This window comes from Rhyacophila brunnea, unplaced genomic scaffold (genome assembly GCF_057557595.1).
Source record: "Rhyacophila brunnea isolate RB1 unplaced genomic scaffold, BYU_Rbru_1.0 scaffold_61, whole genome shotgun sequence".
NCBI classification, from domain to species: Eukaryota; Metazoa; Arthropoda; class Insecta; order Trichoptera; family Rhyacophilidae; genus Rhyacophila; species Rhyacophila brunnea.
The window spans coordinates 1,676,362-1,748,450 of record NW_028233288.1 but is presented as its reverse complement, the minus strand read 5'-3'; the positions used below and the strand labels follow the sequence as shown (position 1 = coordinate 1,748,450).

General features: G+C 25.0%; 1 non-coding gene and 1 pseudogene across 1 annotated transcript; both read right to left on the bottom strand.

Annotated features, from left to right (window-relative positions):
* Positions 1 to 37,862: 37,862 nt before the first annotated feature.
* On the bottom strand, positions 37,863 to 37,934 carry TRNAP-AGG (transfer RNA proline (anticodon AGG)). Its single transcript has one exon. It is a non-coding gene; the product is annotated as a tRNA-Pro (tRNA).
* Positions 37,935 to 68,110: 30,176 nt separating this feature from the next.
* LOC147065045 (uncharacterized) lies at positions 68,111 to 69,137 on the bottom strand (annotated as a pseudogene).
* Positions 69,138 to 72,089: the final 2,952 nt, after the last annotated feature.

Genomic DNA, 72,089 nt, shown 5'->3' with positions numbered 1-72,089 from the left:
GCTTAAAAAAATTGTTTTTTAAGTTTTTTTTTGCTGTTTTTTAATCAAGATTCTACATGGCTAGTTTAATGGTTTTTACAAAAAAAAATAGACTCCTTTCATTAGTTTTCTGTTTCACATAGCTTAACGCAGTATATTGTAGTTTATAATGTCTAAAATACACGCAAGAACATCTATTTTTCGCATTTCAACCACTCTTTTATCTTTTTTCAGACATATTTTGTTCTTGTAGCTTCTAGATGAAAAGGTATTTAAACCATTGGTTCCAAAATAAAGATTTACATAAGAAAAATCTTTTGCGAATATCTTAAATTTATGATAAAAAATCTGTATCCGATTTAAAATCATCGTGAAATAGGCCTGTGATGGCGTAAATGATCTAAAACATTTACCAATACATACAGGAAATAACGTTTTCATATCGATTTTACATTTTTCTAATTCGTTTTCTTGCAAAAGAAATGATAAAAAAAATGAAGTATGAAGCATACTTTGAAAATCACATTTTTCTACCCCTTTTAGTTGAATATTTTTATAGCTTTTCATTTGTTTCATACAGTTGCTGTAAAATGTTAGATTGAAATCAGGTAAAAATAATGCCCCAAGGGCATAGATATATTCATATATTTTTATGTACAAATGGTAATTTTTATAATTCTTAATTCTAAGAATCGTTCTTATATTCATTCTATCCTTCAATACGTCCTTACAGCTCAATTTTATTATTTTTTTTAATTTCAAATTGAAATTATGATAATAATTGATAAAAGTATCAAGTTTATCGTACTGTAAGTTAAAAAAATTTTCATAGATATCAGTTGCTTCATCATGTAAAAAGTTCTTTTTTTTCGAGAAATTTTCCCAGGTGCAGTCTTCAATAAAACGAAACATCAGAACCATGAAACTTGGAAAAATAACACACAGAGGTCTAAAAGTGTCTAAAATTACGAAATAATGCGGTGAAAAATCATCAAATTTCGGTTCAACATTTTTCAATTGTGGACGAAAAAAAGTCAACAATATTCTTCGCCTGAAGCTGTAAAATTTAGACTCTGTTTTTTCACCTTTGACAAAAAAGACAGATTTTTTAGTAGTGTATTCCTTATGGCTTTTTATGCTGCCTTCTAATTTATTCAAATAATTCGCAATTAATGTACTTTGAATCTTATAATCAGTAAGATATTCAAATTGTAAACTGTAGGTAATTTCTGCATCGCTTAATTCCGAATTTTCGCGTAATAAGATTTCTAAATTATCGTCGTCGCAATCTTTTTTTTGTCTATCGTGATTTCTCGACCATCCTTTTTTATTTTTTCTGCATAGTTTTGAATCCGATCTCCGTGCCCCATATGATTTACATAACAGCGATAATGTTAAAATCAACTTCATTGGGTATTTGCTTATTAATTTCGATTTATATAAAGCTGAATTGATCTAAACAAGTATTTATAAAATCATCCTATTAAAATTGAATTTTCAATGTCGAATTTGTTTTTATCTGAAAGATAAATCAATAAATAATACATCATCAATTCTAATCTATTTTATATTATTGGTCACATTTATTCATGAATCCGTTTATGTTAAATCACTATGTTAAATTTCTACTCAAATATGAGTTTTCGTTTTATTATATTCTTAATATTAGTCTGAACCGATTACGCATAAATCGAATTACAATATCTATGATTTTTTGTTCTGCCAATTCACATTTTATCATTTCACCGTTTTGTTCTAAATTTCAAAATTTTGATATAACAATTGATGATTAAATTTTTGAGAAATCATAATTGAAAATGTAATTATTTTTTGATGTACATATGAACTGAAACATATCAATTTTCCGATATAATAATTTATCTTCAATATTTTCAATGTATATAATAAACAATAAAAAAATATACAATGTATTTAATAAACTGCAATTTCGTTTCATCGACTAAATGTGAAGACTTTTTATGCTTTTTCTATGATACATAGTGCAATATAAATCTCAAAAGAAGACATATAGGGCCGTCTGTAACTTATATTTTGATCCGGAATGTTTCTTTGTAACAGAAATTGCTAGACGAATCTAAAATGTTTTTTTTAGGTTGAATTCGAATTTTTAGAATAAAGTAGTATATAATTGTGTTGTTTTTATTTAAATGAAAACTTATCAAATTGCATACCATCGGAAAAGTTTAAATATGATATATAAATAATGCGCATTCGCAAAATATAAATAATATATTTTGTATTTAATTTAGCTGAAGACTGGATATAGTTTTAATGAATTTTTATATTGTGGATGTTCTTATGTTTCTGCTTTCTTGATTTAATTGTACCGAAAAAATCGTATTTAAAATTGTGTATTAATATTGAAAGACTGCTTTTTATTTTAGGGAAGAATAATTTTTAAAAAATTCTTTATATATACGATTTGAGTGACATAATTCATGGACCCAAAATGAGCACTGGTTAATTTAAATTTATTATTGTGAACGCTGATTGAATAACATTATATGATTTTAATATATAATTAATGGTGTCTCTGAAAGTAGGTTCTGGCTGTAAATAAATAAAATATTCGAGTTAAGTCTTAATTAAGTTTAAATCTCAAAGTTAAATTGATTTATATTGATTTTATTTTATTGATTTTACGAATAAGATAGGTTAAATTACACCAATTTTTTCAAAGACTCATTTATATAAATTTTATATTTTTATTCTATTTTGTGATACAGAGCATATTCTTTTAAGCCTAATAGGCATGAAGTTCCCCATTTTGATTTATTAAAAAGATCAGCCCAAGGTAAATTAAATATTCCAAATATTAATAATACAACGGGAATGCCGCAAAGAAATTTCTTTCAAAACTAGATCATATTTATTGGTTCGAATTAAATATATTTGAGCCCTTTTATGGCACAAAATAATGCATACCAAAAGTATTTAGATGGTCCATGTACCTAATTAAAAGACATTAAACAATAATAATATTTTTTACAAAGAAAATTTTTCTTTCTTTTATTATATGTAATATAAATAACATATTTTTTATTTATGGGCCAGGTTTATAGTTGTAATTTTAGTTTTTGTTCTCAGGCACAGGTTGCTTGATTCTCTGTACGCACAGCGTATTTATACTTTCGGCTATCTTTCCTCTCCAAAGTCTTCTTGAATACCCCACCTTCTTTCAAGATTTATTAATTCAAGGGTTTTTCTCAATCCCAAGGTTTGAATATATGCCTCAACCTGGTTCGTGACATCTAGTTCCTTCAGGTACCTTCTATGATATCGTGTCACCACACTGTCCCATGTTATAAATATGGGATAATCTTTGTCTTGCATTTGTATATTAATGATGTAATATAAATATAATAGAAGAAGCTAATTGGAAGATTCAAAGGTTAAAAAATTTAAATTAACATACTACGTGCATTAATGTGGATAGCCTATTATGTAAATCATATGGATGTAGAATATTCGATTTTCTCAATAAAAGGATAATCCAACATATATTTACTCTTAAATAAGTGCTTTATTCATGTATATTGATATTCGTACGTCTTTTTATATGCTATTTATTAGATCAAATCATCTGATTAAACCATAATCTATTTCGTATAGTAGATTAATTAATTATAAAACGCAATTATCGGGCATATTTACAGCTAAATATAGTCGTGGTGGTCACTGCATATATGTTTTAGCTGTAGTTTTAATTTTTAGAAAATGTATTTTGGATCCTTCTTACGCATTAAGATTATTGCTTCAAAAGTTTAAAGGCTTATTTAATCTTATAGAATTTTTGTTTCTAAGTTATCCCATTTATTTAAAAATAATTTTATATATCCAAGCTTTTGCAGTCAGATTTTGCCCAAGCAATTCTATTTGATGATTATTGCATTGCTTTTTAAATTTTCTAAATCAAGAATATTTTTATCTTTTTTAACAGCTGTCTATTATTGGTTATTTTATGAAAATTGAGTATTCAATTAAATTTCGAGATTTTTAAATGATCATTGCGATGTTTTTTTAACTATGGAATTTTTTTATAGATTAAATAAATTTGAAATGTTCTATTGATAAGTTCATTTTTTTAATTTATTGTAATTGTTTTCTAATTCAACTGGATTATGGAACAATTAGCCTTGGCTTTTATTATAAAACGCAATAAAATAACTTTCCACCTTACTTCGGCATTCGAATGGGCTTTTCTTAGCATAGGAGGCTTTAAAAAACTTTCAATGTTTTACTGGATCAATAAAACGATTAAGCTGTTCTTATAGATCAATCCACGCATTTTTTCTAATTTTTTTGCACATTAATACCTTTTTTTCTAGAATTAACAATTACTTCTTGCTTTATTGGGTGGATATCTATAATCTTCCTGTATCTAGCTACAATTTTATAAAATTCATCCTTCAATGCATAAATGTTTTTTTCACAACAAATGAAATTCATAATTATTTGGTATTTATATAAAAAAAAGCTAAGCCTTTTCCTAGCTTCGGAATTTATAAAAATACCACCATAATTATTTTTAATATATAACTTTCTGAAATCTATATTATAAAAAAATCCCTTTCTATTTTCATATACTTATATAAGTTGCATGCTCAAATATTTGATTATGCTTACTCTGTATTTTGGAGTAATAAATTACACTGCCTTGTTTATAAAGTGTATTGGGACTATTATATATCAAGATTTAAAAGGGGTTTAATATCAGGAAAGAATAGCATAACGCTATCTTGAAAAATATGATAAAATTTGCTGTAATTATGTCTGTGTGTGTTTATAAACACATGTAGATTTAACAAATAAAAGTTTAGTTTCATATTTAAGCGCATATAAACTTAATTGTAATTGCAAGTGTTCTTAGGTTTATATTAAAATGAATATGGTCTATAAAAGCCGGTTTTAGTCTGAATAAGTTCGGCAAATTATATTTCAGAACATATATTATGAAAATATTTCTTAAAGCCTCGTGAAGGTCTACCCGTTTATTTTCAATTAAATTTTTGTATATACTTAAAATCTTAAAGGCTTTTTGATATAAAAATTTGAATAAAAAAATAAATATTTATTTGCCTTTTCTAATCTGCCTAAATTTTTTAGTTTAGTATTACTATAGATTTTTCGTCTGAAATTCATCGTACTTTATATTATGGCCTGCACACTTGTATTGGACGAAACATCTGCAAAGTTATCAATGAATTGTAAAAAAAAATGCCAATGATTGGTTGTTTACATATGATCAAGAATTTTCTACAAGGTTGTGCTGTGATTTTTGTACAATTAAAAACTTTCTTTGTAGTATTTTTTTCAAATAAAAATTTGCAAAATACAATTAAAATATTAACGGTGTTGACTATGCCGATCGATTCATACCCACGATGAAAACATCTCAATACTGGTTTTTATTGCATCCAATTGCATTTGGGGGTTCAGTCAAGTTCTTATAGAACCAAGATTAAGTGTATTTTTGATGCGAGAGCTTTCTTTTACTGTCGGCCGACCTAAAAGCGCTCGTTATATTCCCGGCAGATAAGCAGTATTAATTACAAGTTTTATAGTTTATCAAAGTCTCTATAAGTGAAGGATTTACCTTTTAATCATTCGGATTGATTATTATAGGTCGAGTATATACACTTCACAGCCATCGCTACTGCGAAATATTATTATAATTATCACTAAATATTTGATAAGCATCAAAACTAAATATTATAATATAAATAAACCTAAAAATGTAATTATTTTGAATGCAATCATATTCATCCTTAACTTTTTACTTTCCAGCTTTACCTTGAAGGATTGATGATTTCAAATCAAAAATCCCCCTTTCTCTTCATAATTTTATTTTTGCAGTTTAAAACGATATCAATATATTTTTTTCGTTTCTTTCGCATAAACGCAATTAAACCAGATTATAAACATTATAGTATACTGGTGACATTTAGTGTTCAATAACAGAGATTTCTCAAGCTTGAAGCTCCATGCCATGAATTGTAGTTAAAATACTTATATGTTTTCATAGTAAAAATGCTTATCATCAATATATTGCAATGTAGAGCATATAATGTGCTAATCACACAACAATAAGAAATTAATTTAAACTTATATATTAAAAGTACCTGATAAATGGGAAAAAAGCTTTTACTACTCGAAAGAAAATCATTTGGATAGACTTTGTTAAAAGTTAATATCAAGAAAATATATGTTAAATTTAAAAATATTGCTTTTTAATATATATACTAGCAAAATGTAACACATAAAAATGTGAGGAAAATAAAATTTTTAAATTTACTTTCTCACATAAACAGATGAAAGTTTATACAATTGTAAATATTAAAAGATTCATTGCTTGACTGGTTTTCGTATTTTTGCGATGCGAATATAACAGAATTGGTTTTTTCAAGAATTAATTTTTCATAATTTATGCATTCCAAACCTTTATTTGCGCATTTTGTTGTGATTAAGCAAGCTTCTTAATTTAAATATATGTTTGTTCTGGCTTAAATGAACAGTAATAATGACATGCATAGGAAGTTGTTTGCGCTTTTAATATAATATATTAGAAATTTTATTTATTTATATATTAATTTTCTTTTTATCAATTTTATCTATTTAGACGTGTTCAGGATATTGAGAATATTGCACAACTCTTTGATGCATCTTTTGACACCTTCCCCTGATACATCTTCATCAACTACTTTTCTTCTCTCAAATGGGATAAGTTCAAGTGTCTTGCGGTGTGTGAGAGATTGCATGTATACTTCTACTTCGTCTGGGATTTTTACTGCTTGACATATTTTTTATATAATTTTTTAGCCACTCCACTTAAGTCATTACATATGGTATCATTCTTGTTTTAAATTTGTAAATTGAACTAACTTCGTATGCCAAAATGCCATACTTTGTATATTTTTAATTCTAAACTTCAGTTAAGTTGTCAAGGCTAGTTATATCTATTTCAATCAACGTAATAATATTTTCTTTTTTATCGTATACAAAATATCAGGTCTATTTTGTAATTATTAATATATCTGTTTTGATTTTGGTATAAGCTTTAATAAACATAAAGCATCTATACTTATACATAAAATACCTAGAACGTAGTGTTTATGAGTACAATTTAAAAAAAATCATTGATGCTTTAAATTAATTATTGCGTTAGTATATTTTCAGATCATCAACATAATATAAAATGTCGATTTTACAATGAAATTAGAGGGTAATCAGCGAAATTTTTTACGAAATTGTAAAAAGATTGTTTTAGGATATATTTAAGCCTTTAACAATTGCTTACTCGGACATACTTTTCTGGTGTAAATGTGAAGTATTTTCGACAGAAACCAATTTGTTATTCACTGTACAAAGTTTTTAAAGAAATTTCATTGGAAACTTCATCATAAAAGGGTTTTTTAAAGGAAAATATCATGAAAGATTAAAAGATTGTAAAATAATATCACAATTGGAAATATATAATAATATAATTACCTATGAAGCTTTGTTTATTAATTTAAGCTTGCATCATTAAATGTAAAATTGATTATAATCACAGATGTTTATGAGTGTAAACTTTATGATATCCCTCTGAGTTATATGATGATCAGTTAGATTACATCAAAACCAAAAAATAAATGGGTTTTTAAATTAAAAACAGTCGTAAAATTCTGTGTGGTTTATATCACTAGATAAATTAGCATTTAAAATGAATTGTTCTTGGACGAGCATATAGTCTTAAAAATTATAATAAAAATATGGTATCAAAAATCTTGATTCTTTAACTAAAGATCGAATTATCCGGCTCTATACGCTAAAAAAAGAATTTATTTTGCGATAGAGAAAATAATATACGCACTGATAATTAGAGCTTTGATTAAGAATCAAAATTTCACGCCTTTAATGTTTTTTCTATAGAAAAAATAAAATAAAGCTATTTATGTTGCACCTAGGAACATCTTATCATATGCTGCTTCTATTTCCAAAAGGATAAAAGATTTTTATTTGCCGAGCCTTATAATCATTAATAAAATTTCAAAAAATTGGTTTTAATTTTTTTTTGCGGTTATTTAATCAAGATTCCACATGGCTAGCTTAATAGTTTTTACACCAAAAAAATCGACACCTTTTATTGGTTTGCTGTTTCACATAGCTTAATGCAGTATATTGTAGTTTATAATGTCCAAAACTAACGTTATATAATCTATTTTTCGCATTTCAACCACTCTTTCATTTTTTTCCAGCACTATTTTGAGCTTGTATTTTTTAGATTGAATGGTCTTTAAACCACCGGTTCCAAAATAAGGATAAACATAAGAAAAATTTTCTGCGAATATCTGAAATTTTGTATAAAAAATCTCTATGCGATTAAAAATTATCATGATATAGCTCAGTGATGGTATAAATGTTTGAAGATATTTGCCATTTAAAACAAGAAATCTTGTTTTCTTAATGATATTATATTTTTTGAATTCGCTTTCTTGCAAAAGAAATGATAAAAAAAATGAAACATGAAGGATCCAATGCAAATCCAATTCACTTGCTTTTTTTATTTTTAGTCGAGGATTTTTATAGCTTTTCATTTGTTTCATACAGTTGCTGTAAAATGTTAGATTGAAATCTGGTAAAAATAATGCCCCGAGGGCATAGATATATTCATATATTTCTATGTACAAATGGTAATTTTTATAATTCTTAATTCTAAGAATCGTTCTTATATTCATTATATCCTTCAATGCGTCTTTACAGCACAATTTTATTAGATTTTGTAATTTCAAATTGAAATTATGATAACAATTGATAAAAATATCAAGTTTATCGTACTGTAAGTTAAAAAAATCTTCACGTATATCAGTTGCTTCATCATGTAAAATGTTATTTTTTTTCGAGAAATTTTCCCAGGTGCAGTCTTCAATGAAACGAATCATCAGAAGCATGAAACTTGGGAAAATAACACACAAAGGTCTAAAAGTGTCTAAAATTACGAAATTTTGCGGGGAAAAATCATCAAATATCTTTTCATCATTTGTCAAACGTGGACTGAAAAAAGTCAACAATATTCTTCGCCTAAAGCTATAAAATTTAGACTCTGAATTTTCACCTTTAACAAAAAGGACAGATTCTTTCGTAGTGTATTGCAAATAAGTTTGGATGCTCCCTTCTAATTTCTTCAAATAATTCGCAATTAATGGACTTTGAATCTTATAACCAGTAAGATATTTAAATTGTAATCTGTAGGTAATTTCTGCATCGCTTAATTCCAAATGTTCCTGAAATAATATTTCTAAACTATCCTTGTTGCATTTTATGTTTCTGTCACTTTCGACCTGGAGTTTTTGAGCATCATCGTCGCATTCTTTTTTTTTTATATCGTGATTTTTAGAGCATTCATTGTTATTGTTTGTGCATACTTTTAAACACAATCTTTTTCCATGCGATATCCATGTCCCGTATGATTTACATAACAGCGATAATGTTAAAATCAACTTCATTGGGGATTCGCTTATTAATTTCAATTTATATAAAGCTGAATTGATCATGTAAAATTATTTATAAAACCTTCCAACTAAAATCAAATTTTCATGTCAAATTTGTTTTTATCTGAAAATTAAATCAATAAATAATACATCATCTATTCTAATCTACTTTATATCATTGGTCACATTTATTCATGAATCCGTATATGTTAAATCACTATGTTAAATTTCTACTCAAATATGTGATTTTTGTTTTATTATATTTTTAATATTAGTCTGAACCTATTATGCATAAATCGAATTACAATATCTATGATTTTTTGTTCTGTCAATTCACATTTTATTACTTCGCTATAATTATCTTTAAGTTTCAAATTTTAGATCAATCAATTGATGATTAAATTTTTGAGAAATTATAATTGAAAAATACAATATTTTTTGATGTACATATGAACTGAAACATATCAATTTTCCGATATAATAATTTATCTATAGTATTTTCAATATATATAATAAACAATAAAAAAAATATACGATGTATTTAATTAACATTTAATAAACTGCAATTTTGTTTCATCAACTAAGTGTGAAGACTTTTTTATGCTTTTTCTATGATGCATAGTGTAATATAAACTTAAAAAAAGACTTATGGGACCGCCTGTAACTTATATTTTGATCCGGAATGTTTCTTTGCAAGAGAAATTGCTAGATGAATCTGAAATGGTTTTTTGATTGAATTCGAATTTTCGAATAAAGTATAAAATAATTGTGTTGTTTTTAGTTTAACCAAAAATTATCAAATTGTATACCATCAGAAAAGTTTAAATATGATATTAAAATAATGCACATTTGCAAAAAAATACTATATTTTGATTGTATTTTAGCTGAAGATTGGATATAGTTTTAATTAATTTTTATATTGTGGATTTTTCTTATGTTTCAGCTTTTTTGATTCAATTGTACTGAAAAAATTGTATTTAAAAATTGTGTATTATATTGAAAGACGCTTTTTATCTTAGAGAAGAATAATTTCAAAAAATTCTTTATATATACGATTTGAGTGACATAATTCATGGACCCGAAATGAGCACTGGTTAATTCAAATTTATTACATGTGGCTGCTGATATAAATAACATTATATGATTTTAATACATAATTTTCGAGTCTCTGAAAATAGGTTCTGGCCGTAAATAAATAAAATATCCGAGTTAAGATTTAATTAAGTTAAAATCATAAAGTTTAATTGATTTTTTATTGATCTGATTTTATTAATTGTACGCATAAGATAGGTTAAACATCACCAATTTATTATAAAGACTGATTTATATAAATTTTTGTTTTAAAAATTTTTTGATACAGATGATGATTTTTTAAACATAGAAGGCATGAAGTTCCCCATTTTGATTTATTTAAAAGATAAACCCAAGATAAATTAAATATTCCAAATATTAACAATACAACGGGAATGCCGCAAAGAAATTTCTTTAAAAAGCAAATCATATTTATTCGTTCCAATTAAATATTTTTGAGCTCTCTTATGGCTCAAAACAATGCATCCCAAAAGTATTTAGGTGGTCCATGTACCAAATTAAATGATAAAAGACACAAAACAATAATAATATTTTTTATAAAGAAATTTTTTTTTCTTTTATAAAATATAATGCATATATTACATAAAAACTTAATAGAAGATGCTAATTGGAAGACTCAAAAGTTAAAAATTTTAAGCTAGCATACTCGCACATTAAAGTGGATAGCATATTATATAAGCCAGATGGATGTAACATATTTGATTCTTTCAATAAAAGGATAATACCAGCATATATTTACTGTTAAGTAAGTGATTTATTCATGTATGGTGATATTGGTATGTCTTTTTATATGGTATTTATTAGATCAAATCATCAGATTAAACCATAATCTATTTCGTATAGTTGATTAGTTTATTATAAAGCGCAATGATTGGGTTTTTTTATGACTAAATAAAAACTTGGTGGTTCACTACAGATACATTTAGTTTTAATTTTATCAAAATGTATTTTGGATCCTTCTTGCGCATTCTGATTATTCCTCCAAAAGACTTAGGCTTCTTTTATCTTATAGAATTTTTTTTCTAACTTATCCCATTATATTTTAAAAACAATTTTATATATCTAAGCTTTTGGAGTCAGATTTTACCCAAGCTATTCTATTTGATGATTATTGCATTGCTTTTAGAATTTCTAAATCAAGAATATTTTTATCTTTTTTAAAAGCTATCTATATTTGTTATTTGTTTATAATATGAGTATTCAATTAAATTTCGCGATTTTTAAATGATCATTGCGATGTTTTATTATCAATGGAATTTTTTCTATAGATTAAATAAATTTACAATGTTCTATTGATAAGTTCAATTTTTTCAAATTTATCGTAATTGTTTTCTAATTCAATAAGATTATGATACTATTAGCCTTAGCTTTTATTATAAACCGCAATAAAAAACTTTTTATGTTTTACTGGATCAATAAATTCATAATATTGTTCGTATAGATCAATCCTCACATTTTTTCTAATTTTTTTGCATATTAATGCCTTTTTTTCTAGAATTAACAATTACTTCTTGCTTTATTGGGTGGATATCTATAATCTCCAATATCTAGCTACAATTTTATAAAATTCATTCTTCAATGCATAAATGTTTTTTTCACAACAAATGAAATTCATAATTATTTGGTATTTATATAAAAAAAGTTATGTATTTTCCTAGCTTCGGAATTTATAAAAATACCACCATAATTATTTTTAATATATAACTTTCTGAAATCTATATTATGAAAAAATCCCTTTCTATTTTCATATACTTATATAAGCTACATACACAAATATTTGATTGGGAAAACTCTGTATTTTAGAATAATAAATTGCACTGCCTTGTTTATAAAGTGTATTGGGACTATTATATATCAAGATTTAAAAAATGGTTTAATATCAGGAAAGAATAGTATAACGCTATCTTGAAAAATATGATAAAATTTGCTGTAATTATGTCTGTGTGTGTTTATAAACACATGTAGATTTAACAAATAAAAGTTTAGTATCATATTTAAGCGCATACAAACTTAATTGTAATTGCAAGTGTTTTTAGGTTTATATTAAAATGAATATGGTCTATAAAAGCCGGTTTTAGTCTGTATAAGTTCGGCAAATTATATTTCAGAACATACATTATGAAAATATTTCTTAAAGCCTCGTGAAGGTCTACACGTTTATTTTCAATTAAATTTTTGTATATACTTAAAATCTAAAAGGCTTTTTGATATAAAAATTTGAATAAAAAAATAAATATTTATTTGCATTAATTATTTGCCTTTTCTAATCTGCCTAAATTTTTTAGTTTTGTAATATTATAGATTTTTTCCCTGTAATTCATCGTATTTTATATCATCACCTGCACACTTACATTGATTGAAACATCTGCATTGAATCAATGAATTATAAAACAAAATACTAATGATGGGTTGTTTACATACGATTAAGAACTTCCTGCCAACTTGTGCTGTAATTTTTGTCCAATATAAAACTTTCTTTGTAATATTTTTTTCTATAAAAATTTACAAAATACAATTAAAATATTAACGGTGTTGACTATGCCGATCGATTCATACCTACGATGAAAACATCTCAGTACTGGTTTTTATTGCATGCACTTACATTTGGGGGTTCATCCAAGTTGTTACAGGACCGCAATTAAGTGTATTTTTGATGCAAAAGCTTTCTTTTACTGTCGGCCGACCTAAAAGCGCTCGTTATATTCCCGGCAGATAAGCAGTATTAATTACAAGTTTTATCGTATATCAATGTCTCTATAAGTGAAGGATTTCCCTTTTAATTATTCAGATTTATTATTTTGGGTCGAGTATATATACCTCACAGCCGACGCTATTGCGAAATATTATTAAATTATCACTAAATATTTATTAAGCATCAAAACTAAATATTATAATACAAATAAACCTAAAAATACATTTATTTTGAATATAATCATATTCATTCTTAACCTTTTAATTTCCAGCTTTACCTTGAAGGATTGATGATTTCAAATCAAAAATCCCCCTTTCTCTTTATAATTTTATTTTTGCAGTTTAAAACGGTATCAATATTTTTTTCGTTCCTTTCACATAAACACAATCAAACCAAATTATAAAGATTATAGTATACTGGTGTCGTTTATTGTTCAATAACAGAGATTTCTCATGTCCACGCCATGAATTGTAATTAAAATACTTATATGTTTTCATAGTAAAAAATTTTTTCATCTATATATTACAATGTAAAGCATATAATGTACTTATCGCACAACAATAAGAAATTAATTTAAACTTATATATTAAAAAGTACTTATATTATGGGGGAAAAGCTTTTACTACTCGAAAGAAAATCATTTGGATAGACTTTGTTAAAAGTTGATATCAAGAAAATATATGTTAAATAAAAAAATATTACTTTTTAATATATATATACCGGCAAAATGTAACACAGAAAAATGTGAGAAAAATAAAAATTTTAAATTTACTTTCTCTTATAAACAGATGAAAGTTTATACAATTGTAAATATTAAAAGATTCATTGCTTGACTGGTTTTCGGATTTTTGCGATGCTGATATAACAGAATTGGTTTTTTCAAGGATAAATTTTTCATAATTTATACATTCCAAGCCTTTATTTGCGCATTTTGTTGTGATTAAGATAGCTTCGTAATTTAAATATATGTTCGTTTTGGCTTGGGTGGTATGGTTGAGTGGTTTACAAGTCGGACCCCAAGGTGAGGGGTCACAGGTTCCACTCCCACCCCACTAATTTCCAAAAAGGAATTTACTCTAAAAAAAAATACCCAAGAAGGGGGCCAGTGAACCATAAAGCACTGACAAGCCATGAGAAATAGGTGGTTGCTGTGTAAGCCGTTGAACATGGCCTTCAGTATGGAAAAAGATCCCACACCGTTCAGCAAGGATATAGGTAAGTGTATAGTGTTGTTGTAGCTTGTATACCTTGGCGATGAACAGTAGACAGAATCACATTCCCTCCACACAATGACTGCCGCCTATGAGAAAGGGCCAAATCCACGGTGATTACGGGTGACAAGAAGTGCTGGGAAGTCCCACAGAGAGATGCAGCAGTTAAGCAATAGTTTCTGTTAATAAAAAGCGAACTTCCTAAAAAGTAATAGAAGTAAAACATAAATAAATAAAGTAAATTCGATTTGAATTGTTTATGTTCTGGCTTAAATGAACAGTAATAATGACATCCACAGGAAGTTGTTTGCGCTTTTAATATAATTAATTGGAAATTTTATTTATTTATATATTGATTTTCTTTTTATCTATTTAGACGGGGTCAGGATATTGGGAATATTGGACAACTCCTTGATGCATCTTTTGACGCCTTGCCCTGATCTATCTTCATCAACTGCTCTTCTTCTCTCAGTTGAGATGTGTTCAAGTGTCTTGCCGAGTTGAGAGCTTGTATGTATGTATGCTTCTACTTCGTCTGGGATTTTTAACTCCTTAACATATTTTTTATAGAATTTTGTAACCACCCCATCTTAAGTCATTACATATGGTATTATTATTGTTTGTATATAATTTTATTAATTTTTTATATGCGATATAGACTATTTACACCTTTGGATAGTGCTATGATTATAGTAATGTACCGTTTTATAGTGTGAGATCAAGCATCTCGAAATTATTTCTGATATATACTTAAGGCCATGATATCCTTTTATGAAAGCGGAATAAAGTAAAGAATTATGAAATCATCAGTAGATATTAACCATGAAAAAATAACCATAAAACATCAATTATACGATTTGCTTATTTTATTTAGGGGTTCATTTTTGATTTCATATTTATATTTCTCAAACAGATTATGTGATACAATTCTCGGTGCAAAATTTATCATTATTTTTCACTATATCTTCCTCTGCTATATCCTCATCGATAGCTCTTCTTCGTTCAAGAACTATCAGTTCAAGGGTATTTCTAAATACTTTGGTTTGCATATATGCCTCGACTTCGTTGGATATTCCAAGTTATTTCAAATTCTCTTGTGAAATTTTATGAACATCCCATCTCAAGTTATTTCATTATGAAATTATTTTCGCTTTAAATTTATAGATCAAAGACAGTTCATTGGCAAGAATATAATATTTCCTTGATTTATCGTTTTTATCAAAGGCTATAATATCGACGCTAGTGACGCCAGCTTCTATCTGTGTTATACAGTTATTTTTTTGCCACAAATAAACATATCGGGTGATAGTTTTTTATCATGGCATCTGTTTAATAGTCTTGTATCGGTTTTTATTTCAGCAAATTTATTTTTCATAATTTCTACGAATTTTTTTGTTTTTTGAATGTTTTCATTAATAATTATTTTTAAATGAATATAAAAATGAACTTCATGTTTATTTCAAAAAAAAATGTTTTAAAGATTCAAAATTATTGGTAAATAATATATCTGCTCATATAAGCTAATAGTCTTGATTTTGATTTCGATTCATGTATCTGAAAAATGACTTTTTTTATAGATCTATTGCTTTTAAAACTGTATCAATTAATTTAAGACGAAACATAATGCTTGAGAACTCTCTAAAATTTATAAATCGGTAAACCTAGTATATTCTAATACAATTAAGAAATCAATTTTTTATATAAAGAAGTCACATTGAAACAAAGATAAATGCTATTTTTTTTATTTAGGATTATTAAGTAAAGACATGTAAACATAAATTTCATGACTCGTTTGGTATTAATGACTAGGCAAGCCATTATATTTTAATATTAAACTTATCTTTGAAAAGGCATGTTAAAACTAAATAATTCATAAATGAAATCACGTAAGAAATTTTAGTAATATTAAATGTAATTTGTTTTAATTTCTTGTAAAATAATTTAAAGGGCACATGTTTTTATTATGTTGCATCCTTTTTAAAATAAAAGCGAATAAGAAAATAAAAATACACGTATTAAGTATTATTATATATATTAAATATGGTAGGTTCGATATTAATTATCTATTTCATCGTATTAATAATATCTGGAAACAAACAATTCAAGCTAAATCAGATTATTTTTCTTTTAATATCATACAGAGCATATAGTTTTGCTGATGTTGGCGTATTTATAAAATTTTTTACTTTATATTGGTTGAGTCTTACAATTTAATTTGCAGTTTAGCGTATTTGCAGTATTTTTCCTTAATTGATTACTTCCTTTATAGAAATCGTATTGGACTTTTTGTATTTATCTAGTTTTTTTACCAAATAATTCTGTTATAAAATTAATTTAAACAATTATCCAAGATCGAGTATTACTTGTTTATATTCATTACGAGGTTATAGAATATAAAATATTTATTATAAAATTTAGATCAAGTTATTTTTAATTCTTGTAATAAACGTCTATTTTAAATATTTTAGTAAAACGTTGGTTTACGCACATATAGACATCTTTAAATATTTATAATGCTCTTTTAACACCTAAAATATATAAAAAGATTATTTTTTATTTAGATCGCATTTATATAGCACATTTCCCCAAATAATATTTAATTTTTAATATGAAATAAAATATACCACATTGATGATCTTAAAATTTTCGTATTTTCAAATGTGCTTTTTTTATTTTAATATATAGGGGAAAGGATATTTAAACACCCTAGTTCTATCGGTGCTGTTTATTGAATTTTCAATTTAGATGATGTTCAAAAAAGAAAACTAACTGTCACAATGTGTATAATAATTTTTGCCATTGTTATTAAGCTGTGAATACTTAAACAATTCTGAAATAATATTTATTCTGTAATTTTTTTAATGCTCAGCTATAACCGAAAGTAAATTATATCTAAGTATATACATGCGGTACATATAATATTTGAACAAAGCTTATAAATCGTTGATATAAAAACAAGTCCTAGTTTCATAAAAAAACTTATCTTCATCATATAAAAAAATTATAAATTTGATGTTTTTTTAACTTTATTATAGGCGAAAACATAACAATAAATAATCACCAAAGGCAAATTATCAGTTTTATATAAATTATATGCACTGAAGTTGTATGCTCGCTTCTATTTTTTACGATATACTTATTTTAAAAAAATATATAAATTGATTTTTTACCCTCTACTAAAACATCTCTAAGTGTATGATTCTTATCTTAAAAATATTTTTTTTTATATATAGTTAATACCGTTAGATTTTGGCATTTTATGAGGTGAAATGTAAAATATAATAAAATTAAGCTAAATTATTTTGGGTTCTTTAGTATTTTATGGATAATGCTGTAGGATGAGTTTTTGTTTTATAAATATTGATAAAATAGTAAAATGTTTACATTAACATAAATAGAATACTTGGTTTTTTTAATGTTAGGATCAATAAAATATGATAAATTTTAAATTAATTTAATGTGAAATTAATATTATGAAATTTGAATATTATTTTAGAATTAATTTCAGGAAAATAAAATTTCATGTTTCACAAAATTAATTTCTGATTGAAATTTACCTACAAAGTTGTCTCGGTTATGTTAAAATATTCATGATAAGTTCTACATTTAAAGTATAAATCACAAAAAATCCCTAATATATACATTAATAAAGAAATAATTATTTCGTGTAGTAAATTTTGATCCGAATTAAAAGTAGTGGCGCAATTGGTTTTACATACACATCAGATTCATCTATATATTTATAATTAAAGAATTCCTGAAAAATAACTTTACATAAATACATGTTTTTAAATTGACATGTTGCTCCAATTAAAATACCCGCTGTATTTTACAAGTCTAAGATTGTTTTCGTCTGATAATTTTTCTTAAGTTAAAGATACAAAGGAAGGGATTTATAAAAACACCCTTTATTTATTTTTATTTAACAGATAAAAACCTTATTAAATCGTGTTTGTCACTTATAAGCATAATACTTAAAAATATATGATGAAAATTAGAGCACATCAGAAAATAATATATATATTTATAGATAGAATTTACTAATTTATTGTCATTCTTCTATATTGACTGAATCTCAATTTATAAATTATATTTGTATAGTAAAATATGAGCATAGTTTTCTGTATATAGTTCTATTATTCTTTGTAAATAAATTGATTTATCATTTAAAATTAAGTAAGAAAAGCTTCGAAAAGTAAAAATAACTTTATATATAAAAAAATACTTTAACCATGAAAAAGGTGTTTTGATAGTTGCATCCTATATATAGAAGAAGAGTAAACTTTAGTAACTTACGTAAATGTTTTGTAAATGGTTGTATACTAACAGTAAAGATGATATAGAATATAAATAAGAGAATTTTATAATTCATTTATATTTGTTTCAGCACTATATTTGGGAATTATTTGAAACCTGTATTTTAGTTTTGCAATAATTATATAATTCATTAAAATTCAATTTTTATCCCATTTAATAGGAAATTGATTCTATCTATGAACACTGTTACCACATTTTTATGTAATTTTTTTTTAATTTTTTTACATAACTTTTCTACTTTTCAATCTTTTTTTATGCCTATTTAAATAATAGAATATCTCACCAAGTTGTTATAGATAATCGCATGTGTCTATTTTGTGCTTTTTCTTATTTTTTTCTTTTCCATTACTCTTTTTCTTATTGAAGTGATCATATCGTTTTAAAATAACACATTATTTTATGAATGCTCCAAAAAAAACATTGGACCAGATTTTAAGTTCTAAAATCTTTAACTTGACTGATAAAATAATATTCTTTATCATTATTTTTGCGGTTTGTGCATCCTAAAAAGCAAATTTTAAAGGGATGGATATTATATAATTTTTTGTAATTAATATTTTATTTTCTTTCACTCATTAAAGACTGCTAATCCAAAATTAAAAACAAATGTTTGCATTAAAGTCTTCTGAGGTTTTTAGATTTTATAAAAAAAATTTGAGATTATGCGAGTAGTCCCGCTAAAACATCACTAAAATCATACTTTTTGTTATTTAAAATATTATTGTATAAAAAAATTAAATAAGCAATTATCTTGAGATATATAGGTAAATTAAATAAAATTATCTACTATTTATGTATCTTTACAATGTGTAAGCAACAATGAGACATCTATATGCCATTAATGAATTCAAAGCGGCTATTTATGAATGCAAAAGATACATATAAAACTTACTTCATACTTCTTTCGTATTTATTTACTCATTTTAATTGGTTTAAAACACGTATTTATATATTTTTGCTCAAATATTTCGGAGTTTTTTTGCCTCATCGGATCGCGTATGTATTTTCTTGTGAAATCAAGGATATAAAATAATGGGTAATAGATCCTTTTGTATTTAGTAGAAGTTGTTAATGTGATTATTGACTTTTAAAAAAAATTATAAAATATATTTAAACAACGGTTTAATCAAATAAGATTACCTAAAAAGATGATTCACTGAAATAAAGCGTTAATTGATAAATAATGATTGAACTTACGTAACCTCATAGTAGAAAGAAACCCATACAACCTACGCACTATAAAATTACCAAAAAATGCACCTTTTTAGCGGGTACAAAAACTCAAAATTATCGCATGATAGCATAGTTTTTTTATGTTTTCGGAAATATAAAATTATTCACAGTATACTTGATCTGATAAAACCATGCAAAATGTACATACATTATCTACGATAGAAGATTAACATGCAATAAATCTTATTGGACTTTGAAAAATATTAAATATCGCGGATCGGGTTCGGGAAAAATAATAGATTATGTACTATTTTTATAATATAAGACAGCCATATTGGGATGAGGGTTCTCTGGGTTTAAGATTTAATGAACAATATGTTGTCCAGATTCAATAAAATATATTTTTCTGGGCGAATTGATAATTTTAAACTTCTATTTCATGTAAGTAGATTTGTAATTTGTCTATTAAAACCTTTTTATCTATATTCTTATGTATCTAATTAATATGTATTTTTAAAATGTATATATCATAAGAGAAAGGATAATTATTCAGCCGTAGATATATCAAAAACTTCTATTGTTCTCGTAATTTATCTTAAAAACGATTTTAATTTTGAATTTTATTAGCTTTCACAAGCCTTTTTACCATTTATAACCAATATTAGATGATATTCTCAAATACAAAAAAGTTTAATCATATGTCACCAAAGTATCAAAAATCATTGTATAGATATATTTAATTGCATTCATTCAATGCTTAATTTTTCAAAAATATCCATTGATATCATTTGAGCGATTCATATATTTTTAATTACTCTGATAACGTATAATACTCAAACGTTTACATCTATTCACTTTTTATAATTAATATTATATATTATTGGTTTCCGGATGTGGTATTTTTAAGTGTTTTACAAGTCGGTGCTTTTATGAGTAGTTGCGGGTTGTACTATATACCATCCCACTAATTCATCAACAAATTCACTCTAAAGAAAAATAACTAAAAGGGGTGGCCAGTGATAAACCATAAAGCACTGTGAAATATATGGTTGCTGTGTTAGCCGTTGAACTGTGCCTCCATTATGTGAAAGGATCCTAAACCTTTCAGTAAGGATATAGATGAGTGTAAATGTAGTCGTAGCTTGTATACCTTAGCGATGAACAGAAGACAGAATCTCATACCCTCCACATAATGACTTATGCACATGAGAAAGGGCCTAATCCACGGTGATTATAGGTGGCAAGAAGTGCTGGAGGAGATCCATAGAGATATGTAGCAGTATATTTAGGTTCCTATGCGTAAAAATCTTACTATCTAGAAGCAATAGAAACTAACATTTATAAATAATAGTAAATTCGACTATGATTTTTTTTATTATTCTACTTTTTAGAAAATCTATAAGATTTCTTTTTTGTTAGTTTATACGTAAAATACTTATAATTATACCATACTTTTCGTTCTGTTTGTCTGTCAAAAATTTTACTGGTAGACTTATTTGTATTATCGGGGTAAATTTTTAATTTGACGGGAAAGTATAAGAACCGAGGCAAAATAAAAAATATATATAAACGATCAAATGAATTTTAAAAGGTGCAAAGTATATCACAAGTGTGCCAAAATAATTGAATCATAAAGTTTTTAAAAATTTATTAAAAACGTTTGGATTATAATTTTTAAGTTTAGCTTTAAAGCGAAAGTCATATATAAGGTTCATCAATCGACATCTTCTAGTCAATTATACTTAATATATCTCAAGTTTGACGATGATTACTCGATAAACTATATATGTCCTCCGTTTTCAGGATTTATTAAGTTTTTATTATTGTTCCCGATGAATACTTATATTAAACGCTTGATGCCATGTTTCATGACTTGAGATAGCGTAATTTCAGATACCAAAATTCGGCTAATAAAGAGTTAGTAATGCAAACGAAAGCGTAAGCATGGTACAGACAATAGGATTGAGGAAGACACTTACACCACTAAGTATGGAAAGAAGATTTATACGGTACAAGGTGAAAGAAGAGGAAGCAAAAACTAATCCTAAGATAATTCTGAAGTTTTACTTCAACAAGATTAAATACCTAAAAATCGAATTCGTTGATAAATGAATAAAAAATAAATAACCACTAGGCAATTTTTAACCATATAGAGACCAAATATTGAATTACTACGTGTGTTTTCTGAAACAGTTTTTAAGTATTATTTTAATGGCTCTTTTCTTTATCCCCTTGATATTATAAATGATAAAGTTTCAAATAACCCTTTAAATATATTTAAGGGGCCATCTAACACGCTTGATTGACCCTCTATTATGTTTTTATTGATGACTAATGGTTCATTATTTTAAACACATATGTTTATCTCTCCTAGCACAGCCACGGAATCTGTTTAGAATTTTCTAAACGCCTTTCTTGGGTTTTTTATGTTATTTAATGATGACTGAAGACTTATGAATGTGTTTATTGGAATTCCTAGTTAATTTTATAATAAAAATAACACTTTATTCATAAAAAATCCTTTTAAACAGATCGGGTCTTGCATACATGGGACATTTCTGACTTGAAGTTTTTTTATCGCATATAAGACATCTAAATTCATAAATGCCAGGTCTAAATTTTTTCTTGTTCTTTCATATAAGATTTAGATCAATTACAATTTTCATCGGTTTTTATATCTCCAATAGTTTTAAAAAACTTAGTAAATGCCATCTACCAAAAAAATTAATTTGATATTTTTTTCCCACTAAATATATCATTTACCCACTATAAAAAAGGTAAAACTAGTGGAATGAAAAGTATTGAAATATACAATTGTTTCATGTAGTTGTTTTCATAGTGAGATTGGCGTAATATTTTCATTATATTGCATTCTATCTAAATAAAAAATTCTCCATTATTAGGATTATGAATTCTAAAATTACGCTTTTTTATAAAAATTATCGTTAAATGTTTTTCAGAATCATAATTTTTATTTATTATACAACGTATTTTGTTACTAAGCTATTCATAAATTTGTTTAAAATCAAATATATGTGAAAACACTACATATCTAGATAAAAATATTTTTTCTTTAGGATCATTGTTATAAAATAAACATAAATTATTATATTTGCCTTCTAAATACACTAAATACAACAATTAAAATTTTTATGAACTTATTTTAAGTAAAACTTCAAATACCAATGAGAAATTTAAATATTACCATAAAAGAATAAATTTAGTTATACCAATATATACTAGAATCTCTAATTATTTTTTATTTAAGGGCTATATTTATAGTCGTAATTTTAGTTTTTATTCTCAGGCACAGTTTGCTTGATTCTCTGTACACACAGCGTATTTATACTTTCGGCTATCTTCTCCTCTCCATAGTCTTCTTCAATACCCCACCTTCTTTCGAGACAATTAATTCAAGGGTTTTTCTCAATCCCAAGGTTCCCATAAATAAATATCTTAAATTAATCTAAATTTATTAAGCTTAAATTTCTATAATGCTTATTGATTTTTTATGAAATTACTAAATAATAATATAAATTGGTTAAGCTTAAATTTATAAAATTGCTGATAATCTTACATGAAATTATGTTAAGAATAAACTAAATTTATTAATCTTAAATTTATATAATGCTTATTAATCTTTTATTAAAATACTAAATAATAATATAAATTGGCTAAGCTTGAATTGATAAAATTGTTGATAAGATTTCACGGAATTACGTTAAGAATAAAATAAATTTGTTAATCTTAAATTTCTAGAATTATTAATTATCTTTTATGGAATAGCAAATAATAATCTTAATTTGTTATGCTTAAATTTCTAGAATTGTTATTAAACTTTCTTAAAATATTAAACCCGTTTTTCTTAATTAAATTTAAAAATTTTTAACACCCCCTAGTCATGACAAACGCATCCGATCTTGTAAGTTATGAAGACCAAGAAAAACATGAGCAAGCGAAAACGAAGTCAATATCCTCAGAATTAAACACAACATCTTATTTCAAGGACTTTCTTCTTCGTGAGCAATTAAGTCAGTCGATATCAGATGTTCAATTCGAGCATCCATCAGAAGTACAACAGCTATGTATCCCGAAAGCAATTCTAGGAATTGATATTCTTTCTCAAGCAAAGTCAGGCACAGGAAAAACAGCCGTATTTGTTCTTAGTACTTTGCAACAGCTTCAACTTCCTTGTAAAAAATCAGTGACCGTAGTTGTAATAGTGCACACAAAAGAAATGGCAGTACAGGTAAAAAATGAGTACTCACGGTTTCTTACACATTTCAACGATATGGTTTCTGTTGGTGAGTTTTATGGAGGATTGCCTTTTAATATTTCGGAGCAAGAAATACAAACCAATCCACCAACAATTTTTATAGGAACTCCTGGAAGAACCATTGATCTTCTTGAGAGAGGAAATATAAACTTTTCAGAAGTAAAGCATTTTATTGTTGATGAAGTTGATCATATTATGAGTGATTTGAAGATGAGACACGCTTTACAAAAAATCATGTATTATACGCCTGTTTCTAAACAAACCATGATGTTTACAGCAACTTTAAATCAAGAAATAAAAGATACCTGTCTTTTATTTCTTCGAGACCCGTTTGTTGCTTGTATTGATGAAGAAAAAAAACTTAGGTTGAGAGGAATTGATCAGCAATTTGTTGATATTGGTAAGAAAATTGAAGGGAAAGAATCTTTAAATATTGATACTGTTAAATTTTCGGCTCTTTCCGCTTTGATCGACGAGACTGAATTTTCTCAAATGGTAATCTTTGTTCGTGATAAGAATCGAGCATCGAAACTTTGTGAGTCTTTAAAAAGCGTGGCTTTCCCCAGTATTGATATCCATTCGGGAATGAATGTAAAAATGAGAATGGAAAGATTTAATGATTTTAAAAATATGAAGAGTAGAATTCTTGTTACTACTAATCTACTTGCAAGAGGCATTGATGTTCAAGATGTTAATTTAGTGGTAAATTATGATATGGCTGAGTCCTCAGATACTTATTTGCATAGAGTTGGAAGAGCAGGAAGGTTCGAGACCAATGGAATTGCCGTGAGTTTTATAGACAATGAAAATGATCGAAAGGTTTTAGAAGACATTCAATCAAGATTCGAAGCTAATATCAAAGAAAAGGAGTTACAATTCGAATAAATTATATATTTAAATCCTGGGTTATAAATATTCCATAATATTAAATATAGGTTACTTTGATTTCTTGCCACAAAATCTTGTATAAGCATGACTTCAGAATGCTCTTTAGAACATTTTAGCTGATAATTTTTTCACCTGACATAAAAACAATCTTTTTTATTCGCCTCTGCTTTTCAGACATATTAGTTCAAATTTATTTCTCAATCCTATCTTTTGTGCTTCTGCTTACTTTGGAATTCCTAACTCTTTAATATAAAATTTATGGTAATTTGTAACCATTTGTCACAATTTATGACGGATACTAAATGATAAAGTATATTTTTATATTCCATTTTAATTATTTGTATTATAAGCCTAGTTGCAAATACGAATATTTTATGTGAATCCGTTACAGAATATCTCATATTTGTAAATATTATGCCACCAATTATTCAAGACACTTGAATTCATCATATTTGACAGAAAAGACCAGTTGATAAAAATAGATCAGGGGAAGGTGTCAAAAGATGTATCAAGGAGTTGTGAAATATTCCCAATGGGCTGACCTAACCACAGATGATGGAATTTTTAAAAAGAAACTTGACCCATAAATAAAAAATATTTGTATGTCACCAATTATTTATAAGTGGTCTCGGTAAAGTGGTGGAAATATTGGACCCTGAATCTACAATTTAGATAAAGAGAATTCGATTCCTTCTCGCGCAAGGGCACTATAGAATTAAAAATATTTCAATGCGATAACGATTAGATGGATAATATAAATCTAACGCGATAATTTGAACGGAAATATAAGAAAGCCATCACAGAGATCAAACACTTGATTCTGCTACAACTTGAATTTAATATGGCTTAAGTGAAACCCACCTTTGCTATAATGGTAATGTTTCCCAAAAGCGGTCACCATATCACCTTGTTGTATTATAACTGTAAACCTCGAATCAATTTAAAAAAATTAACTGTGTATTAAAGATTGGACAATATTTTTAACTTATTTTATTATGTAAAGAAAATTCATTAAGTAAAAATTTTCATGACGATTTTCCTGATTGATCAGCAAACCGGAAAACCGCTACAGAAGAACATCCCTTAATGCCAATATGGCTGGCTTTGACCACCTACACTGGCTTTCTATAATCAATATAAGTTTGTATTAGCTCCAAAATCAAGTTTATGTTTAAAACCAAATGCAATTTTCTCGTACTGTCGCTCGGCCTAATGGTATATCTATATTCATTGTAGCTAAACGGAAATAGTTAAGAGTTATGTATGTATTTATCATACCCTTGCGTGTTGAAGATTCGAACTTTCTGGATTTAAAATGATGATTCAGGGTCGAATATTTCCATCACCCTGCCATATCAACTTTATAAATTATAGTATTCACATTAATTCTAACGGATTTAATTATAAGATGGAATTATAATAGCCTTTCCTTTTTTTTGTATCTATATTAGGTTTTCACTGCTAAATTATTTAAGCTTTACAGGAAATCATATATGTCAAATTTATACTGCTCTAGAAAATGAAATAATGGATGATGTCGACCGATGTGGAATAGGTTTTGATATTCAAAAAAATTGGAATAAAAAAATAGAGCATGTTCGGATATTATAACGGATGTCTTATTACAAAAAAAGCATATTGATACTATAAACATGCAAATGGAACACAATGCAGACAAGAAGAAAATTTTGAAGGTCCTAAATTAGATTTCATGCAAAGCCTCAAATTCCTCCTATTGTTATGCCAAAGTGAGAAACTTTTTTGTCAGTAAACTCTTAGGTATATCTAAAAATAAATTCGTTTTTTTTAAATATCTGCAGCATTCCGCAAAAATAATAAATATCTTCGATGAGATCGAGTAACACAAATTATATTGGATTTTTTATGTAAGCAAGTTTGGTAGGCGTAAATATTTTATGTAAGATCGTTATAAGATTTTTTGGCACTTGTTATGATTGAAAAATCGGAAGAACAAAAAAATGTTTAATACTGTTTAATTCGATAGATATCTAATTTTTGTATTTGGATTTTATGGAATATGTAAATGTGGATAAATTTTTTTTTTCGGCTATTTATAAAAAAAAGAATTTTCAAATAAATATTTTGTAGATCGACTAAAGATATGTCATTATGATTTCTATTTTGATTAAAATAGCGGAAAGCATACGAATTAAGAATACTTTAAAGTTGAGTAGGCTTTAATAAAGCAAGATGTTCCAATTCTAAACAGAAAAAATGGGAATTAATATACTTTTACTCAATATAAAGATAAAATCAAATATAAATAATAGATTATCACAATTTCTTATTTTCATTTTTTTGTGCTTACAACAAACTATGGGGTAAAAAGTAAATTTGGGATTACAAATTTTGAATATATGGATTTATTCTATAATTTATTGTAATATTTTTTTATGTTTTAATATTTTATTTATAACCTGATCGGCAGCTTAAAATAGACATATATTTTCTCAAATAGTCTGCTATTATTTGCCGGTTTTGGCATATAAAAATTTGCATCTAAAATAATCCAAACCCCAAAATTTTTACTTTTTGAAACTGCTTTTACCCAAAATTACTTCTTTTAATTTCCCCAATTGTATTATTTTTTATTGTTTAAAATCTAATATAGAGCCTTTGCATTATGTAATCCATAATTATATATATAAATGCAGAATCTGGATTTTAAAAATCAACCAAACAATAATTATTTGATATTTTAGGCTTAACTAGAAACAAGGTTAAAAAAAAAATCCAAGTATTTTTGTGTGGATTGATTTTAATTTTAAATTGATATTAAGCTGGGAAATTGGCTTATTGTCTCTAGAACACACAACATATGTTATGATTAATTGCAAGCAGGGATATTCTAATATTATTAATCATTTATTTTATATGGATTTGCCAGTTGGTGTTCTATAAAAGAATCAGTTCTTGTAAATAATTTATTATTACGGAATTTATAATCAAATTATATTTCACATACATTACTTTTCAGGGTTTATAGTACATATTCGTATTATCTATAACTTCTAAGATATTATTTTTATTTCATATTAAATTAAATTTATAAAAAACAAAATCCAAACCTTAGTTGATATATTTGCAATTCCAAAGAAAATAATTATCCAAAAAATATTTATAGGTCTTAAAAATTAAATTATGATTTTTTTCAAACTTTAATTAAATTACTTCAATATATCATAAAATATTTCAAATAAATTATATTCTATAATCTTTAAAAATATTCGTGATAAGAAAATTCCTAATAATACATAAATAACAGTCAAAAAATATATTTATTTATGTTTGTATAATTTTCACACACATAAGATACGATGATTTAATTTTTAGATATATCTATATCAATTTTTTCAAATCTACTGAGTTCAGCCCAATAATACCTTTTTGCATGATAATGCATAAGCTACTAAACCACCTAGTATTGTTGATGATCTTTGAATTCACCAAAGATAATTATAGCATTAAATATATGTAAAAATATATACATTTTGCAAGATATAAATGTAAGAAATGGATGCTGCATTGAAAAAAATGAAAAATGGGCATATATTTTAAAGAGAATTCGCGCGGAATAAAGCCTTTTGATAATACGTAAAATGTAGATATTTATATTGCAAAAAATTAAAAAGGTTCAAAATAAGAAACATCATATTGCATGAATGAACTCACATATGCATTCGAATAAAAAATAACATCTATATAAAAAAACAATCTATAAAACGAAAATATTTCTTTATAACTACGTGCATATTTTATAAACCTAAACAACAAAAATATTATTGGACATTGCAAATTACCGCACATTTAACATAATTAAACCATTGAACGTTTTTCTAATACAAAAAAAAACGATATATTTGGAATACACATTATATAATTATTGTAATTTATCTTAATGTCAAAAACACAATGATAAAAATGTGACTGAATTATGCCATCGAGAATTCGCTTGGTGCATATAGAGAGTTTACAATGATATTTATATGATTTTAGCAAAACAATAAATATTCAATATGATAAAGATTTTACTAAAATAAAATCAATCTATATTTTACATCATCTTTGCAATATTAATTCCGCTCTATTATAAAGAAAATAATCCAAGCGTCAATAAATTCAAGTTCTAACTTATACAAAAAATTAAAGCAAACGTTTTGTATGAATTAGTAGAAGTAATGTTTTTACATTTATTTATTTTTTGTTTAAGGTTTTTAACATAATTTTGTATTTTCTTAAGTCTATGAGTTTGAGTTTTTCAGATCCCTAATAATAAAATACTGTATTGATGATTAATTATAAATAAATTTTAGTCATACTTGAAAAATAAGAATTGTGCAGCATAATGAAATGTAGAGTAATTCAAATTTTTTGTAAATATTCCGAAATTATATATGAATATTGTAATAACCGTTTTTAAACATATTACTCTTGATTTTTATTTTTTGTATAAAAAACTAGCCAAAATTATAAGCTTGCTATTTTTTCAAAATATGATATCAAAATCATGATAAATTTTAAAGAATATGGCGAGAGAGCAATGTCAAAACTAATTTTTCTAGAACAGTATGAATTTTTTTCTTTTTGTCAATAAATAGGGGTGTTCTTTTTTGTAATCTAAAGTGCTTAGTGGATTTGATAAAGCATATTGATTTATATCAACTATTAGATAATAAAGGTAAGTTTAACAAATTGTGCAACATACTTATTTTCTTACAATGGTAGTAAATTATTTTAGAAAAAAAGGATTTAAAATATTTAGTATTAAATGGGCAAAAGATGCGTGATAATATGCTAAAGAACTATTTAAGTCGCGTAAAACATATAATTATGGAATATGACCATTTAATTTATATTTTATTATAAAAAATCTAAAAAAAGCGTATTTTTATCCCTGAACACATATGCTAAATATAATAGAATTTATAAAATTATATAGAATGTTTTCAATTAATCACATTAGAGCTTTTTTTTTATTTGCACAAATTTATTTTTTACCTTTAATTCAAAATTTACATCAAGAGCGAATATTAGACACTGTCAATATTTCGACGTATGATAAAGAAGCCTGAACACTATAATTCGAATTCTAAATAGATTGAAAAAAACCTGCACATTAATTCTATGAAAAGCAATAGAATAAAAATATTTTCAGTATTATATGTTTTGTATTTTCTATCTAACAGAATATACTGTTGAAAATACAAATTTTGATTAGAAAAATCGCACATTTTATGATTTTATCGTGGAAACAAGCTATGTAGTTACAGCTTTATATTAACTGAATTACATAAATTATATATTGACACCGTGTTATATCACAAGATGCAATCTAAAATTCGTTGAATTATTATCACATCTTCCATCATTTTTGTTTAATAATGTTTCATTGCTTTTATTCGGGTTGAAACATCTTAGTCTTATTTTCAAAAATTTTATAAGGTAGATATTTAGTGATGCTCAGGTGTCCCCAACCGATAACTGTCTGGTACTTCAGTAAAAATAAATATGAAGGCATCTTCTGTTTTTTGTTTTTTAATAAATACACGACTGGTTTTGTTTCAAAAAATTGTATCTTAGATATCTTTAGCTTTTTAATTATCCGTATAAGATTTTCTGCAAAATTTAAATCGGTATGTTGTAAAATATGAAAATGTAGCCAACTCTTGTTTTTGTATGCAGAGATTTCTATCGAATCTTGACTAAATTTATGGAAAATGTGATGGTGGGAGATAGGCATATTTTAGGCTATTCAAATATGCTGATACCGAAATTTAATGAACCATATGTGCTGTTTTATAAACAAAATTTTTTATATAAAACGATTATAGTATTATTGTGGACAATGTCTATTATTTTATGCCTTTTAATTCGTGGAACCAAACAAGTATCTTATTTTAAATTCGTCGAAACTGATCTCGCTATTCATACATGAAAAAACAAAGGCAGGCATCATATTTGATAGCGTCAATATTATTACCCAATCAATATGAATTTAACTTTGTATACTTATTTTTTTATAAATATAAGCTTTTGAATATAAAAAAACACGAGTAATTATTTTAAATTTCATGAGAAAACGTGTTGTTAGTAATAAAAATTTGAGAAATTTATTTTTAAACTATTCGCGTTGGCTTTGCTATATTTATCCCATTACAAAAATCGAGATTTATATACAAAAAAATAACATCTTATATAAAACTAAATTTCCAAGTGTTTTTATGGCATTTAAGTGCTAAAATGAGAGTGCATTTAGTGCAAATGGCCAGAAAAGAAATTCATATAAAATATATGCTATTGTCTATTTCATTTTTTTTGCGTTGTTAACATTTTATCGGTGTATTCTCAAATATCAGTATCCTATTTATTAATTCAAAGATGGCGCACTTCAGTGGCATTTTTGTCTTCAAAGTGGCTTTGAAACACACGGTAAAATTATTACTATGATTTGCCAGCCTATTCACTGCAAAAACTATTCATAAAGCCATGTAACTCCAATAAGTAGCGTTTTCTGTTTCTATGGTTAAAACTTTTCATTTTTTTATATAATACGCGGTTATATATCATGTAAATACTTTTTATTTTTTAATATTTGTACTGATTTTAGAAATTCTTAAAAATATTATATGCTAACACTAAGACTTGTGCCTATTTAAATTATTTATTTCTAACATGTAGGTTTTATTTTCCAAAAATCTTATTTGCTTTCAATTTTACGTGTATTTACCCCTTTATCCATTGTTTTAAAAATACTTAGAACGACTATTCAAATACAAAAAGACTATCGTGAGTAAATCATACATGTATTATATATATTATATTGCGATCTTTTATTTTTCAGCTTTGTTTGTTCGGCTGAAATCTTTCTAAAATAAATAAAAGATAATTAAAATTAGATACAATGTAAAATTGTAGACATGGTGAAATATTTGGCAGAAATAACTTGATCGGGTAGTCATTAATTATTATAATGTGTTTTTTTATTATTTTATTTGTTAGAAATCGAGTTATACTTAATCAAGTTATTTATCAGATAAAAATCCATCTGGTTTGAATTTTAAGCCTTTATTGTAATCGTTTATTGTTCGGTTAACGTTAGTTATTTTCCATTTTTTTTGCAAATATTTCTGATTATTAAGTTATTTTTATCAACATTATGATAAAAATATTGCTGGAATCATTAATGTATTATACAATTATGTCTGTGTAAAGTAAATTCACAGTAGTTGCGAGTTCTTAATCTTTTAAACTATAAATATAATTTTATTAAGTCTGGTACCCTTAAGTACACCTGTAAGTTTAAAGCGTATTTTTCGAATAAAAAATTATTTTCACAATTTTATGGTTTTCTAATACGTTTTGGCCAATTTGCATATAAAAATTCAAAAAATTAGACTTCTCGATAGCTGGCTTTACATAATATATAAATTCAGGTAATCTTTTTAGCACTATTACTAAATATGCTTGAATAATTCTTGTTATGCGAAAAGGTACAAAATAAGGTATTATCTATACTGTATATCTTTTTTATTTAAATGTGAATGACTGCTGCCTGTATGAAAATATAATGAAAGTTGTTTTAATATAATAACGTGGCTTTAAACGTTTTTCTCTTATTAGATGACTAAAATATTTTGATACTTTAACCAATAAAAATTAATAAAGATAAGAAGCTAGAAGAAATTTTTGAGTCAACGATAAATATTAAAAACATGAACAGTGCAAAGCGTAAACTAGAGTTTAAGCGTAAGAAGGGGTTTTTGTACATTTTTTAATATGCTAAAATGTATTTCAGAAAAGGTATTATGATTAATACTATTTTGCATGATATCACTTTGAAACCTATAAAAAATTTAAGTTTGTATGAGCAATGGTTTGATGATTTTAATATGATAAATATATTGATCACACTGGTTTAAGAAATAAAATAGATAGAAAGATTTTTAAAAATAATAATAATTCACAATGTATTAGAGGCTTTGACGATATTTCCGGAGCTATAAAAGGGATATATGGATGCAAAAGAAATTATAGTTTCAAGCTTACAGTGAATCGCACTCTCGACTTTCGAAATCCATTATAGTACCTCTTATGAATATGTCAAATGAACGTGGAATACTGTGAAAAGGAAATGCCTTTGGCTGTAAAAATAAGAAGAATATCCCATTTCCTCACGTCATTTATTCCTTTTAAGAAATGAAATGAGGAATTGTTCTTCAGTTCATGAAAATGATTTAAGTGTAATTTTATTATACATTTTTTATTTATAAAATAAATTAAAAGGCTTGAAAATTGAAATAAAAAAATTTAAAACAAAAAATAACACTGAATGAGCTATAGACTATAAAATAGATTACAGAAAAATATATCTTTTATGTTTAGAATAGATAATTAGACATAATCTTTGCTTATTTAATCGATAAACAAACATATTCTTGCATAATTTAATATTTAATCAAATAAAAACTAAAAGTATAGTGTAATATAAAATTATGCAATGTTTTCCGAGAGGATATTCCTTTTTAATTATGTATTAAGCCATTGTAAAGCATAAACTTATTATTTTATATTTATGCATCATGTAAAAATTTCAAGGTGTTGATTTATGACCATCGGAATTTGTATCTGTTAAATAAATTATTCTGCTAAAAAAATGGTTATTTTTCCAAAATAGAAAATTAATTGGTGGCCGAATTTTTTCCCGGTAATCTATGAGCTTTACAATTATCAATAAATAGTGATACTTAAAGAAATTTTTTTCGGAGATACGTGCGAAAGGACAATATATCATATACTACGTAGATCTTATAAATTACTTGATCGCAGCTGCTTGACTCAAATCGTAATTTAACTATTAAAAAATTTATGCCAATGAATAACTATACAGACCCTATTTTATATAAGAATTTTGTGTTTAAGCTTATTACCATATCCTTAATTAAGAAATAGTGAGAATCAGGGCCACGAAAGTAATTATTTATAGTTATATTGTTGCAAAAATCTAAGCTAAGTAGAAGAAAAGGTGTTTTTGTGATGCGATCTTGGTATTTAAAAAAAGAAATTGTATTCTTGTTAAAATCAAATTCATATTTCCATCCTCCTCAGTTTTTACATTAGAAAAATTGCGCATTTAAAGGAATACTAAGATACCTATTTATAAATTAACAAGCTTTTATACTGTATTTTGCATATAAGATTATCAAAAAAACATGGCATGGAAATATCTACAGCTAGAGAATAAATTTTTCAATTTTTTTTCTTCTTTTTATGAAGGATTTCATCGAAAAGATCTGTTTCTAGTTGTATTATCTGTTTTTATATAGGGATTTTAGAAGTCTAGCATGTTTAAAGCTGTTTTTTTATGTTAAAGATATTATACGGACTAATAATTTTTCTGAATCAATAAAAAGAATCATGGATTATTGAAAATTTGAACCATAAAATCATACAATTTGTATTTAATTTTATTTCAATCTTGGAATACTTTTAAGTACTATACATGGTATGAATAGCAATCGTTTTTGACATTTTTCTTCTCTATTTATTCTTTTTAATATCATTGAAACATTAAAATTGTTTTTTTCCTTTGTTTGCGGCCAATTTTTTTTTCGTTTTATTTACTGTATATGCATCAAACCACTATAATTTACGAACAATATAATGATTTAAAACCATCTAATTTTATACTTATGTCGCATATATTGCCTTAAAAAAATCCAATTCATATGTAAAAGGTTTTCAGCAACTATGATGATCTCTTCAGAGGTCAATGTAAAATGTGATGCGCACCAGAAGATTTTTAGAAAGACCTTTCAGCAGGCTTAATTCTTTGATATCATATCATATCAATCTATATGCTGAAATTAATTTTTGGTATTAATATTGAATTAAATACAATCAAAAAAAATGATTTTCTTTAAATCCAAATCAATAACGGATTGTGAAAATTAAAAATACATGAACCAAAAATTTATCAAAAAAAGATATATCATATTTATATAAAAATTAAAAGTGCACTGGTTCTGTGATTTATATTATGGCAAAAATATATCAATAAAAATATTTATGAAATTTCCCCTTCAAAATATTTCAGTATGTGTTTAAAAAAATAGCATGCTAATAAAACCCCACATACCACTTTAAAACTAAGAAAATATGATAGAATCTAGAAAAACGAAATTATATAATTTTATATGTAAATGATTCAAAGTTAACTTTAAACAATCCTTTCAAATAGAAGAAACATCTTTTTAGAAAAATACGGACGTTTCTATATTAATTACATATACGAAAATTTCCTAAAAGCGCTATAGGGTATCAGATTTGACTTTTGATATCTATAGATACCCTTCTTTAGTATGTACAATCATTATATCTTTTAGACAAAACAGTGTCTTAATTCTCGTTAATACTACATAAGATAAATTTTCTAGATACTGCAATCGGAAATTATACCTTATCACTAACATAATCAAAATTAAAAAAAAATAGACCTTATAAAACTCGAAAAGAAATTCAATCAAGAAGCCTTATAAAAACTTATTAAATCTTATGAAGTCATTACAATAACACAAATGAAAAAAAATGAAATTTTCGATAGATATTCAGTACTTAAAGCTGCGGTTTATAAATTTTAATTAAAAGAGCATATTTTTTATTGATTTTTCGAACTCATCGCGACCATATTTAGCCCCATACTTTATTCAGAGTGGAAGTTAAATATATGATATGGCTTCAGATCATAAATGTACTAAATTTTAAATATTGGGTCGGATCACTGCAATTTTTTTAAGAAAGCAGATGGGCACACTTTAAAAGTATATCAAAGAGAGAATGTGATTATAGTTTAGTTATTACTGTATTCGAAAAATCTTTTTTTATAATATTATTTGGGTATTTTTAAGTATAATAGAAAATGAAAAAAAGAATGATTTTTCAGTGGCTTAAATCAACTTAAAAAGGAATTTATTTAATTATGCAAGGAAATAATAAAATAATATCATTATATATGAGTTTTACAGGGTATAATGGAAACGCAGAAAATATGTAATTTCAACAGCTGTACATATATTTTCTGTATATAATATTTGATGTGATTAAATACAAGACAAACAAATCATATTTCGAAATTTTGTTGAGTTACGAGATTTGGTGGCACGAAGCAAGATTAAATAAGGATTTCATCGCTCGATAAATAAATAAATAAAAATCTGAAATTACAATATATAGAAAATTACGATTCGTAAAAACATATAAATTTTTGCCAAAGTTCGTTTCCTAATATTTCGCAGACTCTTGAATATAAATGTATTTTTAGCAACCAAAATCAAAATAATTCTATATATCAACCAGTATCCCTGAATATTCCTATAAGCTCCCTATTGTGACTGGAATGAAATAATACTTCCTATAGCCTTTTAACGCAAATACGGTACATATCGATATAACCGTGCATTGTGCTTCTATTAATGAATATTCTCTAATATATATTATAAGAATATTAACATCGGAGGAAATAGATTCGCCCTATATATTTTTTTTTATAAAAATATAAAATAAATCTAGCAAAAATTGTTTTCAACATGAAATTTATATCCTTTAGATGAAAATATTTACCATAATCTTAAGATTATAATAAAATCAGTAGAGTCGGAATGAAAATAATGCTTCTAAATAGAGCTCAATTGATTTTGTACAGAAAAATTATCCTTTTAAGCTTGTAAATAATTTTTAATTTAATCTTAAGAATTATAATGAAAACCTTTATCTAAAAGATATGAATTTACCAGAATCCATATAAAATTCACCTGGTTTTCAGGTTATTTTGACCCATATATGGTCTAAAAAATTAAAATAATAAATTAAATCTTGCTGAATATAATAAGTAGATATTTTTATCGCTTGAAGCAAATAATATTTTATTGCACAATATATTAGTTAATATATAGCTTTGGTTTTCTAAGTTTTTTTAACTAATTTCATCTGGCTAGAGTGAAGATTTATTCATAAAAAATACACACTATAATTTTTGAAATATACAAGAACATGGTAATTTCTATAGAAATTCTAAATCAATTCTGCTACTATATTCACGTTAGCATATTATATCATTCAAATCTACTTTACGGTGTTTTATCAGTCGATATCCTTTATTTATTTAACCCTTATATCAGATGTAACATTTTGATGCTAAATTATGTTTTTAAACAGGGATAATTTGTATTTTTTTCGGCTTGTATTAAGTGTTTTGTGGACTGTTTCTAAAAAGCGCTTAAATTTTTTATATGTCTTTTTTTCAATACACCTGAAATTGAGAGCAGAAAAACTCCATGTAAAATAAAAAACTAGTATAAACGTGATACTGTGGCTATAAATTCGTTGTTAGCATTAATATTTTAGAGACTTTAGGATAAAACGGTAATTTTTTTAACAACATCGGCCTTAAATAGTGGATTTTAATTAATTGTCAATATTATTTTTCTGTACATAATATATATAGAATTTTCAAAGGTTATTAAATTTACACGAACATACATAAATTTGGATTTAAAAACTTCGATTCAAGTAATTTCGCAATATATAAATTATTTCATACTAAAGATATACAATTTTAAACGTCAATTTATTTAAAACTTTATGTTAAAGGACTAATAGAGATTTTTTCCAGCTTATTTGTCTAATTGATGGACACTTATGATGTTTTGAGACTATATAGGGCAAAAGGGGTTTACTGGGAATTGAACCCAGGACCGCGCGCACCCTAAGCACGAATCATACCTCTAGACCATAAACCCTCATAAATTACTAAAGTAAAGATACAATTTCTTATTTAATATATACAATAATAGTGTTTATATTTGGCTGTAGATTTCCAAAAAATGTGCGGAATTGATATTGTCAAATTTTATAGGATTTTCGTATAAAACAGATATGTGATCACTGAATGATCGTTTCCCTATCTTTTAAGAATTAAGTAATATTTATTTATTTTAAGTAGATTTTATGCAACATAATGCTATATAATATACTAAAATTTTAAAAACTAGGTAATGTAATTTTATTCTGCTTTTTACTCTGAGTCTTGAAATGGAGAACGTTATTGTATCCAATAGAATCAAAAAATATGGATATATGATAATATCAAGCCCAGTCAATATTAATTCAAAATAAAGATAAGGCAAGAAAAATTAAACAAAATTATAAATTTGATTTAATGTTTTATTTTCTTTTTATGTAAATTTAAGCGCATAACCTGTGTGTTATTTGAAAAACAATTTATAAGCTACTTCTGTGAATAACACCACCTTTATTTATTTCATATAATATCACCCTTTTGAGTTATTAACACATAGTTTTTTTCATTATTATTTTAATGTTTGTGTGCTTTCGCTTTCTTTGATATTCTAGGGTTCATAATATTTAGTTTATAAAATTATGTGACCTAAAAACATGAGTAAAAGCAAATAATAATGATGCAACCTCTGTGTTTTATATTATATTGAATTTTTATAATTAAGGGTTAAGTTTCTTCTTCCTATAAATTATATCTACTGTGATAATGACGGCCTATTAAGAATATTTAACAACTCCTTAATCCATCTTTAGACGCCTTCTTCTCATCTATCTTCATCAACTGCTCTTAATCTGTCAAATGATATGAGTTCGCAGGTTATGTTAAATAACTTATATTAATATTTATTACAAGCGATATATTTGATGAAAACACTTGAATCAATAAGTCTTGAAAAAATATTTTTTTTGAGGAATATTGTTGAGGGCATATGGCTGAAATATGTATTAACTCAGTATAATTTGTAGGGAAATCTCAAGTTTTACTTAAACAAAATTAAATTTGTAAAAATACTGCATTACAGCAAATAAATTTTCGATTTTACTGTTTATACGAGGCTTTTTTATAAAAAAAATTATTTATTTTGAAAATACTGCTTTTTGCATTAAATAAAACTATGAATTTCAGTAATTTCAAGAAAATGTAAAAATAAAAATAAAAAAAATATTTATTCACATAAAACCAGACATTCATACTATTATATGTTTTATAAAATGCTTATTAAATGTAGATATGACATAAATTAAACATAATTTATGCTTTTTGCAGCTAAATGTTTTATAATATTTTTCTTAAAAGGAAATATCAATTAAAGAAGTAGAATGCCGAAAATAACATTCGTAAATTCATAAGAAAAAATATAAGTCAAATAAGGCGATATGATTTATATTACATGCACAAAAAAAAATATTTATTTGATGGTATGTTTGAGAAAATATGCTATTTTTTTATATTCTAATCTTAGTGAAATTACAAATAAATGTAATTTTAAAAATACAGAAGTTTGAAAACGCCATTTTCTTCCAAAAAACATAGCTTTTATGTTCAAAAATTGCAAATAATTATATTTTAATTGTCAACGACAATTCAATTAAGTGGTTTTCAAGCTATTTAAAACACAATTTATGGCGCTTTTACCTTTATTAAGGCAAATACACGCAAAAAATTAACAATATCATGCATTAAGTAAGTTTTATTTTTTTTTTAATTTTTATTAATGTTAAAAACAGATATAATTATCAAATAGTGCATGTTTTTGGAAAAACCGTTTTTGCAGCTTTATTAACGCTTTGAAATATTGTTTAGACAAATGGTTCAAGTAACTTTTAAGAAAACACTATCAAACTTCAATGATTTTTTTATTGGAAATTGTTATAGTATGCACGAAAGAAATACTGCAGGCAAATATTATTTTCATTATATAAATATTAAATAAAGCTAAAAATCTCATTTATTATTTTGTGGCTTCTTTTTTTATGATTACTTAAGTTTGATAAAACTATCCAAATTTTTAGGCCTTATAATATATAGCTGTTTATTTATATGATTAAGTTTCTTTTATTTTTATATTCTACTTAAACTGACAGAAAGTTTTTTTTTATTTAAACCACATATTTTATCTTTAAATGCCCACTACCAAAATCTATAAAAATGTGATTTGTTGTTTTTTTCGAATTTAAAAAATATATAAACTACAAAAAATTTCATTCGTTTCAATCTAGATTATTGAAGAAAACAAATGTGGCCATAGTTTATATGTGTAAATATTCGATGTAAAATCTTGATTTGAAGGATTAGGGTTCGAGTTATTCTTACATAAATACATTGATAAAAATTGGTAAATTTATAAACAAGTAATATATGCCGCTTAGCGCAAGAAATATAGAAAATACTGGTACTATCACCGAAAAAAGCAAACAAGCATTTTTAAAACCCACTTTATCAGGGTGCATATACGCATTATCACTGTTTTATAGATAAAATATTTTTTTAATTACAAAAGTTATTTCATGGGTGTAAGGGAAACCTTGAGCCGATTGGCGTGCTTCTAAAACCTTTAACTCAATTTTTAAATGATTCAAATATCATTCTGCATCTTATATTTATATGAAATATTGCGATCTATGTAATCCAAAATTAGCTTTATTCATCATAACGTCATTTATATAGTTTACAATATGTATTTATGAATGATCTATTGAAGAATAACGGAAAAAATATACTTTGAATTGCCATTTTAAGTAAATAATTTTTATATAAGGTTTATGCCGTTTATTCATAAAAAAATGCTAAATTGGATTTGGATTATAATATCTAACATAGAAACTGAGCTTTATAAATAGATCTTATCTAGATCCCTTAAAAAAACAAACATACTATAATGATTGATTCAAATGGGTGTAACATATTATTGTTTATTATTCGAATTAAGATGTCTATAATTTCTTTTCTAGTTTTAGGCAAAAATAAATGTTCACTGTAATTTTTGAAGAATAACACAAAAAAACGATATTTTATAAGAAGAACGCAAAAAAAGATATCTTGAGGCAAAAAAATAAATTAAATATTAAAAGCGTGCTGGTTAAAAAAAACAATGGTTTTTATATAAAAATAAGAAGGAAATCATATATTCGTTTTAATTTGAAATTCTGGCATTTCAAACAAAAATCACAAGAAATAACATGGCATAGCCTTGAAAAAATAATGATATATTTTTTTTATGAATTCATAGCAACACTTTCAAAGCGGTCTAAATTTTTCATAAAAAAATATAGATAAATTTAAATTTATTTTTTATTTCTTTAAAATGAGTATAACAGTAAAGAAATGTTCTTTGTTCATAAGAAAATATGCCTATATGATTAAATAAAAAAATAACTAACTCTTCAGATTAACACATTAATTAGCGTTGATTATGGTATTTTAAACCCCAAAAAAACACATTCATAAACAACACAATTATGTTTTTTTTATAAACATCATTTTATAGCTTACACCATAAATACATTTATTCGAGTTTTAATAAAGCTTCATTATGAATAACACAATTCTGTTATTTTTAAAAACATCATTTTATAGCTTGTACCATAAATACATCTATTCGAGTTTTTATAAAAATTCCAACAAAAAACAATATTCCGTATGATTATAAACATTCATTTTACTTTATATAAATATGATGCAAGAAATATAAATTAGTGATAATATGACTGTAATAATATGTCGAGGGGTTGGATGTTCTAATGAAGCAGAAACACATGCACAAATGATGGAATAAAAAAAAACTCTATTTTTTTACTCTTTAAATGTGAATCCAATTGTTTTTGGCTTTTAAATTTATTATTCGCAATAGTTGGATAAATGGTTTTTATAGAGCTTTCAAAGGTTTTATTTAAATAAATATTTATATATGAAAAATAAAAATCATCATAAATAGAAAATTGTAATAAAAACTATAATAATGTAGAAGAGATAATACGGCACAAATTTTTGAAGAAGTATCATATACAAATCCGTTCGAAAGATACTTCTTACAGAAACATATTACTATATTTTCCTTTTTTTTAATTAGTTACTTGCATTTTGTATAATATATAGTTTCGTCTAAAATAGATTGATTCAGAATATCCTTAATATTATTTTTTTAAATCTTGACATCAGCGATTTACACTAAAATTTTATAAATTAAATTTTTTACATTCTTCATTTTATATTTTTTCAACCCATCAAAATGGGTCTGCAGCGAAGTGATAGACATAAACGTTCAAAGACAGGTGCAAAAAAAGGGATATACCGCAAGAAACGAAAGTTTGCTTTGGCAAGACAACCATCTAACACCAAAATAGGGGAGACGAGGGTACGGCCTTTACGAGTAAGAGGAGGAAACATCAAGAAACGTGGCTTACGTCTAAATACTGGCGAATTTACTCTTGCATCAGACAATGTTTCACTAACAAGTACTATGACGACTGTGATGTATCATCCTTCAGATACCGAACTTATGAGAACCAATACATTGACTAAGGGTGCTATTGTTAAGATTTCCAATGCTGAGGACTTAAAAGAAAAGGTAGCTGAACGATTGTCTTATTTAAAAAAAGTTGATCCTACTTTTGTGGATAATTTAGAGAAGGGAAATTTGTATGGTGTGATTAATTCTAGGCCTGGTCAAGAAGGATTTGTATCGGGTCGTATTTTGCAAGGTGATGAGCTTAGGTTTTATATGGCAAGATTTAAAAAGAGTAAAGCTAAATAAATAATATCGGATTATTTAATAATCATTTAAATATAATTACACTTTAAATCTAGAATTTATATATTTAATTAAGTATATATTTTATTGATCGTTTTCATATAATTTATTTTTAAATATAGATTATTTATGAACTTTTTATTTATCATATTTACTGTATTTTTTTTAATAATACCTAGTTTTTTGATTTATTTGTCACTGTAAATTTATCATATTATATATAATTTATTTATCTATTATATTGACCTTTTATGTATAATTCAGTTTAATATCTAGCTCAGAGGAAGGTGTCAAAAGATGCATCAAGGAGTTGTGCAATATTCCCAACACGCTGAACACGTCTAAATAGATAAAATCGATAAAAATAAAATTAACCCATAAATAAATAAGAACTTCATATCTAGCTTAAGCAAGATACTTGAACTCATATTATTTGAGAGAAGAAGAGCAATTGATGAAGCTAGATCAAAGGAAGATGTCAAAAGATGCGTCAAGGAGTTGTGCAATATTCACAACACGCTGACTACGTCTAAATAGATAAAATGGATAAAAATAAAACTAACCCATAAATAAATATTTCGTATATGTTCTTTTATGTTTTTAATTTACGTATGTTTATCTGAATAATCGATTAAAATAAATTTTATTTAAAAGTGTTGTAAAATGTGGAAATTCCATTCATCGCAATTTTTGGATTCTTCATGCATAATAGGTCTGTATTTTTTGTCAAATTTTATTTATTTATTTTTATATTGAATCTATACATTGATTTTTAGTAGGTTGTCTTATTTCTTTATAATTTATATTAAATGAAAAAAAATTTAATACTATACATAAAAAAACAAAATATTGTATTTTTGTTATAATCAAAGTATTCTTGCCACAAAAATTTTAAATGAAAAAAATTCATAGGCAAAATAATAATATTTTTTAGGTGTATTATATACAAATATTTTTCGGTTGGATTTATTTTCATTAAAATTACAAATGGATATCTTGTTGTTCTAATCACCTAAAAAGGGTAAAAAATACAGATTCAATATCTTGTTTTAAAATACTATGTATACAAGATCGGACATTCTAGCTGTTTAGAGTTCTAACGTACTTGTCTTATAGACCTACACAAAATAAATTATATCTTTTTTATACTTAAGGTATTCATGCTGTATAATCATTTTAAGACCACATTTTAATTCCTAGAATTTTAAAGTTGAGGATGATTTTCTTTACATAATTTTATTATTTAATTGTAGAAATATGCTACAAAAGTTATAGAAAATATTCAGCAAGACCTTGATACTATCTAGACTATTTATACACCACATGAATATTTTTTTATATCAAATTTAAAAAAGTGATTTACTGTATTTGATATAATATTGGTGATACTACTGATATTAATATATGGAAACGTATATTACAACATTATTATTATATCTGGTTGTTAAAAATGTATTTTTTTTTAAATAATTTCGCTTAGAAATGAATATTTTGATATTTTCGTATAAGTAATCAGCCAATATTTATATTTTCTGCCGCAAAGGAATGTTAAATAAAAATTATGTGCAGAGTTTATGTTTTTAAAATAGTCCTGTTATTATAAGTGCTATGTCTATGATACGAGCAATCGCAGTCTTTTTTTTAAAAAAAGGGTATATGCTGATACAAGGTGTATTTTTTTATAAAAACCGGGCGAAATTCAAATATTTATAGTACTCTGGAGTTAAATATTGACATAATATGTAATTTAGAACATAAACTATAAGTTTTTTTGATACTGTAAATTTATTTTTATATTCAGGCACAGCATGGTTGATTTGACACTAGTATATATCATTAATTTTGACATCATATCCCTATCTAACATCTTTCTCTACATCTCTCCTCTTTTCAAGATCTATTAGTCGAATTAGTTAATTTTAATTCAAATATTAAATTAACAATTTTAATTAGGAATCTGTATAATGAGTTTACGAAATTTTAAGTGGCTTACCATTTTCTTTAGATTGCATTAAATAAATTTAGTGTGTTTTATGCATGAAATATAATTAAACTGAAGGATGGTAATGTTGTAATAGTAAAAAATTGATTTTTTTATGTGTTTCTATTTGTTTCTTCGTTCTTGAAATTGAAATGGTATTTTTTGATAATAAATATGAAATATTATTTAAGTGTATGAATATGAATCCAGTAAATTCAAATTCCAAATGTTTTTATTATATTATTATTACATAAACTAGATTATAAAACCTCCTAGATATTTAATTAGGTTCTATAAGTATAAGCCGATTCCGTATCAATAGACAAATCCCCAGCCGATTAAATTAATGAAAATCAACTAAATTCAACTGTATTCATCTAAAGTAATATATAAAAATACAAAATATTTTAGTAAAATTATTGTTATAGTATTTAAATCGATACAATATTAAAATTAAAAACATAAGAGCCCATCCTTGAATTTTAGTAAATTCGAATATTGCTATTCATACCCAGGCTTTATTATAATCAAAAAAAAATACAGACCTTCAAATATGCGTCTCTATATTTTTTTTCATACACCATTCTCTTTTTCAATGCTGTACTTCAGCTTTTTAATTTACGACTCAACATTTTGTGCTGAACTAAAGAATCATGAGCAACAATATTATACTGACCTGTGATACCATTCTGTTTATTGTTGTTTAATGATAAATCATCTTGCCTTTCCATTTATCGAATACATTATTTAACTCACACTGACCCTCTCTTAATGGCATTTATCGATTATTCTTTCGATCTGTAAAGAAAAACCCCGAAAAATACTTGGCTAGGTGACTACAAAAATCGAAGCTTATGGTGATCTGCTGAAGTCATTCTCGATGAGACTAAATCTTTTATAAGCATGAGTATATCGGCTCGAATATGGTAAACCAGACCCATACATTTAAAAAGCATTTTTGGCACAATGTTTGCTTATTGGTTTCTTTCTTCGTTCATACCCTTCTAGCAAACATCTATATATACCAACAACATCGCATATAGCTATTGTCGGAAGGCTTGTTTTAATGAATATAAGGAGTTAAATCTGTTTCCTGATTCCGATTTTATATTTAAATACCATATTCATTTACGATCGATATAGTATTTTGGTATTTGAACAACTGTAATTCATATACCTATTTTTACAACCATTTCAGTTATTGTTTGTAGCTTTTCTAACTATTCTTAGCTATTCTTTCTATATTTTACAACCATTTCAGCTATTCTTTGTAGCTTTTATGATCATTTCAGTTATTCTTTGTAGCTTTTATAACCATTTTCAGCTATTCTTTCTATATTTTACAACCATTTCAGTTATCCTTTGTGGATTTTCCAACTTTTCAGTTATCTTTTGTGGATTTTCTAGCCATTTTCAGCTATTCTTTCTATATTTTACAACCATTTCAGCCATTCTTTAAATATTTTCTAACCATTTCCAGTTATTCTTTCTATATTTTACAACCATTTCAGTTATTCTTTCTATATTTTACAACCATTTCAGTTATCCTTTGTAGATTTTCTAACCATTTTCAGTTATTCTTTGTGGATTTTTTAGCCATAGGTTAACTTGGTTGGGCACAAAAAACACATAACTTATTAATGCAACAAGTTCCTATTTACACATCTAAAAAATTAGACTTATTTTCGTTTTTTTTTCTAAATTAATTCAAAAAATTAACATTTTTAGAAGTAATTTAATTCATTTCAAACACATCAGACAAATTCCGACAAGCTGGATTTAAAAAGTGGCACCAGGTTGTATGTACTTTATTAAATGTTTGGGCCAAAGTCTTTTTTTACAACATCCGAAAAAAAAAATTCTTCTTTTTATAGTAATTGTTGATAGACTTGGTGTATTTTCGTGCTTTTCTGCTTAAAATGTCCTTTGATTCCACTTTTAAAAGTTTATAGCACATGGATGAAAGATTATTTCTTCAGAACATACAAGAAATTGATAATTATCAATCGAAACTAATATTCATCTAAAATTATGTTATATATTGTTGGAAAATATCGCAATAATTTTTTAAACAAAAATAAAATATATCAAATGAAATGCATGAAGGGCTAATTTTGCTTTCATTTTTATATTTTGATTGTTTCCAATCTGTTTAATGATAAAAATCCGTTTTTTTTACAAAATAAAATAATTGTAGTTTATTAAGTTTATAAAGCAACATTTTATAAAAAAATAAAGAAGATCTGATAAAATTGACTCAGTATACAATCTTTTATAATGCCATTTCCATTGTTTTATTTAAAAGGGGTATTGGGTGTAATTTCGAGCTAAGATAGAAGGCAAGTAAAAGATTTATATTATTTATTAATAATTTATAGGCAACAGAAATTGGTTTTATTCTGTTTATACTTCAGTATTTTTTTATATTTAAGTTTGAAAATTTGAAATATAATGTCCCTTTTTGGGATAAAAATTGATCTTTATGATATTTTAAACTTCTGGAGACAAAGGCACAACTATATTGCTAAGCCGTACAATTAGTTTATAAAGAACACATAAAAGAATTACCAGTGCCTTAAAAGATATAGAGTTTAATAAAAGATACTTCATCAAAAAAAATTACTTTTTTATTCAAATTTACTTTAATTAGCAAATTTTAAATAATATATCATTATATATTCACTAAGAAGAAATATATAAAAAGGGGATTTTATTATATTTATTTTAGTTCGAGCTAAAATCATACTTTGAACATGGTACGAGTATAATAAAAACACAGCATTATGAATATTTAGAATCGTGGTTGTATGATGTTTAATTACAGTTAAATAATAATCATGAAAAAGGAGATTTCGCAGTATGTGAATATTTAATTAATGATTGTAATGTTGTTTGATCATATATAAAATAATAAAAAAAGTTGATTTCTCTGCATTATTATTAGTTAAATTAATGATTGTATTGTTGTTTAATCACAGTTAAATAATAAAAATTGAGATTTCGCAGTATTTGAATATTTAAAATTAATGGCTTTATTGTTGTTTGAGCAATGTTAATAATAAAAAAAGAAGATTTTATAGCTTTATTAATATATATATATATTGTCGTATTGTGGTTAAAATATACATTCAATCATAAATATCATAATTTAATTACTCGATTTTATAATAACCAGAAAGATAGGTAAAAAAAGACCCGTTTATACAATCTGAACTACATATGTGACAAGATAATTTGATTATATTAAATATAAGCATCTATAAAAGAACCCTATCATATATATGTGATTGGGCTATCTGACTTGGTCCAAAATACTTTTCACCGAAAAGATAACAAGCTTCATCAGTCACGATAATTTTAGCCAAAGGAAAACCAATATGTTCTTCCTTAAGTGATTTAACCAGATCAGTTAAATTTTTAGGAATATCTGGATCACCAAAGACATCACAGTTATCTAAAATTAATTTTATATAATCATCAATCTTAAACACCTTTTTATACTGTTTATCAAATGAATACACCAATATATTTTGGTCTTTTACAAATAATAAAATATCAGCAATACGTTTGATGTTATTTGATGATGGAATTTTCCAAAAGTCTATGCTGTTAAAAGGTTCTGTTTCGGCTATTTTAAATTTTATCACATCATTTCCGTCGAGAATATATTTTTCGATCTCCTTTTTGTTTCTTTCTTTGTGTGTTTTTATTATTTCCTCTGTATCTGGCCATAAAACTAAAGCTGGTAGCATTTTGTGTGTCTTGCAGATATATGCTAAAAATCCAGAAGATAGGAGGCTTGTGAGAACCAATAAAACTTGAAGTGTTCGCAATAATATTATTTTTATGTTCTTTATAATTAAATCACTCCCCATTCAATCTTAATACTGGGGCTAGAAAATTGGTATTTAAAAATATTAATATTTCTACATTGAGTTATATTTGTAAATTAGATAAATTATGTTTTCTTCTAAATAGAAGAGAATATAAGCTTAATTTATATTATTTTATAATTAATCAGCAAATAAAACATCAAGACTTTAAAATTAATGTGACTACTTTAAATATAATGGGGAAACATATTATTTTAAGCTAAAAAAGTCTTATTTTAAATTTAATCAGCAAATAAAACATCATGCATGCATATAGAATACATGTGACTACTTCAATTTAATGAGAGAAACATATTAGTCTATGAATATGCAACATTTATTTATAAATATTTAAAACAATAAAGACTATAAAATTAATGCGAATAATTTCAATATAATAGGAGAAATAAATTATTTTAAGCTTAAATAAACAATTCGTAAAAAGATCTAAAACAAGAGAGAATATAATATGAATTCATCATTTTTAAATGAAATGAGAGAAACATATTAGTCTATGAACATATAACATTTATTTATAAAGATTTAAAACAAGAAAGACTATAATATGAATTCATCATTTTTAAATGAAATGAGAGTAGCAAATTTGTTATAATCATACAACCTTTCGTAAAAAGATCTAAAACAAGAAAGATATAAATTAATGTCACTACTTTAAATATATTTTGAATAACAAATTATATTATGTTTAAATAAAAAAATTTGAATAAACTCTCAAATCAGAAAGAATAAGCATTAATGTGACTACTTTAAATATATTATAAAAGAAGTAATAAAATTATGTTTAGATAAAAAAAATACATGTATTTCAAAAGGATATAAAAAACCTTTACATCAATTTTATCCCGTATAGAACAAATCACGTTATACTTAAATAAAAAATGTATTTTACACCCATAAAACGAGAAATGTTGGATTATTAATGTTTCTATTTTTAATTTTGTGAGAAACTAATCAAGTAATGCTTAAATAAAAAAATTAATATCCTAATAAATATTAGATAATGGTGTTCAAATTAAAATATGTTTTTCATATCTATAAAATAGCATTAACAATAAAACTTATTTTTTTAGGCATACAATATTTGGGCACATAAACTTTGCTTCAAAATTTAACAATGCGTCATTATCAAAGCGAAAATTAAATTCAGATATTTACAAATATAATAATTCATGCTCACATATATAGTCAAAATTAAAGTCATATAAATATAAATCATTAAATACTATTCTTGAAAAATTCTTATCGCAAATAACCAATAAGCCCTTATATGATGTTCCTCAAATAGCTTGTTTTCTTTATTTGCTGTAAATATAAATTAGCCAATATGTGTATATTTGTTAATTTGCAAAAAAGTCGAACAATCACATTTTAAATGCAATTAACAATTTTGAGTGTAAAGAAAATATGTTCGTGATCATACAATTGTTTTTATTTCCAAAAAGAATGAATTAAAACATATTTTAATTCAATTACTTTCATATTTTGTGCAGAAAAATGTTTTTACTCTCACAGTTATTTTTTTAAAAGTGGAAATAATTATGGCAAACTTAATAAAACCACATAAAATAAAGCGATGTCTTAATTATTTATAAAAAAAAATTAAATAATGGGGTTCAATATATAGGGAAATTTTCATAAATGCCATTATGAAAAGACTATTAAGTAATAGAGATGCTGATGTCTTTTTAATCTCAATTAGAAATCAAAAATAAGTTTATAATTATAAAATATTTTGTATTCGAATATATGTGGAAATCACATCTTCAAATTCAATTTTTACCGGCTTATGTTTCGCAGAAAAAAACCCCTTTATTAATTATATCAAAAAATTATGCTATAGTGATTATTATATGATCTTAAACATCTACTAGACAAAAATTACTGACATATCTAAAAATAATATTATTTTTTAGCCCGAATATCTCCAAATATTGTTTTGATTGCATTATTTTGGTTTATGCTATGTTTTATTACATGATTCCCATACTCGCAATTTTATTTGATAAAAATAGGTCGGAAAGATTCAAAACATCTAAATCTTGATATTTATAGGATAAAATATAGTATTTTCTATAAATAATAACAGAAGTAATATTTTATAATTCGAGAAAAGATGACTGAAATCACCTTTTTGGATTATTGTAGAACTTTTCTTTATGTTTTTAAAAAAGAGGTAAAAATAAATTTTTATGATAATGATTTCTGGATAAAATATATATAGTTCGCGTTTTTCAATTGTATATAATTTCTATTGGATAATTTATAAGCGATATTTGTGAACTGACATAGATTTATTGGGATATATGTTAGTTAATCAATGATCAAGATACTACAGGTTTTTTTTAGCATGGAAACAAATTTTTTTTTAAAAAATTCAGGCTCATAATAAAATAAGTTTCTTTAAATTTGTTTTATGTTTATCTGAGAATTGAAAAATCGAAGTTACTTCATCTAAAATTGAAATTAGTTTTTTTCAAAAATCAATTGAAAATCAAAAAAGTCGAATTATTGCAACATCTATACAAATATGCGCCATTTTTAGATTCTTATTATTGAAACCTCGAAAAATCCATTTTAGAGAATATGACATTCTATTTTCCCGTAAATATCCAATATAAATCGCTATTTTTATTTCTTTAGCACGATCATCACTATGATTCTTCTAAATTATTCAAATGTAAACTCCATAAAAAAAAATTACATCCATAATCTGTAGTTAAATGGCTGTTGATCTATGATTAATAGATTTTTATTGTATACATTCATAGACCATAGCTTTTTTTTAATCCAAAAAAACTGCCTAAAAAGAGAAAATATCACATTCGGATTTTTATTGCATAATTTAAAACCTATGTACAAATTTAAACATTTATTCTAATAAAGAAATGTATTTTTAATGAAATATTATATAGGTAATGTTTTTTCTGTAAGACAAAAATGAAATGAAAAACTGGTGTTGTTTATATATTTAATTTCGTTAAAAACAAATAAATTATGAAAAGTAAAGAATGAGTAAGTCCAAACAAAATTACTGTAACTTTTATGTTTTTTTAGTCATTTATATTGTTTTTTTATGGACCATAAAAATCTATGCGATTCTCATTAAAGATATATTTTTAAAATATCATTCTTACGAGTAATATGAATTTTATAATATTTGATTTTCATAAAGTAAATATCAAAATTATTTTTAAATACACAGGCTATTTAGATATTTTGAGGATTTGCTATTCACTATATAAATAACATAAAAAAATAATTAAATAGGAATTAAAAATAATTGTTCCAAAGACAACTTAAAGTACATTTGATTCTATGTCAACACATTTACGTTTTGAAAATTTAATATCACATTTATAACTATAGTCTTTTATTTGTACACATTTTAAAACCATCATAATTTCTTTTTTTTAATGCATTAACATTATTTCAAGGAATTTTTATATTTACTAGAATAAATTCATTTACCCATACTGTTATAGTTTTTATAAAAATAAATCCGATTTTTCGTATTTTGTTTTAACTAACCTCTAAATCGAAACATAAACTGTGGCATATAGCAAAGGTTTTTCTTTGTTAAACATAATTTTTTTATAACGAATAAAAATTTCTAAAAAAATTCATTTTATTGAACTGAAGTTTTTCTAATATATAATAGTAAAATAAATATACTTGGCTTTCTAACATGTATAAGATTATTTTTATGTGTTTTCCGCCAATTTTTTATAAACTATAGCAATAATAAAAATTTTAAGAAATAAAAAAGATTCTGATGGACGTAGTAATTCTCAAAAGTTACATTTTTAAAGAAATGCTATATATTTATAAACTAAAATCTAAGAATAACGTTTTATTTCTTCAAATTTGTTAACGAAAATGCCCAATTCTAGGCAAAAATTACTAAAAGGGCTTGATACATATATTTAAGATCACATGAAATTAATAATTATCTCGATATTTTTATTTTCTATTATCGTAAATTTTACCATCAAATAGGAACATTAAAATATAATTTAATTATTTAAATTAAGAAATACAATTAAATTCATTCTAAAAAATTTACAAAAAAAGGTGCTTATATATTATCAAAAAAATAAATATAAAATATGAGAAAAATATAGTTTCAGGTATATCTACCATAGCTTTTTATCTGATATCTCCTGAGCTATGGTCAATTACATGTATACGAAGCGCTATACAAACTCCTTAATTTTTGAAAAATATGGGAAATTTTATTTTAATGATATAAATATACAACTTATAAAAATTTTTATCTTATTTTAATGCAATGAAATTACGGTATCATATATTTATAAGAACATCTTTTATGCGAATTTATGTGTGTTCATTTTTATTATTGAAAATTTAGTTATATTCAAATACTCATGTTAAATAATAAAGTATCCGGTAAATAGCTCGTTCATTATTTATACACATAAAAATCTAAAAAATAATATATAATCATCTCTAACGGCGCTATTTTTTTATTTTTATTTGAACTTTATCTTTTGTCCTAAAACTACCTTTTTTTCATCAGATTGAATAAATGCGCTCAATTCTTTCTTCTAAAAATAGAATTAAAATCTTTTAAAATCCTTTAAAATATAAAATATTCTTTGATAAAATTTAATGGTGTTTTTTATATTTTTAAGCTTTACTGACATATTTATGCGTAAATTTTGGCCTAAGCTGGTTCTGGTTATGATTTTATCGTGTATTTATGTTAGTTTCGCTTCTAAAGAAAATTTTCGCAATTTTTCTTTTGTATCTGTGATTTTATTGGAACTTACGTTAGGTTTTTTTTAAGCTAGAAAAAACAAAAACAAAATTGCAATCTAATAGTAAATAATATAAAAAAAATATCATACATTTAAAAGCGAATTTAATGCAGTTTTATCGATTTATGGTTTTACAAGCACATTTTTTATTTGCAAAAATAGTATTAAATAACACAGAAATTAGTTTCAAGTATTTTAAACACAAAATATACGTTTTTTGTCGCTTATGCGTGTTTTTATTGCTTCATTGTCCTCGGTGACGTAATATATTTATATAGTATATACCACATTTATATCATAAAAATATATAAGCAAAAAATAATCAACCATAAAACATCATAAAGTTGAAAATATACTGCTAGTTGAAAAAAAGCTACTTTTAAAACTTAGTACTTTAAGATGGTTTTAAATAATGCAAAAAGTAAATAAGAAAGTTTTTTGTTAAAGAATTCTTTAAAAAAATCTTTATATAGCCAAAAAAAACAAAATAAAAATAACCGTTAGCATTGAAATGCTTTACGCATTTATTTTTTATTTTTAGCGGACTTAATTTAATATTTTTCAAACAAAATAATAGAAAAAAAGACTTCATTTTAATTAAAATCATCATCGATTGACCTTATGGGTCAGCAAGAAACGATAGAAATTAGAAAAAATTATCATCTTAAAATCTCAATTTAGAAAATCATTTGTATAAAACAGCCTGTCTTCTACCTTCAACTTATTAGAAGTAAATATCTTTTTCATGTATTTTTTTTTAATTGAATATAATGTACAATTTAGTATCGAAGCGCAAATTAGTGCGTATTTATGAATCCGGTCAATGCATAAGCTTATCGATTACTGAAATTGCATATAGTATGTGCCGATTTTTACAATGCTTTACCCCTAATTTTTGTTGAGAAAAATATTATAGTTTATATATATAGTGAATCTTGTTGAGTAACTACATATTTTAATTTGTTTTAATTAAACAAACCTGGCTTCATATCAAATAAATTTGTTATCTCGATAATGGTTCTTGAGCATATATTAAATATTTCAACAAGTAAACAAGATTTATTTTCATATACAGCTGTAAAAAAACTATATTTTTTTAGTTTGCATTTTTTTAAAATCTGATTAAAATATGTTTATCATATTTTTTCTTGTGATATTTTTTGATCATGTACTTAAAATATTGTCGAACTTTGAATAAAAAAACTTAAGTTGAATTTTATAATAATATAATAATATAATTAGAACTTATGATTAAACCAACATCAATTTGATGCTATACTCAATTTAGGGGATCAATAAATAACATATAGATACACATGCATTTTTCTTCTAATAGTAAAAAAAATTAAATGGTTTTTATATGGTTTTGCAGCCTTATTGTTCTATTATTATATCAAATTTTCATGGTTGCAATCTTTTATAAACAACTTTGTTCTTTTGATCTAATTCAACAATCTATACCTGCTTTGATTTCAAAAAATCAAATTCTTGCATATAATATGATAGTTTACTTGCTCAAATTTATATTAGTTTGAAATATTTTATATCTATTTAAAGTAATTTATAAATATATTATTTTTATTGGCCACAAAAATATGTCTACAAAAAAATTAAATTTTTTTTTTTAAAAATAACACCATGTTTTTCTAATAATAAATCTTTCTTTAGATTACATAAAATATTCTTAATTCATATAATTGTACTAAATAGAGATTATTTAATCTTGAACTTTCGTTTTCGTTCTTCTTTTAAAATAAATACAGTAAATGCATGCAATAATTTTTTTTTTAAGAAACTACAGAAAAAAAAACCTAGATTAAAAATATAATTTGAAGAATATAATACATATTGAGAAAAAAAAGCTATATGAAATAGTTTTTTTTGTTAGGTTTCTGTGTTGTAAATGCATTTTTAATGAAAAATTTACTTTTTTAACATAAGAAAAAACGTATTTTATACTTAAAGTAAGGTTTATTATAAAATTAAGCCGCCGATTATCTTCTTAGTCTTCGGATGTATTACTTTATTTTAATAGGACAAGATAAGCTTAAAATGTAAAATTACATTTGTTTAATACTTACGGCAGATTTATAAAAACCTTAAAATTTCACAACCCTGAACATTTTTTTACATATATGACCAGCACAATGTTAAAATATATTTTTAAAATATAAATGTAATTTTTTTTTCCTTTAGCTAAGATTTAATTGAATATCGAATAACCACAATATAATCATAAATAATTATTTTAAAACCAAATAATCTATAATATATTTTAGAGTTTATCTTAAAAAGTATTTGCAATAAAATAATCAATTTATTGAAAATTATTGTTTATTTAAAGTGAGCAGAAGATTGACACAGTAAATTTAATTTTTGCATAGAATATGAATAAATTCTAATGAATAAAAAGAAAAACAAATCATTTCGAAGATTTCATAAGGGCAATAAAACCTCTATCATTTACAAGATAAAGTAATGGATACAATAAAAACAATCATGAATTTTAATGTGATGAACCTTATGTTCATATTTTCATCAATTTTTTTTTGTATTTTTTCCTTAAAATGACAAAAAAACCTTTTATATGACACTCTACAGGTCCATTTTCTCAAGAAAGAACCAATATTGTTGATAATAATAGAAAAGCAAATAAAAAATATTTAAAGATATTAAATAACAATATCAGCCACAAACTTCTTAATTATATTTATATGATTTTTTTACACAATAAAAGAGGCAATTAATATAATATTTCTTACTATCTGTTGCCATCACATATTTTTTTGATCAAAACAGTTCATCAGGCGATGGTTTTATCGTTAAACTTCTACTTTACAAAAAAAATTGTATTTAAAAGTGAATAACTCTTGTTCCTTAAATCACTAGTAATTGAGATTTTATCAATATCTGAGCAAATATATCTTTCTATTAGCTCATATAGAGTAAAAATAATTTTAAGATGTTATAATTTTTTTTTTGATTTTTTAAAAATAATTTTCTTTGTATATTAAAAATAATATTTAATTAAAATGTTTTTCAGCACAAAATCTAATAATAAAATTCGTTATTTTTTTGAATCCCGATTGTGACGTAAACATAATTTGATTCGTAATTTATAAGTCCACTAGAATAAGGGTTAAATGAAATATTGAACTATGTTTTTTGTTAAATTGCTTGTATAAGTCAAAGAAAAGAAAAAAAAAACTGTATTCAAACGATATCGGTATTGATATAATATATTTATTTAATATTTGTTGTAATTTATACTTAAAAAAATACTTTCCAAGCTCCACTTGGGTGCATATTTTTTTATTTAGTAGATGAATCTGAATGTATTTTAAGGTGGAATCTTTGCCTTATCTACTTGAACACCCTTTCCCGTTCTTATCGCATTGTTTACTTTAATTTAACCGAAACGCTATATCGCATGGATTTATGATTTCTGTCTCATTCGTAAACACACGCTGCCGTTGTAGCAGTTCGAACACCATTCTAAGTATATATGAAGATCTAAATTTATCAAAAATATTGTTTAGTTCGACATAAATCTGCATATAATGGCCTAGATACACAATAAAAAAGCATGTTGTTCATAGCGGCATATTTTATGAGTAAATAAATGAAATATAATAGGACTTATAAGTAGTAATCATAATTGATTATTCAGTCAATATAAAAATCACTAAAATCAGATAACTAGTATCAGTGAAAGTTTGATTTAAAACAAAACTTCAACAAAACTATTTATCCATAAAATACCCTGCAAGATTCAATATATTATTCGATTCATACAATTATCTACCATTTATGCTTTAGTCGAAATTTTTATCGATAATCAAGAAATCGGGAGGTATATTTATAAGAAGAATTAGCGAAATGTCGCGGATGTATTAATTATATGATAAAATGAGAACAAGGTACATTAAATTCCAAGATTTCTATTAAGCGATACATCTGGTGTATTATTTTATGTTCTCATATCATTATTTTGGTTGGTTTTTATTATTTTTAGGCAATAAAAGAGTTTGATTTATAAAGACTTATACCGATCGACATTTGAGCATTTCATAAGTTAATATGAAATTCCTTAAAAAAATTGCGTCTAAAGAGCAGAAACCAAAAGATAATCAATGGATTTTTATTTTTAGCTTATTATAAAAAGCAAGAAGCTATAAATAAGCACTGTTGTTTGTCATATAGTACAAAAAATATAGATGGCAATCAATATTTACAAAATCTGTTTCACACAAGCTTCATTTTATTATTTGGTCTATTTATAATATGTATAATACATTTAACAAATTGATTTGATATAAGCCAAAACAATACGTTTAGATTCAGATCAAAAAATTTCACACTATTTTTTCTTGTGTATATATTTTTGCATACTATGAAAAAGTTCACATGCTTTTGTTGTTTAGATCAGCATAGTTTTATTTTAATATACATTCGGTGAAATAGGTAAGATTTGGCCTCTAAAACTTTTTTATTTAAAAATTAAATTTTATCTTGGTACTTTATTTTTATATTAGAAAGGAAAAAGTCTCTTTGGGCCATGCTTATATAGAACCCAAAAGAAATTATGATTTTAAGCAGAAAATTTTATTTCTGGCACTTTAAAACATAGGAATACAGCCAAAAACCAATTTTTAAAATGTCTGCGAAATAAAAAATATAAAATTTATATTAGAATAGGCTTTGAATTTATTTCTCGCAAAATATAATCTAACATGCCGTAAAAATTTCATTATTATAGTAATATTAACCTTTAAAAAAAATACCTAGACTAGTGATGTCAATAGTAACAAGAATGTAAAAAAAAATATTCATACTTAATCAAATAATTCCCTAATAACATAAGAATCATTTATTTGTGATGAATTTTAGATTTATTATGATGAATTTATATAACCAAGATGACCACTGTGCCTTACTATTCTTTTTATATGATATAATCGCTTAACGACACTCAAATTTGACCAATAAGAAATTTATAAATATGAAAAAAGTCAACACAATTAAGAAAATGTATATGATGTCGCTTCTAAAAAAAATAAAGCCGGAAAGGTGATTAATTAGATAGATTGCTTCTCGGCTATATGCAAAAATATAATGTTTTTTGCGAATTATTGTAATAAAAACTTAAAAAACCATGTTAGTCAGTTTTAAACAAATAAAAACATTCAAAGTCGCATTGAGTCAGACAGATGGTGCACAAATATGTCTATTTTTTAAAGTAGCTTAGTGGAATATTTTAACTTGAATCTATAGATCATTTAATGATTAAATAAATACTCAAAGCATGAAGATTTCGAAGAAATTCAAACAGATTCTCGCTGAGTTAAGTGAAATCACTGATGAATGATATAAAATCGATATAGATTTTCTACAGCTCTAAAAATATATAAAATATTGAAATTTCCACGGTTTTTTTGACTTGAAACATGCATTTGTTAGATTTTATAATAAAATATTCATCTACTGTATTTAAAGGCAATCCTATCTTATCCTAAAATATACTCGAAGTTAAGTTCGCTTTATTTATGTTTAATTCCATACAGTAAGCTTAACCCACCGACTCTTTTGGTATCGAATAGACTGTATATAAAAACAGAACCAAAATCATATGCTTTTTTTAAATTAAATCATCATGATATCATCTTTATAAATGAATCACTGGATGTTTAACATAAAATTTTGACATCTCTAAAATAAACACAATATATTAAAAAAACTCTAAATTTAAGTGGTGCTGGTTAAAAGGGGTGGATATTTAACCTACAATTGTTATTTAGTGTTAGAACGCATAAATCCTCCACCCTCTAATTAATTTCGAAATATAAAAACTAGTAATTAATTCCTTTAGCGGTAAGAGATACATCATAATGTTAGAGAACCGACATTTAAAGAAGCCCATTGTCTATAACATACACTTTATTGTGGGGCAGAAACAACTTTGCTTCAATTTCAAAATGTAAGTGCAGTAATCAAAGCTGGTGTTGGTTTAATTGGGAATTTTTTCTGTAACGGGGACCCGATTGATGTGTTAAATCATTAATATTCTACAACTTTTATATATAGATATCACGAAAAACCCTTTTTTATTTTGATTGCCAGATAGCATAACTAAAAACGTTATAGTTCAATTTCAGAAATTTTTAAAATCGGCTTTGAATGCCTAAAATTCAAACACACAGATAATTTTTTTTAAAAGTTTCCTAATGTTGTAAATAATAAAATAGATGACACCCCAAAAATAAGAATTGTGCTAGCAAGAGGTTTATCTTTTTCGATTATGGAATAACTGTAGTATATTTTTTCTGCAATAAGTATCTCTTAGGTATATAAAATAAAGTTGTACGAGAAAAATAAATAATAGGAATATTAATCCGGCAAAAACTGCAAGATCAATGGATATAAAAAGATAACAAGCTCACAATACGTTTCTTATCTTAAATATTTTAAAGTTAAAGTTTTTATTTCATAATTTATGCAACATTTTCCTAAAACCCTAATAGAAAAAAATTGTTAGGACTTATAAACATCTTAGAAGCTCTTTACGATAAAGGGACTCCAAATATTTTGCACATATATTATTAGATTATATAATGAATATTTAGTGATAAATTAGAAAAATTTAATGATTTATTGAAAATTTTATCAATTATCCGAAAGATTGAACACCACTTCTCATATATTTTCGTATTTTTTCGTCTCTATTAGATATTATTTTGTTTTATTAAAAAATTAATTTACTTCACGGATAGTAAAATTTTATCGGGGTTTCTTGGTATTAACAATGTGATCTAATGAAATTCTTATTCAAATGATAAACATTATATCTTTAAATGTGTTTATACAAATTAATTATTAATTTACGTGTCTATGTAATCTACAAATTCGGCATATGTTCATCATTCAATTTATAAAAAATCAAATCAAATCTGATGTATCATACTAAAGTTCATAAACAAATTATACTGCTATCTATGTTCCAAAAAATGTGATATTACGTTGATATTCTGAAAAGCTTTATAGTCTAACATGTATTCCAGTGGTAATAGCCGATCAGAAAGAAAAAAAACATAGCTATTTTTATTGCTTGGAATAAATTGCCCTCCACCCCTTTTGAAAACGTCTATTTACTGGCTAACATTTTAATTTTGCCATATGGTCTATTGTTTAAAATACACTTAGAAAAAAATAAAAAAATAATTAATCAAAACAGGTGGACAGGCTCTAAATCTTGATACCGTTTTAATGTGATCTAAATAGAGAAAGGGTATTTACATTTTTAAATGTTTTTCGATACCGGGGAATTAGTTTATAAGCCTATATCTATTTGTTCTAATGATATTTGTAAAATTTCGTCAAAATATTATACAAAGTAGTATTAATATATATAAAAGCTTAGTCAAACATTTTTTTTTGATAATATAACCCACTTATGTATAGCCGAAAATTCCACGCGAAGAAATCATAAAAGCAGCAAAAACAAAAAATATGGGTTTCTGCACTTACATAATGTCAAAATATTTTAAAATGTAAAAAAACAGCAAAATTTGTCGGTAAACTTACGCAAAGAGCATAGCCTATGATTTGAAATCAGTTAACTTAAATTTTGACTTGATACAATTATATCTATGGTTTTTTTTGAATATAGTAAATACATCTTTTAGAAATGAAAAAACTTAACAAAATTTATATAAATTTGATAAACCAGATTTACCATAAGTTGATCACGACTATTTATCACTTAGACCATAAAAATTTACCATTTTATCTCTATTACTTTATGCAAAAAAAATTAAAAACACAAATAAAACAAAAATATTCATTGAAATTATAATGATAAATAATATAAAAAATTAAAAAAGATTATATATATTATCAATATGTTTTGAAATTAAAACATGCATGTATAATAATTTTTAAAAGATTTACACTAGTGTTGTTTTCCAACTTTTATAAATAATGTCCGCACAGTAAAACATGCTAAAATCTAGAGAAAGAACTATTAAAATTTACTAATTTTTTATGATCGTGATCAACAACTCGCAAAATTACATATGCTACAATTAAACTATACGAATATACAAAGTTGTATAAGAATAGATAAGACGTATTTAAGTTTACTGTATAAATATGTCATTCATGGGGTAAATCCTGCATTCAAATTGTTTAACCTATATAATAATTCATAGATAACCAATTATTTTTAAATGTGTTGTGTCATGAAAAATATCAGGGCACATACGAACCTTGAGATTAAAAAAAACCATAAGAAATAATAGTTCTCAAAAAGATTTTAGGCATCGAAAAAGACAGCCGAAAGCATAAATACGCTTCCACGGAGGGAAATCAATTAAAATTTGCAAGAAAGCAAAAAAATAAATTTATAACCATGAATTTTGGTTTCGGGTGATAGGGGGATATTGGGGGGGGTTATATTAAATCAATAAAAATTTAAATTTATGGGTTAAAAAAATATGCAAAATAAATGAATTTATAACTAAGTAACTTTAAAAAAAAATAAACGAGATAAAAATACTTAATTATAAAATTATGATATCAAATCTACGAAAAGATCGTATATTTCTGAACACTTAAGCTATAATTTATTATAATTCATAAAGTTTAAATAAAAAGATTTTTGTGTTAAATTACACTGTTTTTTAATACTGAAATCGTTTTCGTGTAATATTTTTTTAGCAGCGAATTCTCGAATTTACACCGTATCTTATATGAGCTTTTATACGGTGTAGTTTACCTCCACAGTGTTAACATGTGGTGTTTGATAAATGATCAAACCTTCTCGTATCATAAAATGTAAATATGGTTTCTATAATAGTTATATTCAATAGTTCTCATTTATGGCACTTTAATTATTATAAGTTTTAACATTTTTTTTGATTATATGTTTAGCCAAAATGTCCCTATCACTGATAACATTTTATACGGGTTAAATCTAAAAATATAATTTGGTATTGTATTTAAAATTATCTGAAGTTTTATTTATATTGAATTATCCTCTACATATCAATAAAAATCAAAATATTCTCTTTGGGATGACAAGAATACCTGAAATCACGCTAATACAGATCTAAACTGAAAAAAAACAAGTTGTAATTTCACTATTCCAAAGATTTCTTTATCAAAAAAAAATTATAATGTATTCTATTTGAACAGATTTGTAAATCAATTTTATAATCATAATATATTTTTATCTGTAGATTTCTTCAAATATTTAACTTTTCATGCTTGAATGACGATATTTGAAATTCTCAAGTGAATAAGAACATTAGAATACCTGAATATTGCAAACATAACACATAAAATTTAGGGAATTTCTGTAATATCAGGTTTTACAATAAATTTATTACTATATATTGAACAGTATATATATTAAACAGTAAAATTCAACACAAAGATATTACGAGATACAAAATTACATATCGAATCATATTGTATACCGTTATTCCCTATTTTTAAGAATTATAAACGGGAACGAGAGAAAAATATCTTTTATTATAAAAGTACATATTTATTATAATAGTTAAATGTAAATAAACACACAAAATTACAACAAAAAAGGATCAAAACCATCATGTATTATCCTTAAAGGTTCTATAAGGTTAGGTAATACAAAGAAAAATTACAACAAGAAGATCGAGAAAAATTTATATGGATATTATTGCGGGTAAAAAAACGATTTGATGATTAATGTTTTTTCGTGAAGGAATATTATTTATATGAACTCAGATAAAAATGAAATCATAAGTTTTATCCGGTTATTATATTTTTTAGAATTTGAATAAATCTAATTATAAAAATAAATTAATATACAATAAAAAATATAATGAAAAAATAATATATAATATGAGAAAGTAAAAAATCATCCAATCAATCGATACAAAAATGTAATTCAATACAAAAATTTTGAGTACATAAGTATTTAGACAATTTACCATCTAATACAGTTTAGATGTCTCTAATGCAATGCAAACGGTCTAAATTTTTTTTCCAAAGCACTTTAATAAATCATTAAATGTATTACCCAAAATATTTTTGGCTATTTTATTCGAGTTTCAAGTAAACATAAATAAACATAAAAATTAGAAGCTTTCTATAATATAATTACGCACACAATTAAAACATTGCGTTAAGAATATAAAAAAAGATAATAAAATATTGTAATTCCATATTTTTTTATGACTCGAAACTTTACATTAAATTATAATGAATTTTCATATTATTTATTTTATTTTCGTATTTTACGACACATAACTTTATTTTTATATGTTTATAATTATTTTTCATGGAACTACAAATCGCAAACGCTTCATAAATTTTTTTGTTTAACTCTTCAACTATATAGAAAATTTTAACCAGAAATTTATTTTTACAATTAAAAACAGCTGAGATGATATCTTAAGATAGGTAAAAATGTTATATTTTAGCAAAATTAGCCTTTTTTTCAAAAATTCATATAATTTCACATTATAATTTTAGAGCCGTCTTAATTTAAAACTATATATAATTTTTTTTCCAATGCGCGCCTCATGAATATTTCACATTATAATCTTAAAGTTCGCCATAATTTAATGATATATATAATTTTCTTTCTAATGCACGCCTCTTGCGGCTTCATATATTTATAAAAACATTTACTGGTCTTTAATCTACGAAAATCTTTAAACATTGGCTAGTTTTTGTTGACTTTTAACAATTCAAGGTTCAATATTCACTAGAAGGTTTTTGAATTAAAAAAAGACACCATTAATTAAATACAACAGTGAAATCAGGGCAAAAATAAAGCAGACAAATGCTTTCTAGATCCGCATTTGAAATAGTATACCATTTTCGGATCAATGTATTATCTATTTTTAAATACCCTTTTTTCATCAAATGTTGAAATTTTTTAAAAATTAATTGAAAAATCTTATTATCTTAAATATTCTAACATAAAAATGTATGTTACTGCGAAAATATTTTTGATTAAGAATACCTGGCTAACATAATACTACGTACATTTGAAATTTTGGCATAAACTTACATTTTATAGGTAATATATGTAATTTTTTAAAATGTAGAAATTCTATGGCTATTTAGTAAGACACAAAAAATATTTAGCGTTAATATTTAAAATCATTCTAGCATACTTAAATCTAAATTATCGTCTGCCATATTCTTAAGTTCACTCAGATCCCTTTATTAGGCTTTCTACCAACATTTAGTGTCTAGGAGTTGTATATTTATGGTTTGAAGTGCTTATTATTGGTCATTAGGGGAGTTTTAATAATTTTTAGTTTTAAATGATTTTTTTCGAACCATAATCGCAATTTCCTGCTTCAGTACAAGTATCTTTATGTTTTCTGATTTTATATTCTTTATTTAAAAGTACGAATACCTACCTATAATTTTTAAAAATATTCAGTCAGTAATCAGGTTAATAAAGTTTGAGGATATTAAATCCGTGTATTATATCTCCCATATAATAACCTCAAAGGTATTTTAATATTTATTTCATGATTATTTTTGGTATTTTTTTTCCTACAGATTACACACAATTTTATTTTGCTAATTTTTAAAGTTTATCAAAGTAACTAATATAGTTATAACAGCGGTTTTTAAAAAAATATAACGCCTTTTAAACTTGAATCGGTATTAGTCTACAGCAGAAAATTTGTTTAATAATATGTATTATTTTTTTATTTAAATCCGTTTTTAACTAGGCGATCATATTAAACATATGCGTAAAAATTCGTTATATTTAGAAGGCTATTTTTTTTAAAATGATATTGAAAATTTAGTCTTATGTGCGAAAAGGTTCTGTAATATAGCTATTCAAAAAAAACCAGCTAAATATGTTCAAAATACAAGGCAATCTAGATAAATATAATAAAAATTTTGTATGTTTGACGAATCAAAATAATAAAATTCCGTATAGTATTTATCACTAATGTCGGGACTACATGAAGTTCTCATTAATATTTAACTTTATTATTTCTTGATCATGCAACATCTTATGGAAATCAACAAGAACTAAATAAATATAATAATAACGATAATCATAATGAAGGAAAATAGTTAAAAAATCAGAAACTGAATATTTAAGGATAAGTAATGAATATTGTTTCAAAAAGTTATCTAAAAAGCACACATGTATAATTTTAATATTTTGAAATTATTTTATGCTTTTAGCCAACATAAAATCATTACTTTCAATGAACATTAATAAAAAACCATGATTAATAATTTCATGTTAGTAATCGTAAAAACCGATATTTTAAAAGATCATGATTATGTATTTCTTTTTGATAAAAGATCAGCTTAAAAATTCTTTTATCATAGGGACTTTCTTTGAAATCATAGAGAAATAAAAAATTGTTTCAATTTCGCATTACAAATTTCGAATTTGATGCCCCTATCTTAAACATGAAATGTACAGCATGTCTTATAGAAATAAGCGACAAAATCAAAGAACACTATAAAACAGATTTACATGCCATAAATGTCAACAGAAAGATAAACAACATACCACCATTACAAAGTTTAGAGAATATTCCGGAAACAAGTAAAGATATAGAAGAAGTATGCACCACAAAGAAAAATAAATTACACAAGTGTAACAAACAGAAGAATGAATCTGAGGTAGAGATTATAGCAGAAAATGAATGTTTTATCTGTGATTTAATTTTTTCTAAAAAAGAATATATGTTGGATCATTTGAACATACACGGAATAGATACATCACAATACAATTCCTATCGTATTTTATTGAATGATCAAAAATGTGTGTTTTGTAGTTTATCTGTAAAATCGAAATTCATTCTAAAAAATCATATGCTTAAAGTACATGTTCTTAATCAAAATCATAAAGACTCTTATGCTGATATTAAACCTAGTGAAATTGATGCTCAAGGTGGTTTTGGATATCTAGAAAATGGTAAAGTTTTGGTGAATAAAGAATATTTATCTTTTCATAAGCCTTGTTCTAGAGAACCAATTGTTCTACGAAATAATCAGCAGATTGAAGTTGTTAGATTGAGTAAAGGGGAAGTTTGCAAAATAAGAAAAAATCGTAGAAAATTGAATCGATATGCGTTAAAAGTTAGTTTGGGCATGAATAATCAATCACATTTCACCGAACACTGGATGCAATAAAAATTAAATATTATTTCAGTTTTCTGAACTTTATAAAATTCTATGATTATTCTAAAAACGCATCAATATTTTATCCCTTTTATGGTTGAATCTTAATAATCAATACATTTAATAAATTGTTGAAGTGAAATAATAAAATATGTTCGATTTTTTCAAACACTTATATCGATTCACACCTAATCATGCTATTTTCTTTAAGTTAGTATAAAAGATACAATTAATTTATTCTTTCATTTATGAATCATTATTTGGAATGGTGTGGTCATAAAACATCATTAGATGTATAATAAACGAGTTGGTAGTTCAACTGAGAGCAGGGGCATACACATAACAATGGGTTAGTGAAAACAATTGAATAATAATTATTAAAGCAGTAATATGCATAAATAAGGGTTTTAATGAGGATATGATACGAATAAGAATAAGTATGGCGTGCTGTGTAGACATCTCGTGTTTTTTTGGTAAAAACAGGGAAGTCATATAAAACCAGCCCTTAAAAAAAATATAAAACCATGAATATTATGCACCATAAGTTCTATATAAAGGGTTGAATATTATAATAGAAGATGAGACAAGAAATAATGTAATAGTGTTTAGGAAGACACTCAATCTATAAGTTTTGAAAGCTGAATATGTGCTGAAGAAGGTTGTTAAGAAGATAAGACAAGAAATAATGTAATAATGTTGAGAAAGACACATAATTCTATAAGTTTTGAAAGCTGAATATGTGTAGAAGAAGGCAGTTAAGAAGATGAAACAAGAATAAATGCAACAAGGTTACGAAAGCACATAATTCTATAGTTTTGAAAGCTGAATATGTATAGAGGAAGGCAGTTAAGAAGATTAGACAATAATAAATGTAAAAGGGTGGAGGGAAACACTTGATTATGTAAATTTTGAAAGCTGAATATGTATAGAAGAAGGTTGTTAAGAAGATAAGACAAGAAATAATGCAATAATGTTGAGGAAGACACTTTAATCTATAAGTTTTGAAAGCTGAATATGCGTAGAGAACGGCTGTTAAGAGAAAGTGATTTAAATAAATTGACTAAGATTGTATTTTATTGCATATACCTTTTTAAGGGTCAAAAGGGTGTTTCAAGTAATTTATAAAACCGATCCAAATACAGATTAGGATGAAATACAGCATTCTATATTTTTTCGGGTTTTAGTGCATTTTTACCTTAAAAAGTAAGAAAATCTCGGTCCTTCTATTTTATATCACAGAAATAATATTTTCTCGCTAGATAGGTTTGAACATATAAAATTAACGAAGGTTTTTAAGCTTTTTTTAAATAGATCCTATCACAAAATTGTTTTATGTCACGTCTTAGTTCAATCCAGAATATTCACTTTAATCGGATCCATTTACATTTCTTTATGATTCATTGCTTTAACGAAATCCCATATTTTAAGATGGTATGTAAATTTAGCCTAAACAACATCTTTTTATTTTTCAGTTAATTTTGGTATTGTAATTTTAGATTATCTCTTCAAACATAACGTGATTGATTTTCCATGGGTATATTATATCTATAATATTGGCTAGATCCTCTTCTTTACATCTTCTTCGATACCTCTCTTCTTTTCAAGACCTATTATTTCAAGAGTTTTCTTCAACCCTATAATTGAGATATACGACCCGATATGGTTTCGACTTCGATTCTTTCGGATCCCTTTTATGATATATCCTTGTTCTATTTATAAAAAATGTAATATATAATATGCCTTCAAAATTTTTCTGCTATTCAAAATAATTCATTATGGCATTTAATCAAAAAAAGATACTTCAAAATTATAATGAGTCGTATTGGATAGATAAATACAATTACACAATTTTTTTTTATTTAAAGCGTCCAGGCCCGAAATTCCTGACAAGTTCATCGACATATCGATATTCAATATGAATGTTATTAATTTCATCCATTTCAGTTTCACTAAGCTCAATCATATACAAGTTTTCAACCAGATGCTCTTCCGAGGAGGCCTTAGGAATAATGACAATTCCTTTTTGAGTCAACCAACTTAAAATCACACAACTTACACTTTTGCCTCTTTTCTTAGCAATTTTACTCAAAGTCACATCACTTAAAAGTTTTGGACCATCGTGAGTTTGTTGTGATCCTAAAGAAGAATACGCAACGACTTGAATTCCATTTTGCTCACAAAATTTAAAAAGTGCTTCTTGCTTCAAATACGGATGCATCTCAAACTGATTTACCACTGGTTTGATAGTGCACTCAACTAAAAGTCTTTTGATGTTCTCAATTCCAAAGTTTGCAACTCCTATTGACTTAACATACCCCTTTTGTACAAATTCTTCCATTTTAGTCCATAATGGAAAAAGATTAAAGTCTTTTAAAATCGGATCTCCATTTTCAAGTCTTCTTGTATTTCCATTTTCATCATAATCGAAATTGACAGGCCAATGTATTAAATAAAGATCAATGTAATCAGTTTTTAGGTCCGATAAACTTTTTTGAATGGCTTCTTCTGGTCTATCATGAAAGCTGTTCCAGAGCTTAGAAGTTATAAAAAGATCTTCTCTTTTTATTATGCCTTCTTTGTACATCTCCTGCAGTGCGTCGCCTATATCAGCTTCATTCTCATATACTGCTGCAGTATCGATGTGCCTATATCCATTCGTTATCGCCTTTTTTAAAACGACTTTGACCTGTTCTTTTCCACAAATTCGCCATGTTCCTAGGCCTACTTGTGGAATTTTATTACCATCGCTTAGTCCTATCTGTTTGTGTTTCATATAAGGGTAATTATTATATTTTTTTTTGTATAATCATTTTCATATATTTTGATTTACAGACAAAAATGTGATATAAATATAAAACTTGGGTTTCAATAACATCCTTGCTGAATAGAAATTCTAATTGGGAAAAAAGCTAAAACTATAGGTATTGAAAGAAATGTGTTTTTTTAAGAATATTACACGTAGAAAGATATATAGCTTGGATTAACCTGTTAAACTGCACAAAAGCATTTATATATGAAGAAAGGCGACGTCATTAGAATCAGTTTATGTGCGTTAAGAATATCGATGGAAATTACATTGTCTTTTCAATTGTGGAACCGAGAATTACAATCAGTTTATAGACATTAAAGAAAACAGTCAAAGCAGAATTAAATATTAAAATAGGTTTTTAGGGATTAAAGACATTATAGGAATGCAAAATATTTTTTATAAGATAAGAAATTTAATTTAAGTCAGTTCAAGAGAATAAAAAATAACAAGAAAAATAAAATATACTTTTGAAGCGTATAAATAAGGAAATTAAATCAGTATGTAGGAATAAAAGATATTAAGTGAAATCATGATATCATTTTGAAGCGAAGAAGCCAGTATTATAATAATTTTATAGATATCTAAGAAAATTAAAAAGGTTTTTTTAGGCTTAATTAAAAATTACAATCAGTTTATAGGCATTAAAGAAAATAGTCAAAGCAGAATTAAATATTAAATTCGATATATAGGGATTAAAGACATCAAAGGAAATAAAATATTTTTGTTAAGACAAGAAATTAAATTTAGGGTCAGTTCAAGGGAATAAAAAATAACAAGAAAAATAAAATATATTTTTGAAGCGCATAAATAAGGAAATTTAATCAGTATGTAAGAATAAAAGATATTAAGGGAAATCGAAATATCATTTTGAAGAGAAGAACCAAGTATTATAATAATTTTATAGATATCAAAGAAAATTAAAAAGGTTTTTAGGCTTAATTAAAAATTACAATCAGTTTATAGGGATAATGAAAAAAAAATAAAAAAAAATAAAAGAATCATTTTGAAGAGGACAAATTTTTAGCAATGAACAGTTCATAATACAGATAAATCAGTTTGTTATTTTAAACACAGATACTACAAGACAAATATCCATGAGTAAAAATTGAAATGCTTTGATATAATCCTTTATTATTAAGTAATGGGTATATACTGCTTAACTATATATATCTTGTAGCGAATTCAGTCCAAAATTACAGAATATCATGCTAAAACTAAAAAAAATAATCTATGAAAAGTATTGGACAGAATCTTTGAAGTTATCAAAAGGTTACAGGGTATTATATTTGCTAATATCAATTATATTTTATCCGAAAAAATTATGGGGTTCCCAAAAAATCTAAATATGTAATTCAAAATAATAAATTATGAAAAATAAGAAATTTGCCTGCTTGATACTAAGCTTATAAATGCAGAAAAAAATATTTTACCAGGAATATTACATGCCCTTTTTATTATTATGTGGTTTGATTATATTTGTTACGTATGATAATTTATAAACTAAATCATCATATCTTTTGTATTTTCGACCACCAAATAATATTTTTTCATCATTATAATTGGTTGATATCCCCACAAGACCATAAACTAAATGAATTGCGTTTGATATTTTATAATATCTAAGTTTAGCATTTACATACGTATCAAAAGGATACTTGAAGTTTGAAGAAATAAATAATACATATTCGATTTAAAAAAGGTGTTTTTTGTAATCTCCTACTTAGATATTAAAATAAATGTTGCACCGACCTTTTTTTTTGCTTGTATATATTAAAAATAAAAGCCAAAAAATGGTTGGTGCATAAGTTTATTACCGGATAATTTTAAAAAAAAGATGACTTTAGAGAAATTTAAAATTATTTATTCAAGTGATCAACATGCGAACCAATCCATATGACCTTCATTTTTGGTTTTTCTTTTCAGTGATTGTGTGAGTACTATAATAAAGTATTCTTTCTTGCACATATGAGGGATAAATTTATAGATTTTACTTAATGTCATATTACACTAAGCTTACTAATCTAAAAATAATCAAATAAATCAGTAATCAAAGATATTTCCGCAATAAATTGAAGTGAATAAAGATATTTATAGAAGAAAAGTTTTATAATCGAAACTAATTTTATTTAAGTTTTTAATATTTTATATTATACTTGAAGGTGGCGTCATAACACATTTTAGTCAAATAATGCAAAATATTTAAGGAATATGGGAGGGAGAGAATTAACTTGACTTTCAACTTATAAACTACTACTAAAAACCATATAGAACAGTTCTAATAATCACACACATACCATAAATGATGTCAGAACAAACACAAGAAAAGATTATAGAACTGTAATTATGAGTTAAAAAATAACATAGTAGATCAAAATTAAGATTCAAAAGGCTTCATAGTTTGAATTCTCAAGACACAAGTCACTTAAAAAAAATTTAAAATTAGGAAAAAATGAATATGGGGAACTTATTGTACACAACTCAAAACTATTATATTTAACTAAAAATATCCTAATTTGTCTAAAGAATACAATCTAATTTAGTTTTTTTTCTGAATGCGATCTTTTACTTCTTTCTAGTTTAATTTTTTTTCATATATTTTTTTAATTTGTATGCCATATACCTTTGCTGTAACGTATCTAATCCAATAAACATATTATATATGAAAATATTGCTTTTATTTGTACTAAAGCAGATTATCGGGTTTTCTTGCCCAGTTTTTGACAATTT